This window comes from Neopsephotus bourkii, unplaced genomic scaffold (assembly GCF_033783945.1).
Source record: "Neopsephotus bourkii isolate Nb327-2 ecotype Australia unplaced genomic scaffold, CSIRO-AGI_Nbou_v1 NB_1634, whole genome shotgun sequence".
Classification (NCBI taxonomy): Eukaryota; Metazoa; Chordata; class Aves; order Psittaciformes; family Psittacidae; genus Neopsephotus; species Neopsephotus bourkii.
The window spans coordinates 6,835,967-6,908,055 of NW_026902109.1; the positions used below are offsets into that span (position 1 = coordinate 6,835,967).

At 38.8% G+C, this 72,089-nt stretch overlaps 1 protein-coding gene and 1 long non-coding RNA gene across 3 annotated transcripts; one reads left to right on the plus strand and one right to left on the minus strand.

The window, feature by feature from the left end:
• The first annotated feature begins 12,464 nt into the window (after positions 1-12,464).
• Positions 12,465-35,801, plus strand: TMEM26 (transmembrane protein 26). Of its 2 annotated transcripts, none has more exons than XM_061374044.1 (6): positions 12,465-13,044; positions 16,270-16,348; positions 22,052-22,165; positions 22,703-22,923; positions 23,974-24,050; positions 34,742-35,801. In XM_061374044.1, exons 1-6 carry the CDS (start codon positions 12,854-12,856, stop codon positions 34,966-34,968), a joined length of 909 nt encoding a protein of 302 aa, XP_061230028.1. In that variant the 5' UTR covers positions 12,465-12,853; the 3' UTR covers positions 34,969-35,801. The 2 variants fall into 2 exon arrangements, with proteins under 2 accessions (XP_061230028.1, XP_061230027.1); XM_061374043.1 differs by lacking the exon at positions 34,742-35,801 and adding an exon at positions 26,340-30,126 and having other exon boundaries at positions 12,472-13,044.
• On the minus strand, positions 20,751-24,050 carry LOC133223389 (uncharacterized). The gene is made up of 2 exons (XR_009728552.1): positions 23,849-24,050; positions 20,751-22,267 (listed from the first exon to the last, which is right to left on the minus strand). It is a non-coding gene; the product is annotated as an uncharacterized LOC133223389 (long non-coding RNA).
• Positions 35,802-72,089: the final 36,288 nt, after the last annotated feature.

A 72,089-nucleotide genomic window follows, 5' to 3' on the forward strand; every position in this document is an offset into this window, starting at 1 on the left:
ACAGCTGCACCCATGGGTGCTGTGTAGTTACTGTACTGACAGAAGTATTAAAACACCTTTAGATACCTCCATAGAGACATCTTTAACCTCTCTGGTGCAGCTGTATTTATAGCTGTAGCAGATGCCATTTTTTCAAGGCTAATTATTTTCACTTGTGGTGATATTTTCCATACTCCATGAAGTGCCCCTTAGTTAATATGCTTTACTGTAACATTTCTCCTCTTATCAGCTTTATTAGTGTACAATACATGGGAAAACTAACTAATTATCTTGTTCTTAAGACAAAGAAAATGCTCCTTTTGAAATGTGATATTCATGCAGATTAAGAAGTAAATGGCATCAAGAGTAAATGTGGGTATAGCCTCCTCCCCCCTCCCTCCCCCCCAACTTCTGGTAGTGACAGATTGAAGAGTTCAGGTGTGCTACTGAAAGAAGCATTTTTAAAGCTGGTACTAAAACACTGTTCATATTACTGAGAAGGAATATGGAAAGGATGAGTTTGAGGCCTGGTTGCAAAAAACAAACAAAAGCCCCAGAAAACACCCCACCCCAACTCCAGCTGAGTCTGTAAAACATCTCTGCTACCACTGAGTCAGTAATAATGACTTCTCTGTTCCCTTTGGGTAACTGCCTCAAAATACAAAAGGAAGAGCCATGGACTTCAGACTAGGAGAAAACAGCTCTGCATACTCTATTTCTTTTCTTTATTTTACTTGAGCCCTTGATTATAAGCATATTTAACGATAGCATAATGCAGCTCTGTTTTCAGTTCCCAAATGCCTCATTCTTTAAGTGTTCAGTTTTATAACCTTGGTATGTAGGATTTCAAAACTGTGGAGCTTGCCAAAGGTGAGTGGACAGTTCATCTACATCCTCCAGGGTCTGCAGCATGTCCCTTTAGGATATTGCAAAATGTATTGCATTTATTACTAGATATATTAACCCATGCTTCACTACTGACATCATACTAAACAATGGTGCCCTCTTTCACCCCCGCTATATTTGTAAATCTACCCTTCATCTCCAGTACAGTTTCAATTCTGCCTTATCTGAAATATCAGCCACTTCTTGCTTTTCCGGTTCCTTGTCAGGCTCATGAACAGATTGTTACGACCAGTTCAAGAATGCATATCCAACCACCACACTGGAAGATTCTTGAACTTGTAGCAACAGCCAGCATATGAGTCATTTCAGAGCCTATCTCTCATTGTCCAGGCTCACTTCTTCCTTTACAGATGCCTCTTTCTGTATATCTCAAGTTGGCCCTGGTTTTGGTGCTCCTCGTTTAGCATCACTTAATTTCTACACCTGGTACGACAACTTTCTCCTGTGACTTTTCAGAGTCTGTAACAACAGCCAGGAAATTTACTCAACTTTGCATCTTATTTTAAATCACAGTCCCACTTTAACCCTTTGAATAGGTGATTTGCAGTAAAACAGTCTGGGATAGTTGCATTAGACATACTGTTCAGAATAAAATGGTGTCACAGAAAGCTATTAATATACAATGACAAACCATAAAAGTCATAAATGAGAAGTAACAGTATAGTCCTCATACTGCCCTATCAATGTAGTAAAGTTCATAAACAACAAAAATGAGTAACCCACACCTTTTTAGATGAACATTCTCTCTTCTAGAAATGTATGTATGTGGAAACTATTCATTTCATTTTTGTGTGGCAATTCAGACTTGTTGCTAATTAATTGCCATCAAACATGCATAAGACAGTTAAGAGAACAAGAACTCCAGTCAAGCCATAAAGATGAGTTACTCAGTTAAATATGTATAGAAGGTTTATGCAGAAACTGGAGCAGTCCAAAACTACTGTACCATCCATCTATTTTGCAACATCAGTATCTCAGAATACAGACCTGTATTACGTTTCCTCACAGTACACCAAATTACACTTTATAAATCATATGCTCATGTGCCATTCACTCTGTCATACTAGCACTTCATGTTTTGCATACTGATTTAATTTTCCAGTTCTGTAGCACCAGTGGTTCACTTTGTTCAGTACTCCTGTATATATATACCACAGCTGAGTAAGCATTACCTATCGGACTTCTACAGCAGTCATGGTAATTCAGGACTACAAAGATCAGGAGATCTAGATCCTCCCCACACACTCTGTGAATTTAATGAACAAAGGTTTTTCTGAATATCAGGAGTTGCAAAGTTCTCTCATGCCAGATTTAGACATCAAGAAAAGCCCAAGATTTCACAATCAAGAAAAGTACTAAATATTTCCTGACTTACCACAGGAATGAAAGGATTAGCCAAGTGTCTTCAGCTCAGACTACTGTAAATCAGGATACTGAACTTCTGGGCATTGTGGGCTACATTTCAAATTAACATACCTTACCGTACGATTTATATGCCTCTGTGCAATGAAAATTATGGACAGCTTGATCAGGCCTCCATCATCCTTGCTTACCTTTCTCTGGTTCCAACCCCCACCAAGCAAACTAACATACCCCCAAAGAAACCCTCCCACATACTCATAACAAACACAAAACTCAAAACACAAACTAGCTGTAATCAGTAAGCAATTTTTTTCTGATGTGACACTCATTGTGGCCCATTATTTGTAGAACTGAATATGGCAGCTATCTCTTTAGGCTGAGACTCTGAGCTTTACATTTTGATGACCTTATGCTAAAAGATTTTGGTTTTACTCGGCAGTCAAAATAATAAAAGCTTCCTCCATGAACAAGTTACCTCTCTCAAATGCTTCAACAAGCATGTCAAAACTGTGTTGTCTATCTTTAAGATGCTGAAAGAGGCTTTCAAGTAGTGAACTGCCAGACTCTTATGTCTCCTGTTCTTAGAAAAGTCCCTGTTTTCTGAATCAATTACTGACAAAAAGAATTAATTAGTAGGATTTCTAAAAATATGGTAATTTTGATAAACTTTAATTTCTACAAAGTTAACATTAAAAAAATAAATTAATAGATCCCAATCAAACTCTCAGAAGAGGGACTCCACAGCTCCTAATCAATAGTGGTACTGGAGGGTATTAATCAACCAATGTTTTCAAGAGCAATAGGACTATCTTCCCCCATTGAAACTGTTAACAGAAGCTGGCGTAACTGAAATACTCCAGTGAAAACTCTTAGATGAAATAGGTTTTGCTATTAAAGATAAGAAAATAAAGCCTGATGAAACTTTCCTCTAACTGTCATTTATTACAGTAAATGCTCTGATATACTCCTAAACTGTTCTTTGAAGGGATTTGAGGGTAAAGCTGTCCTTAACACACACCAGAACTATTGCAGTAGATTCCTCCTTTTGTCTTCCCATTTGAATCCCTTAGTGCTATTGCCACTATATATTAAGCATGGAAAAGTCAGTAGATAATTGAAAAACTCAGTCTAAGACCTTTCCTTATTATTTCTTGTTGGATACTAAGATATTCCTGTCAAGTAAAATCTTGCTATTTCAAACATAGTTTTATCAGACTCAGCAAACTTACGAGAACTAGTAGCCATTCATGGGGATCATTAGTTGTGCTGTGGGTTTTTTGTTTGGTTTGGATTTTTTGTTTGCTTGGGCTATTTTTGTTTGTTTGTTTGTTTATCTTGATTTTGTTCTGTTTTATTTAAACTGGATTTTCTATGTGTGACTTTTCCCATTCAGCAGTACTCAGATTTGACATTTGACTTCAAGGCAGTTTAAAAACCGTTAGGAACACACTGTGACATCGCTGAGTCTAAACTCCGGAAGATATTTGTACATGCCTATTACACCATATAAGCTCTTTTCATTCAAGTCTCCCAGGTCATTATGTATAACAGGAGCAGCACGTACAGATATCCCAAATAAAGTAGAAGGGAAGTACAGTCAATGGGATAAAGCACTCAAGAGGAGGTAACAGATGCCATTACTTATAAACAAGCTGGCATTGTTAGCCACACAGTGGGGGTGATCAGAAACAATGCTCATTCTTTATGTTGTCAGACAACTCAACAATATTGTTTTACTTAATAAAAGAAAAATATTGAAGATCTCTGTGGATGTCTGACAGGTATTAATAACTTATGGATAAACATCATAGAAAAAAATTCTGGCACTCAGCCTGTCTTTTTGACAGAAAAGAAAATGATTGAGCAGATGGTTTGTTCAGAAACTGCAGCCTTTGGGAAGAAACTTGTATGTAAAATTGAATATATTTTGCAACCAACAAAGATGTGAAAATTTTTGTCCTCTGGAATCTTTCCCTGACAACAAGAGGATAGGAAAGTCAGTATCATATTCAAACAGGGTATTGCTACTCATTCTTCTTTTTTTTTTACTTCACGGGGAGTCAAATACAACAGAACACAATTAGGCATCTTGACAGCTGTATGGATGCCTTGCTCTCAGATAAAGACCCATGTCATTATATTTCTATGCCATGATGATGAATATGATTAGCAGATTGCAACTTAGGTTTTTTGGGGAAGGAGTTTTTTTCCTTTACACACTTCCCTTCCCCTTGTCTGCATTCATGTAATAATTTCCCAATCTCTTAACCTATGTTTTATGGTACAGTCCAGTCTTTCAGTCCTTGCCAACAGACTAAAAAGCCAGTTTAACAAATTGGCTTGAAGAAATATTAAAGAGTTTTGCACACAGCTTCAGAATTATTTTCTTAATTAAATCCTGAACACATGTCAGGGGATAAAATATATACGTACAAATACAGGTACACATATATGCAGATCACTGGACTCCGATGTTCCCAGGGAGGAAAGTGGCTTATTAGAACCATCGCCAAGTACCATTATTTAACCGTTAAGAGTGATGATGGCAAAAGCCTACAGACAACCTTCATACCAGGGAAAATAAATGTAAAATATAAAAAAATGGAAGACAGTATTTATCAAACACAGATGTGTAGAGAAGCCAGCCTCCTTCCATGACTTCCCTGAGAGTATCAGCTTTACTTTTTGAGACCTGGCTTCTCATTTAGCCAGTACTAGCATTACAGGGAGGTTTTTGATGTTTTGTTAGGGGTTTTTTAAAATGTATTCTACGTTTTGCCAACCAAGCAAACTCTCTTACTTACACTTTGAGTTCGTCAGAGGAATATGATTGTAATTAGCAAGACACCTTGCTCAAACAAGTCAAGCTATAGTGAGACACTGACTATATTAGCTTGGCCTCATATGCATTAACTTAACTTGGTGCCATAATAATTATTTCCATAGAAGTTCCAGTGAGTTCAGATCATGGAGGATGAGCTTAAGTGTAACATACTATGCAGAGGTACTCATAGTGTAAATGAAAGCAGCACCATTAGTTTTTAGCTTATAATCTTGTCTTGACAAATGCCTTATAAAGACTAAAATATTTTGCCTGTATGCCTAGTGTTCCATCTGTGGAAGAACCTGAACTTTTCACTAGCAATATCTACACCAAGAACTTTTGCCCAGCCGCCATTTCAGTGTGCCCCAGACCTGAATAACATTTTCCTGTGGGGTCATCACAGGATTATTACACTAGAAAATGGGAAAGAGAATAACTAGAAAGACAATCCAAAGGATCCTTAGCCAAAAATAGAAAGTTCTCCTTCTGGCTGAGGATGAATACTATAGTTTTTCAGTGTTTGTAACTTCAGCTTTTCCACTTATGACCATGGTTGAAATAGTGCCTGCAGAAAAAGGTTGCTTCTATTCTTTGAAATATGCAGTGCTGCAGAACTCCTGTGTATTATTAGAAATAAAGCCCAAACTGGAGGAGGAATTACATATCTTAAAATACATGAGACTTTATTATTCTCTTTAGTTCCTTAAGGAAAAACAGTCCTTCCAGAATGCCTTTTTTTTCTCCTGAACTATAAAACCAAGAAAAAAATGTATAACTGTTGAGAGCTATAAACTGTCCATATGCTTCTCCCAGCTTTAAACAGAGGTGAAAACATACCTCTCTGTGCCATATTTTGGGCTGCAGAAGTTCTGATGTCAGTGGAGCTCTGCCAACTCGCGCCATCTGATAGTGTGGTCGGGAGCCTACTGCTGGCTGCAGACCCATGCCCACTAATAACTGACAATGTCATGTAGTAAGTGTTTTCACCTTCCTTTCTAAAAGACTGTATTCACAATGCATTAAAATATGAACTGAAGTTTATGCTAAGCTCACTCTCCTGAATCAGATCTGTTTTGGAAGGCAGTGGCCCACACAATAGATGATAGTTATTCAAAACAGCCAACAATGTGGTGGGCCCTCTCCTCCAAGAAAGAGATATAGAGAAGGTGAGAAATTACAACAAGCACAAAAAGGAAGTGTGGAGGGAAAACTGTGTCCATATTATAGAGATCAAAGAGAAAGTGAGAACAGGCTGGCACTGGAAGCCTTTTGTATGGTGCAGTTTTGCAAATATAGATGATAAGCTTGTACAAGTATTTTCTTTTTGAGACTGGGTTCTGCAGGTGGTGATGTAGGTACAGGATGGGACTTAAACCAAGATTTGTGGCCTATGTCCTGGGTTCAGGAGTACCAGTCATTTTTCTCCTTAGTAGCTGGTGCAGTACTGTGGTTTTGACTTTCAGCCTGGAAACAGTGCTGATAACACCAATGGTTTTAGTTGTTGCTAAGTAATGTTTAGTCTGACCAAGGACTTTCTGAGCCTCATGCTCGGCCATGGAGGAGGGGAAGCCAGCAGGAAGCAGAGACAGGGCACCTGACCCAAACTAACCAAAGAGGTATTCCATACCACAGCATGTCATGCCCACTATATAAACTGGGGGCAGTTACCTTGAAGGGCTTGATCACTGCTCAGGTCAGGCTGGGTATCGGTCGGCGGGTGGTGAGCACTTGTATTCTCTTCCTTTGTTATTTCCCTTATCATTATTATCATTGGAGGTAGCAGCAGTGATTTGTGTTATACCTTAGTTCCTGGACTGCTCTTACCTCAACCTGTGGGAGTTACATTCTTTGGATTCTCCTCCCCATCCTTCCGGGAACACGGGGAGGAAAGGGGAGGAGCGAGCGAGCAGCTGCATAGTTCTGGGTTGCCGGCTGGGCTCAAACCACAACACCCTAATAAATATAGTGGCAAATAGAAAGATGCCCAAAAATACTGGGGCTCGATTTTGAGATAGGAGTGTTCTTTTACATGCCTCCTTTTCTCTTAACAGAGGCAAGATGGCTTGCTAAATTGTAGACTGAGAAAAAAAAATGATCATAAAGAAAGGAGAGAGGGGCAGAAGCAGACTCATAAGAAAGAAGAGATGGGAATTGTGATGTTCACGAAGCCGAAAGCTAGAAAATTATACTAAAGAATTCTCACGATTACTGAAACTGAGACTGCGAAGTTCTTTTTAAGTGAATTATGATTTACGGGATAACAGATAAAGAAAGATTTCACCACCACCACCTGTAAAATTGCATTGGTTTTTATCAAGTAGCTCCTGTTGAGCCCATCTAGTTGATGAACATTCTTATCAAGTAGCAAATATAAATGACTTACGGGGATAATATTTCAATATGTAATGACATTGCTATATCTCTGATTCTTTTAAGATCTGGGTTATTAAATATTAAATATCAAAGCTGTAAATTATTGTAGCAGCTTTATACAACTAAATTAAATTCAAACAAAACCTAATTTCCTTAATCATTGACTGTAATCCTCCAGGAACATATGCTATTAACTCAGCTACAAATGGCACAGAAATTGTATGACTTCAGTTAAGTTATTTTATATCAAATTCTAATCCAGGGCAGAGTCCTCAGTAAATCTCCTGCAGGGATTTTAATGCTTCTGCAATCATATTGGTGCTTTACTGGAGAGCTAATCTTTTTATATTCTGTTTTTTTCACTCCTTTATCCATTTCCTTCACACCCTTACTGAGCTATAGCTAGTACCTTCTGTCACAGATCGTGTTTTGAAAGATCTAGCTTTCCCCTCTTGCATGTGATTGGTGAGAGTCAGGCTTTCACTTATGACAGAGTCAGATAGTTTGGGGTTTTTTTTGTTTCACATATAAAACTGAATCATTCCCATTAATTTCAACATGTATGTTAATTGCCACTAGTTGTAAACTCTCTGTGAGGCTGTCCTAATTATGCACAGTTTGCAGGCAAGCATTCAGAAAACAGAACAATTTCCTCCTCTTTAAGAACCCTAATGGAAGTAAAATTAAGCAAATTTAATTTAAGCAAGAATCTTCCTCAGAGACTCAACACAATGATCAGATAATAAGGAAATAAACCTTGGAGCCCTAGGAGGTAAGACTTGGAGAAACCTCCAGAGATCTTCTAGTCAGCCCTCTGCCCCACAGCATGATCAAGTAACCTGCTGTCATTCCTGACAAATGTTTCCCTAATCTGTGTTTAAAAGCCTGCAACAATGGAGATTTGACATCTCTCTGTGTAATCTATTACAGTACTTCACCATCCTTCCTAGCAAGATATGTCTCCAGACATCTAATTGCAATCTTTCTTGCTTTCTAAGCCTTTTACTTCCTTCCCTATGCTTTAGGATTGGGAAACAGGCTATTCCTGGCCTCCCTGCAGCAGCTTTGTGAACACTTGGCCATTTCCATCTCTCCTCAGTTTCCTCTAGACTAACAGCACCCCTTTTTCCTTCCTCAGCAGTCTTGTTTTCTAGACACTCTATCCCATCAGTTCTGTCTTGGAAATGCACCACCTGAAATAAGGTAGTTTAGTCTCTCCCAGCATCAAGGATGGAGGAACTAATAGCTCAAATCTGGCATATTACAGGTCTGTTAATACACCCCAGTGTGCATCCTTCATAGCAGAACAATATTGCTGACTGGCATCGAATTTATGACCCATTCTCAGCTACTTGCTTAATACCCTATAATTATTTCTTTATGAATATTGTAAATCAAATCTTCAAAGACTCGTGGAGATGGCAAATAGCCACTACCCCAGATTTTGCTACCAAAACATTCCAGTTCGTAAGTAAGTGATAAAAATGAATTCTGAGACAGCCTCCTTTGTTCATAGCTCCCACCACCACCACGCAAAACAAAATGAGAAACCTATAACCAAAAAAACCAAGCAAACCACCCCACCACAAAAACCCCAGCAGTGCACATAACCAGCCTCCCAGAACTTCTGTACTGGAATTCCTCCTCACAGGATTTCCAACTCTTGTGATCCTGTCCAAACTGAAGTCTTCTAGGTGTTTGAGCAAGGCTCTTGATTCTATAAGCACTGAAACCTAGTAAGGATGTCACTTTCACTATTTAAAAATGAACCATTTGTTTATGCAATTTATTCATTTCCTACTATATAAGCACTCTTGCACTTCTCCACTGGATTCTCCATCATTGACCAAAAGTCACTTACACTTCAGGTAAAGCCTTCCCAAGTGGAAGAGAGCTGACACCTTGCAGGTTTCAGTTCTGTATTTATGTACTAATATGCATTTAGCAACAGCATGGTACCATTAACTAGCATTCAAATTCTCCAGCCATAGGTTCTTCTTGGGAATTGGTGCAATTTTTAACATTTATGGGGCCTGTGTAGCAAAATCAGCATAGTGGCTCATCTCAGAAGCAGAAATTAAGAGAAATACATGTGCAGACACTCTGTGGCACAGCTTTTTAGAGTGCCAGATTTTATATTCCCATAGAAGGTCACTGGCAGTGAGGGCACAGTAAGGTTTAACATTTCCCAAATGCATAAGACATGCTGCAATTAACTATTACATGGAAGAGACACGTAGTAGATCCTGACAAGTTGTCTTGGATGAAAATTCCACACCATCATGTTCAGGATTTGCCAGAATATGGAAACTCATCTGGAAGGATCTCTCAAATGTTCCCCCACACAGGCAATTCTCAGAGCTCACTAGACAAAGTTTCCAGACAGAAAAAAGGAGGAGAGGGTATATCATTAGCAGAACACTCCATGGAGACAAGAGTCTTGCTTTGAGCTTGGATCAAAGCTACACTACCAACCTACCAATTCATAAACTGTACTGCTCTCACTCCAAGTCAATTTCTTAAGAGACTAAAAAGTCTCTATTACTGTAGCCGTTTTGGGTCAAAGAAAAGGCCCATCTATTCCACTGTCTGCCTTCAACAGTATACCTAACTCCATGCTCAGCCAAAGAGTAAAAGAATAAGGTAAACACAAAGTTTTTCCACTAAGTACTCCCTAGCCCATGATCAATTAGCCTGACAATTGTAAGTTGCAAATTAGTGAAACTATGAAAAGAACAGAATTACTGGAACACTAGTACATGTAATGTCATGACCATCCACTGACCCAACAATTCCCTGGCAGACTTCCTTTTCACTACGTATTTGAACAGATTTCAGACATTCTAGCTATTACGGTGTTTGATAATTGTCCCCCACCATCCTTCAGCCAGCCTTATCTTGTTTGCATATTTAACTTTCCAGAGTTTATAATCCTTGGTTTTCTTCATCTGGACACCACTTCTGCTTTTTGAAGGATGCCTTCTTGCTCCTGCAATCTCACCCTGCCAATGCTGGCTTATTTTCACACTCAAGTTTTTCTTGATACAGTTTTCTCTCCACTTCCCATGTGATTTACAGAAGCAATAGCCATACACCCTGCAAAGATTAGGTCTTCCATCTGTGTTACTTTCAAAAAGCTTCCTGATCTGCGCTTGGTTTTCCATTTTGAAGCTAAGAGCAGCAGTGTTGGAGAACTCTGGCTCGTCTTAGTCCTGAAAGAATCTGAGTCTAAGCACATTAAGATCCTCATTTCAGTGGAGCTCTTCAGCTGTAAACCACTCAGAATTAAAGTCAAGCATTGCCCTCATGGGCTCCCAAACCTGCTGCTCCACAGACCAGCCACTGACACATCTAAAAATGTACTCATCAAGTCTGGATGCCATTTCTGCCTCTTCTAGACTGCATCACTGAAGTGATCCATACCTACTTCCTTCCTCTACTGAGCCCGTTGTGTCACCATAATGGTCCACTGGTCAGCTAAGCAGAAGCAATATTCTGTATTCTTCCTACTTAAGTTTGGGACTTTCACTGATGTGAAGTCTGGATTGTTCCTTAGAGAAATTACCTTGCTAAGCCGTTCAGCTCCAAAGTGTATTTAATACACAGAACTACTATCTATCTGCAAAGCTCACCACATCCTTCCTGAATATACAGTATCATGGGAATGTCCCATTGATCATCAACTTTCCAAGTTTATGACATCTGCGCTGTTAGGATCTCCATGAACAATTAGACATACCAGTTCCCCCATGTCATTTCTTAGACATCAAGCATTCCCACAGAAGAGTATCTTGTTTAAACAATCTATCAGTTCTGTCTGTTCCCTGTTTCCCCTTCAACTAGGTTTGACCTTAACACCAGCGGAAGGGCTGTGAACCAACAGCACTCAAGGCATGATATGGCAGGGTGGCTGTTGGCAGAGGATTATCAGTAGTAGGCCCTTGGCTTGAATTAATTTTCCTTTGAGTGTGAGGAGCTTGATTCTGTTGCTTCCAAAAGGCATGCTGCACAGTCCATTTATTTACTCAGGCATTTCCTGAGTGATCTATACTGCAGAATGGCCTTTTGTTTCTCTTTTTTTTCTGGACAGGGTTATTTTTAAGTAGCCACCACCTCCATCCCCACAACCCCTAAGGACATCAGCTGGCCAGCACCAGCTTCAGCACTTCATAGAGAAAGAGCCTTGGTTTTGCAGTAAAACCTGGATCTTAGCAATCGAGGAAAAATTTCTTAGAAAGGTCACAACTCTTAGAAGAATATCTGTTTGTGTTTAAAGTAGAACAGGATATTTAAAACCAAAACAGCTAGGAAATCAGGATCTTCGGAGTGCCACAGTACATTACACGGACTTGATTTTCCATCTGTATTTTACAATGGTATATCTCAATTTAAGTGCTTTGGCAGTAAATTAGCACAAAACCGGAACAACAGTGCCAATTCTGATCAAGAAGAATTTTCTCCTTGGTCACCCAAGTGTAATTCAAATAAAAAAGTATAATCACTATAAGAAATGACATAATTTTTAAAGCTATTCTGTCATTTATAACCTGTTTCTACAGAAGATAAAGGTCAGTCTAGATGCAGCTGACCTAACAGTCAAAGTTCTCTCAATTGTTTATATAAATTCCAACTGGCCTATTTGGTAACATTAGCATTAGATCTCAAACTGATTTCTGGAGTTCCTTACTTGGGCTGCTCCTCAGTCCTGAAGCAAAGTGTAGATTGTGCAGTATAGTAGTTTGTCTAGGTTTCAGTTCTAGTTAGCTTTTGTATCCTCTGTTGCATGCAGGGATTCCAGTATTGAACTAAGTACACAGTTTCTGTTTTCTCTAATGCCATTTGAAATGGATAATTTTCAAAGCTCCTGGATGTGAATTGTATTTTTAGGGGAAGGGAGACGTAAGAGAGTTTTGTAGTCTCAGCAATGCAGTGCAGCATCTGCTAAAAATGCTAGAAAGCAAGGAAGAGTCAAATTCCATTTTTGTCTCTTATCTAAAAATCTATGACACGAGAGCAGCAAGCGGGGTCAGCAGAGAAATGGTGCTGTGTGAAACAAACCTCCCTGCCCATTAGTGCTTGAGCAGATATAGAGAGGGGCAGAAAGGAACCCCTCACGCCGCTGGCTCAGCGTGCTCAGAGCTGTACTGAGGGCTGCACACCCCTGCAGCCTGCAAGCCTGAGCTGCCTTTTTTTTTTTTTTTATTATTCCCTCTAAAAAGTTTTCAGGAAGTCTGGGGGAGGGGCAATGCCGTTTCTTTTTTGTTATAATGGGCCCCTTTGTGGAGATGGAAGAGATCTGTGTGCCTGTGGTGCGCACGCTTCCCACTGATTCCCAGAGTAACTTCCCAGGGCTCCTAAAAAGCGCAGGGCCCCTGCGGTGCGGGGAGAAGGGGAGGGGGCTGCTCCAGGATGGAGCTGATGGTACTGCTCAATGCTCTGGTTACTCGCTTGCTCTTTATGTTACACTCTGTCATCGGGGTCTGGAGAGTGACTGCAGTGAAGAAAGAACCCAAGTACTGGCTGCTGGCACTGCTCAATCTTCTTCTGTGCCTGGAGACAGGGCTTACCCTCAAGTTTAAGCAAGGCAGAGGCTACAAATGGTGAGCATATCCCGCCGGCTCTGACGAGCCCCTCTTGCTTCTTTGCATGTACTGCGCTGCAGACGCGAGGCTGATTTTGAGCGGCTGCTGCCCAAGAGCGGTGCTGCCCTCGCTTTGCTTCTGCCAGGCTTTCAGGGGGCTGCCTTTTCTCCCCCTGCTGCACCTGGGGATGTGTGTGTGGTGGGGGGGAGGAAGCTGGTTAAGTCCTGGCTAGTTCATTGCCAAAGCCAGAGGGCTTTCAGGTGGGGAAATTTTGCAGCAAACTACTTGGGAGCCACTCTCTGTATAGCTCTGTGCGTGTAACTAACAACTGAGAAATGTGGGAAACGTACCTACAGGAGAGGTACAGCTCCTTCCCCGGGGCTGCATTCTGTATACCTGCTACTTCTGACACTGCTACCAGCACACGAATGCATGAATCAAAACTCAGAGACAAATAAAATATGAGCAGCAACCACTTTTGCAATACAGCAAGAGTGGCCTTGATTATCTGGATTTGAGAGGCTATTCCAGAGGGGAAGTTTCACGCATGAAAGGGTGCCTGAGAAATGAACAAAAAAAGTTACTCATAGCAGAGTTTGCCTAAGCACATGGGCTTTTACATGCGTTTAAAGAACTGCTGCAGTCATCTACAGCTCATAAGCACTCAGCCAAAACAAACACTCTGTAGAAAGGAAGTGGTCATGTAACTAATTGTCAAGATTTCACTAGGACCTATGTTTAAAAACTGAAACTGCAGACAGGCCCTGAGACAAACCCAGGACCAAAAAAAAAAAAAAACCACCCAAAATTATTAATAAAAAAGCCACAGTGTATTCCAATGATCTTAAATTTCTGCCCATTGCAACCTGTCAAACTCATTTTAACAAGCAGTGTCGTGTGACACTTTATACAAGTGTTCCATGCTCTAAATCTGAATGTAATAAAATCTGTGATAAAGTCTGGGGCACAGGAAAATTTAACAATAGCAGAGCTCCAAATGTACAGTTATGAGACAGAGGCAGATTGAGCAGATCCAATTCGCTAGAGAGGAGACAGCAGCAGAGTTTTCATGAAGGAGCTTTTGCTATGGCAGCTTTTGGAAGTTCCAAAGCAAAATAGCTATGGAAAGCAAGATCCATTTCAGATGATGAATACATGCGCTGTAAGGGCTAAATTTAGCTAGAAGGAAATTTTGAAAGTAGTTGTGTTCCAACACTTTAAGCCGCATGGTAAAATATGTTTATAGGTAAGAACTGTAGACAAACGGCCAACATCTATTTCCATTACGGTAACTGCTCCAGTGGAATACACTCACATACAGAACAGGCAGTAACACTTGCATTTTTAGAAAACACCCCCATAGACAGCCACTGATCCAAGCAATGGGCAGACTGTGCCACAGGACTCTCCTGTTTCCAGGAGCCTCATATTCTCTCCATTCATTATTGACAAATCACTCACTACACCAGCACAAGAATTTAAATGGCACATGTGGAGAAAACAGTAGTACTGTGGGTCTGGCCACTTAATACTTCCTCTAGATTATTCCTTCTGAAATAAAGGCAGGGTTAAAGCCCCTGTAGTCTCTTGGCCCGATGTGTTATCATTAGCTCAGCATTGCTAACCTGCCAGCTGGATAGATTTTTCATGTGCTCTATGAAAATATTAAAAAAATAAAAAAATTCTACAGGAAACACTACAAAGTGTATTATTTCTGCCATTTGAATGAGGTGTGTTCTCTCAAAAAAACCCCGAACCAAACAAACAACAAAACAACCCCTCCCCCCAAACCCAACAAAAACAAACCCACCAAAAAATGAAACAACAAAAAATCCCCACACCCCAAAACCCAAACAAAGCAAGAAACCCAACCCCCTCCTAGACTAAAACCCCACAAAATCACTTTTTTAAAACAGAAAGCAAAAAACCCCACTGCCAAAACCGACAGCACACCTCAAAAAGAATAAGGATCACCCACCAAAAATGCCCCAAACACACACACACACACACACAACCCCAATCCCCCCCAAAATCCAGTCCAGAACTATTTTAGAGGGAATTGTTAGAAATATTTCAGAGCCACTCAGCAACCCAGTAATTTTCCCAAGCAGCAGTTTTGTTTATTTTTCTTTTCCTTAATCTCCACTGGAAAAGTCGGGGTTACAGAAATTAAGGTACATTCAGGGTAGGAACAATAAATGCAACCACATTTGACCAAACCATTGCTGTGGTTACATACCTGTAAGCAATTTAAATTCACTGCAGGGTGTGCCAATGACAGGATAGAAACAAGCAAGCATGTATCCTGAGTTTGACTCCACTGCTCTGTCCTGGGCATTACATATATGTGATACAAAGGCTGCTGTGCATCTCAACAGCATCGCAGTTTATGCTCACTCCACACTATAGCAGAACTAGATGGAACATGAGTGGCATTAGACCTCATTCCCACTCTGAAAGGATGGGAATTTAAAAAAAAAGAGAAAAATCAACAGCCCAAACCCCCCTGTTCTGTGTTTAGGGAGGAAACATCAGTAACCCTCACAAAAGTCAGTGCTTGCAGGAGTATTGGAACCTCTCTACCACTTCCAAGTAAACTCACCTGAAGAAGCTGAATAAAGCTTCACCATCACAGATTGTATAGAAGACTGTGAGGAAGAAAAGAACTAGAGACAGAAATCCTAAAGAATTATGCAATTGTCAGCAAAAACGGGGAAACAAGGCCAAGACCCATTTTCATAAGCAATTTTAGCCTGCACTGAAAGACCTGCTGAAGAAATTACTGTTTTAGGCAAACTGATGCTATTTCTACCTTCACTGTGTCAATGCACAGGGTTCTGATCATCAATAGCCTTTATCCACACATCACTCAGTGAAGGGACTCAATGTATTAATTCACCTTTCATGAAACCAAAAAAAGCATGTTAGCTAGAGGGTTTTTTTAATTTTAAGTACAGAGAATGCTGTGATGGAAATACAAGCAGCAAAGTGTCTTTGGTTTTTCTTAACAAGAGACCTTAAACTTCCATATGTGATCTTAGATGGATGTACAATAAACCTATGACTCGTAATACTGATAGAATGAAGAATTTGGAAAGAATATCAACTCTTATTTGCAGTTACCCTATTTCTTAATAAACCATATGGTAGGAGGCACAAGATACTTCTCAATGCAGATAATGATAGGTATATGATATTTACAATGTGATATGATACCAAGCCATCTTCTGTTTTTTTCCACAGGTTTTCACCAGCAATATTTTTATATCTGATTTGTACAGTACCATCACTATGGCTACTAGAAATTCATCATGGGACTCAGGTATTTGTTATGAGACAAGATGGACTAATTTGAAATTGGGTTGGATTTGGGCATACAGACAGAAATCTGCCATGTCTCTATTTTATAATGGTGGGTCTCCCAACCCAGCTACAGCTAGACTATGACTACTGCGCATTCCTAGCTAAAATTGAGACCATTTATTTGCATTTGTCTGGGGAACAGAGGACTAGAAGTTTGAAAGACAGCCTTTAACACCCAATTTATCAGGCTGAATCTTCATGAGGATGGTGAAAGAATTTAATTGCTTTAGAGGCCTTTGTAAAATAAAGTATGAGTTTCACAGCCCTTACAGGCAGATATCACAAATCCAAGCAAGCCAAAATTGAGACAGGTATCACTGAAAGAGGTCTTAAACTCAAATTGCCTCATGTTTCCTTGAATCTAGGAGAATACTCACAGATTACTACCACAGATAGCTGTCATGGTAATTTGTCTGTCAGTGTTTACAGCCTTTCTTTGTGCTGCATAGTAGTCTAAGATTGGGTGTCTGGATTTGAATTCAGGACTAAAACACATGGTAAAATTATTAAGTCAATTGTTCTTTTGACTGATGGAGCCAGTTAGGGCCAGAACAGGGCCAGTTTAGCTCAGCAGCTTATATTGCGTGAGGCACCTCCTTATAGGCTGCTTTCAAGACCCTATAGCACTTCTGTGTAGTGAGAAGGGAATTCTGTCTCTCCCAGAATTTGCACATATGCAGTACCTTACATCCACAACAGAAAAGGGCCTGAGAGAAACAAGAGCAAAAATAACAGGAAAAAAAAAAATACATAAATTAGACTAAGAAGACCTAGTGCTTCATTTTCTCCTTTGAAACATTGTTACAACCCACAGAAGCATAATCAAATATTCAAAATTGTGTTTACACTGAAAATGCCTGAGGCTTTTTCTAAGTACAGCAGCAGGAATTTATTGTCTTCTTGTTTTGCCAGATCTCCTTAAACAGTCACAGACAGGTAATGTGGATATTGAGAACATTTGTCATAGTTAAATCTCATCCAAGAAACAGGCTAATTCTGTAGTCAAAGGCAGCAGTTTATTTCCCAAAATGATGTTAGAACATGGCATACTTTGTTCTTATTGATATACTGCTACTCTGAATTAAAGAGGGAGTATATCAAGTTAACAGCTTAGTTTATACCTGGAGAGACAGGATAGACAGTTCTGGAAACACACAATATAACAGATTCAAAAACAGTACTTCCAGAAGGACAGCAGCCCTCCTAATAATCTCAAACACAGCACCCAGACTAGTACTATTCCTGATACTAAGGTATTGCTGGGAATTTCCATATTAAAATACTAACAGAACAGGTGATTATGCAGTTGCTAAATTCACACATTTAATATATGTACTATGAAAACAGCCTGTGGTCTTTAAGGCAGTAGAACTTTGATCTCATGTTGGATCTTTAACAGAAAAGATCAGCTGCTTAGGTTGGTGCTGTTACTTGAGGTCTGTGCTAATATGCAGCCTCTCTTCCTGAAGACAGAGGCAATTCTGCCTCAGTACTGCAGAACTGGACATAAGTAATACTATTCATATATCAACAGTGAAATACTGTCTGCATAGGAACTACTGTTTTGCAGTAAAGTATTTGGGAATGAAATACATGTCTGGGAGAGACCATAAAGTAAACTGAGCTGTATTGAGTGAAAAAGTTGCCATCTGCAGAATAGCGGCAAGAAAATTAAAACCATTTGATCCATTAAAAAAAACCCAAACATTATTAAGAAAGTATGAGATCTCAGATAAACAAATCCCTGTTACTTTTTCAACTCTGTCACATCGCTGTGACAGAAAGTTATAACTGACCACCTCTTGCAGGGCTTCCCTGACTACCTGTGCTGTAATGAGCATAGGCTTCTCAGTCAATTAGAAGATAGATACTTGGCAAATATTATATTTTTAAGTACCTTAACTTGAATATTCATTAATTCCTTAAAATGTCAGTGCCCATTCCCTTAGCCTCATTCTGAGGTGACATTCTCTTATCAGCTAAAATTCTAGTATATCACTCTCCTAGAAGAGATCTTACATCTTCCACCTTTTCCCTCCCATACCTATTATCTTCCTCAAATTGGAAATCAGCTTAAGCAGTCTTTTCCTGCTGTTTTACTTTTCAGCTGTCCTATACCACCAAAATGAAGCAGGCACGGTTGCTTTGAATTTCTGACATCACACATGTTGCCATAGTGATGGCCACTCTCTTTCCAGCCAATCACAGAGAACGAAAGGGGTACCTGTTGCTTGGCAGAGGGCCTGCTTCAGGGAAGGGCTAGCTTCTCCCATGCCATACTAAGGCTGCCAGCCATATATTAACAGGATTGAGGGTACTCTGCCTTTGTATTCAAGTACCAGTGTCACTATTTCAATGCTGGAACCATTGTGAAAAGTTTTTGCTAACCTTGGTTATATTTGGGAATAAGGGATAGTGAATAACACACAAACAGAAATTTGCTGAATTAGCTCAGTTTCAGGTGTACCCCATGCACTGACAGCAAGCTCTTTGCAGGCCATATATTAGGACAACACTATGTCATGCAACAGAATTTCTGGTTTGATTAGGTATTTTATAAACCAGACAAACGTAAGCTACATGTCAGAGGAAAAAATGAAGCAAACCAAGCTACAGTTTTATGCAAAATGTGTACAATTTCTTCCTGTTTTATTTTTGCATGCTTAAAAGGCATTTTTGTTTAGCTATGCACACAGTCTTGATACCCAGGAGTAACCTAGGTAAACCACATTTATCAGCTGCCTGTGAAATTTAGCATTTTTCCTTGCCACATTCCCATTAAGTCACTGCACATACGTAATTGGCTAGGCAAATATGCCTGGCACCAGCAGTCCTATTTACATGGATATACACAATGAAAGTAAAGGCTCTTCTCCAAACTTCCAAGTGAATCACCACCACGATCACCACTTAATAAATATTCAGAGAGAAACAAACCAAACCAAGGTACAAACATACTTAAATTAAAAATCAGGAGCCTACTTAAATGACTGGCTTTGCAGATGCAGTTTTCCATTTCCTGTCTACATGCAGTTGAGAAGAGATACAGACCCGGTCCTGAGGAGTGCCATTCGGTCAGAGTTCATGGAGCCTTGCACTGAAATAGTAACCCTGTCCCCCTCCCTGCTCAGCCTGAGTAGTTGCAAAAGTTACGTGTAAGGAACCTGCAAAAGGCACTGATGAAGTGAATTAATTTTCGTAAAGAAATACTCTCCGCACCTTTGTGCCACTAGGATGGAAGGGGGGAGGGGGGAGAAAGAAAAGGGAAAAACTAAACAACTGGAAAAGCCCCCTGCCCCTTGCAAGCCTCCTGTACACTGTGGCATGCTGCTTTCCTCCCCCTCTGTCCAGTGCTGCAGGTTGGTGATTCCGTCAGCTCCTCTGCCCTTTGCAGAGGTTACGCAGACCAACTGTGAGAGCCATCTGCTCTCTGTTGTTGTCACAGGAGAGCCATGACATCTGCAAAGCAGCAAACATGCACCTTGGAACCCGCACAGTAAAAGTGCTACAGACTCTTATTTCACTCTTGTCTTTCAGACTCCCAATTTACTTATTGGGAATTCTCACAGTGTCTGAGAAGAGATGTTCACCATCATACACATACACATACAGCAAACAGCTTGCCCTACATGGGTCCTGCCTCAAATTTGGCAGATTCATCCCTGAGAAATGGGGCTTTAAAAAACGAACAAGAAATCTCCAAACTCTGATGCAACGTTTAATGCAGGTTCATGGCTCACTTCTCTTACCTCTGCCAGACCAGGCAGGGGAGCAGAGGAGTGAGCTCAAATGAAGACCAAAGGCTGCCAAAGTGAATTAGCCTTCCTCCTCCAGCACAAGTTAGTAACCCATTTGCTCTACCCAGACAATTTGTTTCAATGTAGATATTAACTGGGGTGGTTATGCCAGTTATGCAGTTTATGGTTTCCTCAGCCAACTGTGTCACACTGCCTGTGGGGGTTCCTCAGAAAGGCTGACTTTGATCTCAGGGGCTGGCCTCCATAGGCTTTAGAATTTTCTACAAGCAACAGAGAAAGATACTCCTCCAGAGCATCAGTTAAATTTTGTTTCTGAAACATCCTCTGTCTCTCTCCTTTGGTTAAGGGGCTAACCAAGTGAGATAAGCCCCACAAGGCTCTAGCCAGGCAGAGTAGCAGCCTCTCCATCTCACTCTTTCCATGTCCAGAACTTTAGACTTTCCTCTTCCACATGGAAATATCACCATGCTTACATCTGTATGAGGATCTTTCAAAGCTTTCACACCCACAATCCAAAGGTGGCAAGCATTCCACCTTTACCTCCAATTACAAAAGCAAAAAAGCCTGACTTTTTTTTTTTTCCACCAGATTTTTCAGACGATGGGAATTTGCTCCACTTATTTGTGACAAGAAGCAGCATTTACCCAGATACTGAGCAACGTTATCAGGGACCAAATAAAGCATCAAAGTAGAATCTGAAATTTGCTAGAATGTGGCATTTGCTGGAAAATGTTGCCTTTATATTGGCAGGCATTAGGCTGAACAGAGCTACTCAGTATGCACTAGAACACATTCTGATTGTTGCATAAAATCACTCTCCATGCAATAAAATGGTGGGGGGCCCAGTGGAGAAATGCAAATCATGTGTTCTCTGGCACAAATAGGACAGGATAAAAGTCTTTAATAACAGCATGGTTTGATTTTCTAATTATCCCTTATTACAATGCGAAGAGATGTTAAGGGATTGCTATGAAGATAGAATTTTAGAACCATACCCCAGTTGCTCCAGGGCCAGCCTATCATGTGAACTAAGAAGGGCAGTGCAGTGCTACAGACCTAGTGGTTTACTGCAGTTGATGTAACAGTATGTTTTAGTGAACATTCTATTTCCCGGAGCACTGGGTACTTGGAGAAAGCAAAAATACCTGTTTTTTCTCTACTCTACAGGGGTAGGCAACAACACAGATCTATTTTTCTTAATTATTCCTGTATCTCACCTCTCACATCATGAACCTCCTAGCAGCATAAGGCACAGCTTATTTTTTGAGGGGAGGGGGGTGTGGAGGAGGGGAGGTGGGTTTGGGGTGAAGTGGTGGTGCGTGGGTGTGTGTAGGAGGGCAGAGAATACAATCCAAATATCCCACCCCTACTCTATCTATTCATTGCAGCTTAGATATATATTAGATATATTCAAGATGTATACTAGTTATATACTAGATAGATTTAAGCCTGAATATAGAGACTGGCCAGGACCATAAACCAGCAGACTGACCATGATCAATTCTTACCCTATTTCAGTTTTTTATCTAGACAGAGACTATGTAGGAAACTCAGTAGCCTGATCAGGAGAGCTGCAGGCAGATCGCATTCAAAGAATGCCATCTTAACAGCACAGGAATGTCACCCGCTACATCAGTCCTTGAATTTACATCCTCTTCTGCAGTAAAATCCTATACTTTCTCAAGGACTTACCAAAACATCTCTCCTGTCCTCATGAGAGGAATCCCTCCCTTCTGAACAAGAGGGTAATTATATTCAGGGTGAGCATCTACCTTTGCAAACACTGGCCGAATTGCACAAATGAACCTTCTACAGTTCAGCAAAACAGGATTCTCTCAGCCACAGAGTGCATCTGCTCCCTGTATGGGATGTTTATGCATGTGTGATGTTTTTATTCACAACAGTACTGTGGTAATGAGCCTGGAGCAGTTCAGGTGAATATCAGCAACCAAGACTTCAATCAATCCAGAGACAGCAGTCATGGAAGTGAGGGAACAGATCACCACATCATTCAAACGGTGGGACACCTTTTCCTATTCCTAGTTAAGATCTTACAATAAGAAGAGCAATTAGAGATGACTTGTGTTTATTTGAGCAGTCTCCTCATGCAGTGAAGAACACTAAAAAACAAGAAAAAGAAAGAATAGTTTCAGAAAACCATACTGTGAAAATGATGTAAAGTGTGCTTCATGCTAACTACTGTCTGTAGAGCTAGTCTCTGTGTAAAGTGGTGACTCTCCTACCATTATGTTCCAAATCTCAGTAACTTTAAAATTTAGAAATTTAGAAAGTGTCTGGATCACAGTTCTGCAAAGGGTAATGCTCAGCTGGCTGAAAAATGGGAACAGAAAGAGCAGTATTCAAAGAAAGACTTGCTATTCATTACCCAAAGTTTGTATTAATGTCTTTTTCAAATTATGCCTGCCACATAAAAATGATTTGCTCTAATACAATGTGAAGGAGAACAAAAGCAGGCTTAAGGATGAATACAGTCTCTGAAGGTATCTGTAATGTCAGTCTCCTGAAGATACAGTATCTTATTGTCTTTTAAACAGGCTAAAGTCTTTGTGAATCAGCTCTCCACAATCTGTGAGACTGTATGGACACTGGCCCTACACCAGACTTTTCTACTGCTGCTAGTAGTTGGGAGATGGCTTCTCCCTATTGGAGTTGAAATCACCCGGGATCAATTGTCTCAGCTGCTTCTCATGTTTGTGGGAACAGCAGCAGATATACTTGAATTTGCTAGTGAAACTTTGGACATTGAAGATGTTCGGTAAGGATTGTTTGCTGACATTAATAATTTGTATATTGCAAGATATTTGTTTTGTATAAAGATCTGTTTGTGCACTCTTCGGTGTTCAGACTGGTTGAGCTGTTATTTCCTACAGATAACAGAAGGCTACATTCAAGGCTGTGTTTTCCTGCTCTCACCTCTCCCTCTGTAAAGGACCTAACAGTCCTAAGAGCTGTGTTAGGGATTATTCTTCTGTTGCCAGCAGAGAAACATATCATCCATCACAATAAAAGGGTACAAAGAGCCAAACAACTAGCATAACTCCCATGCAGCGTCAGTTCTTAACAGCTACAGGAGCTGAAACACTGGATACACAGTAAGCCTCCTTCAGGTTAATGAATTGTTCTAGGCTAGCAAGGAAGCAACTAGACTTTGCTTTAATGATTCATTATCCAAGTCGATTCTTTGATTATCTCATTTGTACTTTCTTCATGATGGAATGACAAAGTGTTCAAAGGTGAAGAAGAAAGGGAGTGGCATAGTCTGGTTTGAATTTTCAACACTGTGATCTCCCCCAGAGGAAGTAAGCTCATCTCCCTCTCGCAGCAGTCAGAGATGAGCTATGAACATTTATCATAAAGAAAAAGAATCACAGAAGAGTTTCATCCTCTTTTACATAGGTACTATTATATATATATATATATTTTTTTTTTATATCAAATAAAAGGTTTTAAAGCAGGAAAAGAGGTCCTTCCCACTTGGCAGAAAAGCTTCAGGCTTGCAAGGAATGTGTAATAACTACAAGGGAAGAGATACCTCCTCTTTGAGCCAGAGAATCTATTTCCATATGCTTATCATTATAATCTTAGCATCAGCTATTTAATGTAATCACACAACTGGAACATGTAGCCTGAACAGCAAAAAATTCCATGCCAAAAAGTACCTCTGTTTTCCTTAGTCTTACCAGTAATCAATCGCTGTTTTGCTCAACTACCTTTTGAATGATATTCCAAATACTACAGGAAACATTTTTGTTATCGCATAAGAAAACTTCATGTTCACTGTTATCACTTCTTTCCTCTCCCATAGGAAGAATTATGCTCTCATAAATGCAATTCTTGCTGTATGGACGTGGAGTATGTTACAGTTTCCACTTGATCTTGCAGGTTAGTTCTTGCACATAGACAAAAAAAAGATAACAAATGCTTTAGTTTTTTTCTGGCATGCCTTGTGGCTGTACACATGCTACAGGCTGTACCAAGGACTTCTGGTGGAGAGCAATTTATATGTCAGTGATGGTTTTTGAAGTATGCTCATTGTGGTTTCATTGCAGGAAACACTTGTTTCTGGCTAACCTCTGATCTCCCCGATAGAACTCTCTACTTCCAGAAAAATTGGACTGCAATATTCTATTAAGCATCTGCTCTAGTTTCCTGTTACTTGCCTTAAACTTCTTCATGCAAGCTCTTGAGTTAGATCTAGTCTATTAGAGCTCAAATCTGGGTAGGTTACTAGACCCTGTGGAGATACAGGCAATTGTTAACTACAGGGAACGGCACAGCCAAGAAAACAGATGTTATCACAGAAGAAACTACTTATTCACAGGGAACATAAAGGACTATATAATGTTGGGACTGTACACTCTTATCTTAAAAGGCCCAACATTCAGTCAGTTTGAGTTTGTATTTGTCCCTAGGCAGAAAAGGCTTCCCTATATCCAAGAAGAATCATGAAAGTTGCCTCAATCATCATCTCTTCCAACCACTTTAGCCTCCAAGCACTACAAATTTGCAACTCAACTATACCAGTCCAAAGATACATTATCCTCACTAGCATCATATATAAAATTGCACACTAGGCTGACACACTGACTAGAATAATAAATGAATAAAATAATAATGAAATAATTATTCCAGGAGTTTTTCATTAGCCTTTTCTTCATGGACAGCACTAGGCTTTGTTTTCAACACTGGAGTTACAAAAATATTTCAGCATTTCAGCTCAGCTGCTCACCTCCCAGAAAAAAAATAATGATGCAACCACATTTCAGATCTAAGATCTAAAATTCCTGTTATATATTCTGTTAAACACATGTAATACTTAGGTTTAGAAAACTTCATATACATCACCACTACACAGATAAATTCAAACAGTGTTAAAGCAATCTTAGCATTAATTTAACTGAAGTAACCTCTTGTACTGTGCATTTCTTTTTTCCTCTGGCTATTGCTTTTGTGCTTGATATACCAGTTAAAAATCAAATTACTGGACACATGTTGCCCTGATATTTACTACGGTTTCAGTTTATCTTGGGTAGCTTATGCAGTTGTACAGATAGTACTTTTTATTCAAGTGTCAGAACGATTAGTCACAACATGATGTAAAATAGAAGTTTTTAGGCACTGACTGATTAGGCAGTGCAGTTAGGACTATTAAACAGCAGTGGTGCAAAAACATATTAAAAAATTAGCTGCTGCTGAAGCTTTGCCTAATGGATTCAGAAAATTTCTACATTCTACAGCTAATTTTCCACTCAAGGCTCATCTTCTTCCCCCTTCCCTTCCCCCCAGTGTTCACTCAAACAATAGAATTATTTTGTTGAGCAGTTGCTCAAGCATATTTCGCAGTTGCTACTGCATCACAAGTAGCTATGATTTTTAAACTAATGAAAACCCACTGCCTGAGACACATTAGTTAAGATAGATGCATTTTCATAAGAGGCAGCCATACTCAGCACACACACACACTCTTCTGATGATCATTCTCTAGACACCATGTCACAAAGAGCATTCTAGCCCGCCACCACTTTTATAGTCAAGGGGAATACGTTCATGCAAGTTCCAACTGTTGTATGCAGTTTCACACCCAGAAGGCTAAGAATGAGTAACTGTGGCTCAATTCTTCTATGGCAAGCAGTGACTACACTTTCTTCGTATCCATAATGCTTGATATTACCCTGCACTGACATGACTTATTCTTACTCTGACACATGAAAAAGGCAATGGCTATCTAGTGACTTTGAAAACCAAGGTCTTAAACAACCTGGAACAAATTGAAGTTCTGTAGCTCAGGCTATTCCAATTCAGCATGGTACTTTGTTGTTTTTGTTTTTTTTTTCTTAAAGATATATATTAGCCTAATATGTTGATTTAACAGAAAAATGCCTGGGAAAGTTGTTACAGAATGATTAGGTGATCTACTTTTGTTTAATGTTTTAAAGTGTATAAATGCTGATAGCTTAGTGGGATGGAAAAGGGGAAGCGGGTTTGGTCCTGTTTGGCAGACCATGTAAGTATCTGCTTAAGATAAGCTTAGTGTGTTTTGCTGAAACAAATTCCAGAAATTGGATATGCTTTATGTTGAATTGTTCATAGTTGAATGCATTTACTTCCCTTTAGGCCAACCCTGGCTCGATTTTAAAAAGTTGTTTTAACATAGCTGTGTTTTATTTCCAGTACAGCATATTGGCTGCAAACCAACTGCATCAACTAGGCGGATCCCTAGCCTGCTGCTGTGCAGGTACAGTGCAGAACTGTGGAACATTGGGGTCAGCCTTTTCATACAAGATGGTCCTTTCTTCATTGTACGTTCAATCCTGATGGGCCACTTCAGAATATTCAATCAAATGCTGGTGTTTTTTACAGCTAAGAATATCTTAGTTGTGACTCTACAATTGTATCGTTTGGCAGTGATAACATTAGACTTCCGTGCTACCATTCTGCAGAAGAGCAGGAAAGGAGAAGTCAGCTGTTGCCCATGCGAGCCTTATAAAACTAGTACTCATGCTACTGCTGACCAAGATACCGAAATGAAAGAGTTTGTTGCTTTTCCTCCAAAAGAGGAAACCCAAGCTCCATGAGAAGATAAGTAGCAGAGTTATCGACTTGAAAGGGGTTGCATTTCCCACAGCTTCTTCAGAAGGGCTTAGACTATTTCTGTGAAAAAATATGCCTTCAGTGCATAGATCATCACTTCCACTAAGAAATCAATAATTTCTTCTAAATTGTAGGGGAAAGTTCTGAAGCAAACTCATAGAAATGGGCCTTTTTTTTCCTTTTTTTTTTTTAATCTATTTGCATGGTGGGTTTTGACTAGTTCCCTATTATATTATCCAGAGGTATTTTGTAGCCATAGTTTGTAGTAGCAAGAAGGGTCTGGTACACTAACAAAATCTGTTATTTTTGGTGGCACTGTGCTAACGTATGTACTTGCATGTATTTGTATAGAGGGACAAGTCTATCCATTATGGGAAGCACAGAATCACTTAGCTCTACTTGAGTGGTCTGGCTATAACTAGAGTGTGATGAACAATATGTTCACCATGTATGGGAGCAACTTCAGCAGCGACAACTGCGCAGACATGCAAGTGAAGGGAGATGACAGATTTCTACTGTTACTGTGACATCTAAACATTGCTCATTCAAGAAATTTAAGCAAATCTTCATCAAACGTTACCTCATCCTTGGCTGGATTCAATTAAGAACTATGCAGCACCATTACACTGCATACACAGGACTCTTAGGACCTACATGGTCTGAGTAACCCAAACCTTACCACTACAGAACACAAAAAAGCAGCCTTACAGATCATTAGAAGACTACAGCATTTGTCTCAGGCATTTTCTAAAGAGGTACTTGCTTTCTGTTCCAACCAGTTAGAACATCCCCCCCCCCCCAAAAAAAAGAAAAAAAAAATCAACACCCAAAATGTTTGTAAAGACTTTTGCACTTTTCCCCCACTTTACTGTGCCTGCAGTTGAAAAAAGTTTTTAAAATGTCTCAATTTCACATGATTGTTAAACATGGCCTGACTCAAGCATGCAGTTTAACTAGAAAGAAAATGGCAGTGCTTAAGTTTGAGAAGACAAGCTAGACAAAAGGATTCAGGCTTGTGCTTCACATTCCTTGAAGTACCACAAGGTCCCATGATAAAACTTGAGAAACTGTCTAGTATGTGGAATGTCAAGATCCATTTTTAAGAAATGCCTGATAATTACTGATTTACTACTTTCACATTTCCAGTGAACAGCATAGGGCCAAATTAATTTCTCTCAAAAACACACTTTAGAGCAGTGTAAGACTATTAACTTTGTTGAGCTTATCTCATAGAAGCTAAAAGTAAGATAAGTGATTTTTGAAAGTTTGCCTAAAAATACAGATTTCTGCATCCATTCTAAGAGCCATAAAAATGTGACAAACATGAAGTGACCTAATTGAGATAACTTCCCTTATTAAAAAATCACAATTAAACCTTAGTTTCTATAGCCTTGGCTATCTAAAAAGAGAATCTACTTTCAGGAATTAATAAAAGGGTTTCTGCCACCACTGCAGCAGTCATATGCTTATTTATCCGTAGCCTGATAAGCAATTATATGTTTATTCTTTAAAAGATTAACATATTTCAAAATTGTATCCCCCAAACACATGAACTGTGTTTATACTTGTGAGCTGTTACTGTTCTATGCAGGATCTGGCACTTCCATCACAGAAGAAAATGCAGAGAGTAAACGAAGGAAGTCTTATATACATCACAGCCCTTTCTACCATTTATAATTTAGTTATAATGTGCAACACCTCCTGCTTTCCTTTTTTTGGGCCTTTTTCCAGCAGAAATTTACTAGATGATCTTAAGGTCCTTTCCAACCCTCACCATTCTATGATTCTGTGATCATTTGCCATGGCATTGTGAGGTAAACATACAGAGAGTTGAATGCGGCTGTATTTGGGATTTTAATTGAAGTATAGAGGTAAAACAGCTAGAGTGTTGCTGCTCCTGAGCTGCGCTGTCTAAAAGCTTTCACACTAGGGTGAATTTAGAATCAGTTGATAGAACTGCAACATATTTTTCCTTGTTGATGCAAGGCAGGACTACTCGCATTCATTTTGAGTTTACCACTTGCTGATATAGTAATTATCCTGTTTAAAGGATCCTTTCTAATTAATTTGGAGTGTACTGAGCTTGCTAGAACATCATTTTAAATTCATCAGCGCAAAATTGCAGGATGTACTTTTTTAAACAACTGCCTACCGGCTTCAGCCTGCAGCAAATGCAGGATCCCCTGGGGTCAGCAATACAGATGCTACAGCAGGAATATTTTACAGAGAACTGTATTTCCTGGTCTTCAGGCTGTTCCATTTTAAACAGCAGTAAAGCTTCTAATCAGATTTAGTGTGAGAACTCAGTTCAGTGCTAGGTTGTTACTACTAGATCCCATTCCTATTCACTCACAGACAAAATAAGCAGTGATTTGGATTTGGACTAGATTTGGACTTTCCTTTTCCTCCCAACTAGCAGGGGTGACAAACAGATTGCTTAAAAACAAAAGAAAACCCAAACGGTCAAACAGAATGCTTAAATGGTGGGTAGTCTACCTCCCCACCTGTGTACAGAGGGAATCACACGTGCCAGGCAGCAGCAGGGATGACATATAGTTCCCTCTACTTAGTTGAGAAGCCTGCAAACAGCAGTTAAAGAAGTCTGGTAGCTTGTATGTTTGGTCACAGTGGCAAACCCCTGCTGCAAGCCCGCCTCACCTTCCTCTTGCAAATTTTTTGAGAGGGAGGACTACAGCACTGTTGTTTCCCAGCAGGCTGAGTCAGCTGAATAAGCAGCTGGGTGGGTGTGAGGAGCCCTTGGCTCTTCCTGCAGCCTTCCACAGCTTTGCACTAGGCAAGAGGTAAAGTAGATTTTCTTGGAGATTTGCCAGCACCTGTGGTGTACCTGAAGAACAACTGATGTCACACTTGCTATTCAGGAAAAGCTGCAGTAAACTTTCAGACAGAGAAAACTCAAGCCTTCAAAATAGAAGGATTTCAGAACATTATTTAACCATTATTTACTTGAGTCAGGAGAATTACATTGCTAAATCTGTTCTGCAAGTAGATATCTAGCCATTTACTGTTGTTTATTCTAGTTTTTCCTGCCTTGTCCTTTTAGATTATTCCATATTAAGTCTCATTAAATGTTTTACTACTTGTCTTTTCCTGTGCTAAAATGCATTCCTCCTTTTCTTTGGACGTCGGCTCAAATAAGATCATAGCCCTGAGCCTGAAAAAAACCCAAAACAATCCAAAACAAACCAGCAACCCGCATTATTTTATTGCATTCCTCTTGGTATTTGTACTGTATTATATTCTCTGGGACCATGTGGAAATGGAAGAAAACATGCAATTACTTTTAAAAAAATTCCAACTGTATTTCGCAAATAAAAGGCAGTTACCTCAGGCATAGCTGCCAATTTATTATGTGAGAACTGACTGTTATATGTTCCCATTAATTACATCTTCCACATGCTGCTTGTCCTTTCCATCCTTGTAAGTTAATTACTTAGGCCAGATTCTGATGGCAGCCATTGCTTTGAAAACCCACAGCAACTGCAGTGAATTCTGCTTCGTTCTGGATAGGTTCATCTTTACTCACAACCTTTGTCTCCAAGTATGCCAGTCACAGTGTTACTCCCAGAGAGGATGTGTTTAATATCTTCACGCAGGATGCATTTAGATACCTATATACCCCTGGCAGTGCCTAATACATACAGCTTTTATTTATGTTAACAGTGTGTTAGATTGCTGATGGAAACAGTCTGCAGATGTCTATAAAACACTTCTAGAAATACTTGAACATTACTAATACCTTAAAGATCAGATCTCTAAATACTAAGCATACAATATTCTGAACAATACACTGACTGAAAAAAATAACATTTATGAGTTCCATGGAATATATTCTTTCCATGCACATTTCCTCAGTTGCATGAGACCTATCTTCTCAAAACCAAAGTTTTTGAAAAGAGTATTAGAACAGAACACTAGCATCTAAAATTGCACAAGTCTGCTGCTCCAGTTCTGTGTCAATGGAGAATTAGGCAAGCCTTGAAAACAGCACATTGGGTAGTCCTTGGCCCTCTTTGTTTTGGGTCCAATTCTCCATCTTCTTCCATGCTGTTCCTTGTGAAAGGAAGGAAAACAGAGAGTATTTCTAATCTCTAATGGTGAGACAATGAAAGGGGTCACGATGGCAGAAGTAGTGGAGATGTTTGCCCAAGACTGGTCACTGCACCAGCAGGGAAATACAGTGATTCAGATCCCTAATGAAATAGATACTAATGACTGAAAAAAAATCACATGTGAGCTGTGTTCTGAAAACCTTTCCTGGCCCTTCAGAGGCAGCATGAGAAGAGTTACCATCAGCCACCATTCCACTTCAGCAAGCTGCTAATACAGGAATTACAGTGATTCCGAGTGTGTCTTTTGTAGAAAGCTCCATGCAAACTTAATTTCTGCTCACTTTCCTTTCAGACTGTGTGGGTGGGAAAGTGACATAATATTAAAAAAAAAATACCAATCAAAATCCAAAAAAAAAACAAAAAACAACCCCACAAAAAAACCAACAAACCAAACCAGAACTTAATGCATCAGCATAAGCTCTTACCTCACCTGCTACATGCTGCTGTTCTTTCCTTTTTTACATTTCCAGACGTTTTCTGGGCCCACCTCCCACATTTCAGTACACGGATAAGAGATGCCAAACACTGAACTTCCCACTGCTGCTGTGAGTCTTCACAAAAGCCCAAAACCATTCAGGCCAACCAAAGATTAAGAGCCAAACCTATTTCTTCCTGTTAAAGACAGAAGGTATCTACAGCTGCCAGAGTTTCCTCCATTTGTTTGTAGATTACTACAGAGAGAAGATTGTTTTCCTGAGTAGTCTTTCTGTGAAAGAGCAGCTTATTGAAAGAGCAGCATCATTTCCTGTAGCCCTATGGATTAGTATCTGCTTCAAACAATCTTAAGGTCATACAAAGTTTGAAATGAGGCTGTCAAGCTGCAGGAGAAACATATAGTTGTTGAAGGGTGGCATAATGTAAAAGTGATGCCTTAACCCAGCATTTTTAATTCTGGGAGGTGGGAAAAGCCTCCAAGCTGAGTAAAGAAGGCCTGCATGGATGTCATTTGTAATAGTAGCTTGGAAGATGTGAACTGAAAAAACCCAACACTTTAAAATCTTCAGCCTCCTATACATCTAACTAACAGTATTCTGAAACAATCATACAGGATAGATGTAATCACAGCTAACACGCAGGCCTCACCAAAGACTCGAGAATAGGTTTAGAGTGCAAGAAAAATAGTTGAGAGCTATTACTGAGAATGACCTAAAATGAAAGAAACCAATGCTTCACATTTGAAGAATGTGTTAGGCAGGATGCCAGGTAAAATTAAGTCCAAGTGCTTCACAATTTTAGACTCCTGATAGAAGTCACAAAAGCTTGTCTTTTACAACAAACTTGGTAGAATCTTTGTTGGGGCATCTTTTAGCATTGCAGGAGGCACTAATATGCTCAGCAACTGCAGTACATGAACCAAGACAGCTGTCAGAAACTATAACCCACTGCAGGCCTAATCCTGCTTTCAGTAAGCATTCACAGTGCCACTGCTGATGATCACTGCTATGTCTTTAATATTACTACAGAAACATAAAACCAGGATTCATTTTCTCAGGCAACCAATTCAAACATTTTAAGAAGCACTTTGCGAAGAGATTTATCACAACTCCCAAACTAGAATTCTCTCTCTTACTCATTAGAGGTCAGCTCTTAAGTGGTAAGCCTTCCCCCCGAGGAAGAGTTCTTTCCCTCGTACTTTCTTCTTTCCTTCACCTTTTTCCTTCCAGATTTCACACCCAGGTGAGATGTAGCTGTTCTGATCCAGTAACAAACCAACACAAGTTAATACGTGGCCTTATGAGCTGCATGTCAAGTTTAACTTAACATTTAAGCTCCACTGGGGTAGGGGAGAGGGAAGAAAAAAAAAGAAAGGCTACTTTGTGGTCTAATCCAGGGAATACTAATTCATTAAAACCAAAAAAACCTCCTACACGCAGAAAAGGGAGAGAATGCATAAGTAACAGTTGCTACAGGGGTAGCCTGAAGCCATATGCCAGCAAGTTACTCTGCTTGTATATTATGAGAATTTTTATCCATCTAATCAATAAGGAATGAGTAGTTACTATGGCAATTTCTACACTACAAGGTACTTGTGCTGCAGTAGAGTATGTTCTAGAAGGACAAATACGCTTACCACTCTGTTACGTAAATTTTTGCACCTTTTACAGTATTGCAGTGCCATGTGTAGGCTTGAGAAAAATGAGAACAATAAGGTGAGAAGAATAAACTGAGTCATAAGATAGTGGTAGTTATAAAGGATGGCTTGGGAATTAATCAGTAACTAATAGGTGGCAGATTGAAGCAATCCACAAACATTCAAGCAAATCAAGCAGTGCTTTTGCAGATCTTTAGCTTGGTATCACATATAACAAAACTAAAATTTCTCTGCTGTATTTCCCTTTGATTATCTTCCTTAGAGTTTGAACTGATGGGGCTAGAGTTTATTCTTTCTTATTGCACCATCAATTCATACTAATATTGATTTCACAGGGTAGCAATACATTCTTCAGTACCTAGGGCTGATTACAGTGGATATATTCTCTTACGGCACAATACTCCATAGCACTATAGGGACTGCTGACTTACACAGAAAACAAGGAGAAAACTTCACTCTCAAGATACGTAATACTACAATAGAAGTGCAAGGTTCTTTAAAAAGTTTTGAAAACAATTGATCATAATAATCTCCATTAAATGCATAGAGAAAGTACATATGCCTCCTACAAAATGTTTATTCCAATTCCATCATATATTTTGCAGTATTTATCCTCCCCTCCTCTAGCCCCCTCTCCCTCATCTCTTTTCAAAATACCATTTTTCAGGTATTAGAACAAATGGGAAGGGACCAATGCCAAAGAGAAACCTAAACACTACCGAGGCAGGAGGTTCTCTTGGAGAGGTCTGACAAGACAGCCATCATGCCTGCATACAGAGACAAGACTCATCACAACTGCTGAAGATGGATCAACACTTGTAGGGCAAACCTGTTAAAAAGATAGTGAGGAGAGAAGCCTAGGTAAATTAGGACTTGGACAGCTTTAGATGAGAGAAACAGGCACGCACAAATGCAGGGGTCTAAGGTTACTTTAAAACCTCTGTTAACATCCCCTAGAATCCATATATGAGTAACACATGGCAAATTTACATGTGTGTTCACTTCTGACAAACATACACACCTGACTGAGCTTCAAATTTTGATGCCTTTTTTCAAATGATCAGTGCTGAGAACTGGAAGCTCAATGTACTGGTCTCTTTTCCAAAGTATTCAGATGCAATCATATTTTTACTCATAAAATACTGACTCTAAGGTTATATTATACAAAACCCCACCAATTCCCACATAGGAAGGCTCTGTGATTCATTGTAGCAGCAAAGAAATGTCCCCAGAAGCCTCACAGGTGGAAAATAATTAATAGGATAAGTACAACCCTTAATAATTATGCAGATCAAAAAGAAATATTTGAAGTGGGACAATCCCTTTGAAACCTAAGAATAAAAGGAAGACCTTTTATCAAAAGACAATAAATTTAGGCAAATCTTTTAAAGGCTGGAAAGATAAGGAACAGTTGTATAAGCTAATGATGTGATAATGTCTAAACATGCAAACACAAATCCAAAGCTCTAACAATGCACAAAAAACACTTCTTAAAATAGAAGGGGTCTCTAACAAGTTTACCCTACACACACCACTGTGAAGGAGCATGCTAAGAGGCTGAGCTGCTCCTATAGAAGAGACTGAACCTTCACACTCTGCCTGCAGCCTATGTACCACAGTAGTCAACCGCTAGCTGCATGAAATTAAGACTGAGTCTGTCTGGATACACTTATCTTAGGACCCTTGAAAGGACTCACATTTGGACAAGAAAGGAGTTTAAACAGACAGTTTATTTTCTTCAAACTGTGTTACCTCAGCAGTACTCCCATTAGATGATTTCAAGCCCATTTCCTTATTAAGACCAGCTACATCAGGATTTCCACTGCAGAAAAAGGGAACAAAACACAAGCAGACTGGCGCAGAGACAGTCAACATCATAAAACTAGACTTGGAAAAGGCTTTACTCTCGCCTCTTAGAGGTTTATGGGGGTCCTTAAAAGCCACAGAGCAATTCCTCAGAAAATACCATGTAATGCAGTTACAATAACATTGTTCAGAAGTTTGTCCCTTCACTTCATCAGCTGGGTATAAGAAATAATATCCTTTTAAAACAAGCAAGGACAGAGAAGAAAAGATTTTTATAGCATTGTTTTAACAGAACTGTTTCTTCCAGAAAGGCTTTAATGCAGTAACTTGTGTTTTAAAGGTCTATTTCTGTAGATGGGATACTTTACATCAAGACTCTTTGTTTGAATCAAGCGAACTGTGCAAGTCTAATACCTCCCTGAAGAAATCTTCAGCTGATCACATTTTAATTTGCACCAAATGTTTCCATATCTACCTCCATGAACTCATCCTGGACAGAACTTTCTTACATCAAGTTGTCCTTTTAGCTAGCTCTGCAGACAAAGTTCTCTTTGAAGCACTGAAAATGGAAGAAAATGTGGCCTGTAAGGAAACACAACAGGAACTGACTACGCATCTAAGCTAGTTCTCAAAGTGGCTTTTCTGTGGAAGTGTTTCCAATGAACTTCAGCCAATTTCCATTTTACTATTTAAAGAGCCTTTCACTGTGGTCTCAACGGATGTGCAATAACACCAACTATTCACATCACAAAACCCAAACCATTTTAGACAACATATTTGATTGTGCTGCACTGAGAGAGCTGGTGTCTACTAGGAACTAGAAATTACACCCCAAAATAGAGAAAACACTACTTCTCCTATAGAACAGTTAGGCCTTAAAAGAAAAGGTCTGAAGCATATCAGCCACTCTTGGATAGTGTATCCAAGATAGAGCACAAAACATGTCCTGCGAGTTATGAGCTCTCCACTTTTAAGTATTTTACACTCCCAAGGCTCCTATTATCCAGTATCTATTGTGTAATGTCCTATTTGTAGACTTCAGGCTGTTTGCTGGTTATTTTTTATCATCAGTAGCAATTATTTGTTGCTTGCACTACCTTCCTTACCTCAGATCTATGCTGCCCTTGCATTCTCAACACAAAAAAAAAGACAATACAAAACCCAAACAAAACACCCCAGCCCCACAACACATAACCCATACTTTCAGTGTGGTGGAGGATTTAAGAAAACAACTATCACAAGCACCTGGAACGATCTCAGGCCTAAGCTGCAGCAAAGACAACACTAAATGTTACATACAAACTAGAGTGTGAAAGGATGTATTCTAGAATGAGTCACTGTTAGCAGTTTAATGGAAAGTAGGTTCTTACCAACTACAAGTGTTTAAAAAAGAAAACAGGAAAAAAAGAAAAAGCCTTTTATTGAGTCATAGTGGCAGCAAAAGTTAATCCTCTTCATTCTACTGTCCTTCTGGGTCCTGAAAGGTTACTCTCATCCTCAACTCCTACACAGCTTTGTTCCAAGGAGCCTCATAGACAAGGATCCCCAATTATTTACAGTCATTTCTGAAAGATGGACTCCAAGCTACACAAAAATTGAAAATAAAAGCAAATAAAGGCTAAGCATCACTGCTTTCCCATCATAACATGCAACAGCTGGGAACACTGGTGAAGGAGAACAACATAAAATGCTGCACAGGCACCTTTGGCCCTGTAGACAGGGAGACAGAGAGACAGTGTGTTGTTGCATTAGCTCAGCTGTGTTGCTTAACTGCCTGATGAATGACAAGTCACATAATCTGACTGGCAAAAGCCAGATCAGAAAAAGCGAGATTGGGAACCATTCAAGCCTTACTGTTGAACAATTAGGCTTGCATTTAGTGGGTCATTACTGACTTCAAGCTCTCTTTTCTCTGTTGCTGATTCCCACAGTATGACAGGATTACCCAAGGGTATCTGTGTCCAATGCAGAACATATAGGACAAAACAGCAGAAAGCTCTTCAGATTTGCCTGAGCTTGGAAAGTTTTTCAGGAAGGACAATTTGCAGTGGTAGGATCCCTTTCTGTTTTAAGTGGGATTAGTCTATCCGAAATAGTTGTTTGCAACTGGATGAAGAGACTACAAGACACTGATGAGAAACCAGAGTGGAGGACTGACCAAAGGGAGATGGACCCTTTCCCAAAGTAAAAAACAGAAGAGGGCAGTTCTGCCAGTTTTCCATGGCTTTCTGCTTTCTCTATTCCCTCAACAAAGAGGGTTGGGATCCCAGATGGTAATGAAGGTCTAGACCTGTTTGGCCTCATCCACTTTGGTCTTTGACTGCATTCAGCCAGAGCTGGAAAAGGAATGATTAAGTAGCACTGTCAGACTGGCTTGTGGGAAGAAGAAAAAAAATAAAAATGCATTAAATCACCATTGTAGAGATGGATCTGAGATGTGGGAGATTTTTTTTTTTTTAGTTACTTAAAAAGTGACTTAAGGCTCCCATTTTCCTCTGGCAATATTTACAAGATATAAAATTCTTTAATGCTCAATAGCTTGCTTGAATACCAAGTGATTCAGCAAGTTTGCCATTCATCTATATTCATATTTTCAGCCACAGTGAAAGGAAGACAATAGAGGCCAGATATGAAGAATACTAACAAAGCTGTGTAGTCAGGCTTTTCCAGAATCATCCCAGTCTGTCAGGCCATCATTCCAGAGTAGTCAATAGTGGCCGGTTTCCTATTCATGTTGCCCTACATTTACAACAGTATGTCAAGCAGCCCCTTATATTCAGGTAAACCTGAATCTTCCAGAAAACTGATGGTCCTTTCTGACAGTAATTAATTATATAAAGGACAGGGTGTTATATCTTCAGGCCTTCAAATTCCCTTTTGGACAGAGTTTGATCTTATATTTCTATTTATCATGATTCTGCTGTGCTTTACACTGAATATTCCAGACTCTTTTTGACAATGAACCAGGGGGTCCATGAGACCCATGTGTGCAGCTTCCAGGCTTGTCCCTCAGGATCCTTCCCTTTTGTCACATGAGTCTGCAGAGGAAGTTCTATTCTCCAGTAGGGAGAAGATGCTGTTATCATTGTGTACAGCACTTTGGCAAGCATTTATGCTGACATGCTCGTAACAGACTAGTAGGTTGCTGACATAATGCTCAGGAGAAGGAACAACAGCTCCTTCTTTTCTTTTCTTTTCTTTTCTTTTCTTTTCTTTTCTTTTCTTTTCTTTTCTTTTCTTTTCTTTTCTTTTCTTTTCTTTTCTTTTCTTTTCTTTTCTTTTCTTTTCTTTTCTTTTCTTTTCTTTTCTTTTCTTTTCTTTTCTTTTCTTTTCTTTTCTCTTTTCTTTTCTTTTCTTTTCTTTTCCTTTCCTTGTTCTTTTCTCCTCTTCTCTTTTCTCCTCTTCTCTTCTCTTTTCTCCTCTTCTCTTCTCTTCTCTTCTCTTTTCTCCTCTTCTCTTCTCTTCTCTTCTCTCCTCTCCTCTTCGTCTTCTCTCCTCTTCGTCTTCTCTCCTCTTCGTCTTCTCTCTCCTCTCCTCTCCTCTCCTCTCCTCTCCTCTCCTCTCCTCTCCTCTCCTCTCCTCTCCTCTCCTCTCCTCTCCTCTCCTCTCCTCTCCTCTCCTCTCCTCTCCTCTCCTCTTCTCCTCTCGTCTCCTCTCCTCTCCTCTCCTCTCCTCTCCTCTCCTCTCCTCTCCTCTCCTCTCCTCTCCTCTCCTCTCCTCTCCTCTCTCTTCGTCTCTTCTCTTCCTCTCCTCTCCTCTCCTCTCCTCTCCTCTCCTCTCCTCTCCTCTCCTCTCCTCTCCTCTCCTCTCCTCTCCTCTCCTCTCTTTTCTTTTCTTTTCTTTTCTTTTCTTTTCTTTTCTTTTCTTTTCTTTTCTTTTCTTTTCTTTTCTTTTCTTTTCTTTTCTTTTCTTTTCTTTTCTTTTCTTTTCTTTTCTTTTCTTTTCTTTTCTTTTCTTTTCTTTTCTTTTCTTTTCCTCTTGTAGATCATTTAACACTGGGGGCCTAGCCCCAGACTTGGGCTTCTGTGATAAAAGCGCCAGAAGACTTGGGATGTTAGACCCCCAGTATATTGGTACAGTTCAGTATACTGCAAGATAAAGATACTTTGTTAGGTTAAGTTCAATAAGTGACAGATATATTTCTTGAAAGTCACATGCACGAAGAAATTGAGCAAAGAATCTGAAGCCTCCACATGAGGACTGGCCTGTTTGCAGGGATGAAACAACTTCAGAGGCTTCTGGAATTCTGGTACTGGAGGATGACAAACCTGTTGTACACACAGTCATACTGATCACATCTTGTGTGTTGAGGGTGACCCATCAGTGTAGCTGATAGCCATAAGGATCTTCACCTATTATTCTATGTATCATTCCTTGTTTGTTAAAGCTGATTATCTATGATCATGCAATATCTAAGATGACTCATTAATTGTTTTTCAAAGGTTCCCAGCATTATTTGTCTGAGAAAAAGAACCTGTGAACAGTCTCTACCTAAGTGAACTGAATAATATAGCTATTAGTAAAAGAAGCAAAGCATCATGATAAGACACTTCATTTAGAACATGAGGTTGTATTAACAACCATACCATTTGCACCTAAAAACCATTCAAAGTAATGCAGCTCAATTCAGCCACCCATAAATCTCAATGTGGCTAATCACACTAGTTTGTCCACACAAAATGAAATGAACTGTGAGTAATATTAACACAGATCAAACCAAGGAAAATTATTTGCAGTGCAATATAAGCATCTGTTTGGGCTTCACTCAGTTCTAGCTGGTTAGGAAGTGAGGACAACAAGGAAAATAGGACACTTTCTTCTGCTCATCAAGGCTGAAAGCTCAGCAAGCTTTGCACACACGGTAAGACAGATCATTCTCTATTTTGCAAATAGTGTTTTGCCCCTGAAGAACAGTTATTTGGTTTGATGCATTCCCATGGTTTTCAGGCACCCACATAGAAACAAAGGTGCATATGAAGACAGATAGAGCAATAATGAAGTCAGATGTCCTGGCATACTGATAATGTGCTTTCAGGTCACGAAGTAACTACATCTAATGGCACTTTACTTAGTAGAGATATAGAATCATAGAATAGTTAGGGTTGGAAAGGACCTTGAGATCATCTAGTTCCATCCCCCCTGCCATGGGCACAAACACCACATATATACAGTTCAGAAGCAGGAATTTGAAGAAATCTGTGCAAAGACCAAAAAAGCTATAATAGTTCATACCATCTGAGCGTGTGGTCCAATATGCAATCATGTCCTCATCAAGGACTTGAGGTAAAGGCTATCAGATGCATTTCCTAGAGGTAGACAGTTCAGCTAGAGGAACAGACATCAATGATTACAAAGGCCTAGTGCTTCGTGAACACACATCAGTATTAATGTGGGCCATTGCCGTATATGGAATCAATATCCCTAGCTAGTCATACACTTTCATACTGGGGATATTAGTGACTATCTTAGGCTCTCTGATTAAACAATTATGCTTTCTCTACTTGTATGGATTAAGCAAGAAAGAAGGTTCCCAGTCTCCTCATGATAACACACAGAAAGTATCATTTGATGCCACATATATTAACCAAATGAATTAGCCTTAGGAAACAACCACAGATCCCATGACAAATCCTTGTTATGCAAGAGACAAGGCCTAGTTCAGCAGGCTTTTCCTAGTCTGAGCAATACTGAATAAACGGACCTTGCCAGAGTATATGGAAAATAGTGACCTCTGTAAGTGCAGATGCAAAGAAAGGTAACAAAAATGGGTTGAGTTTTGCACCAACATTAAAATTTGTTCAAACAGGAACTAGCAATCAGGACAGATGGCTGCAGCTATGCAAGACCTCTTCTTTCTAAGGCCAGGAACAGAAAGAAATATCCAAGAGCATCTGAGCTTGATAAGCCATTTTCAAGTGCTCTTCTGCTAAAACACAGTGAAATGGACTGCCTCTCTAGAGAAACTGAGCATGTAGATTGAGTACCAGCCAATAGTATATGTTTATAAGCAACAGCCTGATTCAGCCAACTAATTCTTTTTTGGATATTTTTGTTGTTTAATTGAGGAAGAGAGAAGCTACTGGCAGCCTGCCATTGTAATGTGATATCTTGGCAGGAAAACACTTTGTTATATCACAACCATATGGTGGTGGAAAAGATTTTTTTTCTGTAAAGTTCCTATAATAGTCCATTCCCATTTTTAATGAAGCCTTTCTGCATTAGAAGAATATGTTTGCTTCTCAGTTTTATCACAAGAATTGTTAGTATACACTTTTATACCTAATAATAGCAAACATTAAAAATATTACAGTTTCAGAGGTACAGTTACCTTTTCTGTTGTGAAAAGGTAAATGAGCACACTGATGTAACACAGCTGCTTTGCAGAGTTAACCCTGGTTACCCAAAGCAAGGCATTCCTTCCCACCACCCCCATTCCAATGGATGAGAACATTGTCCAAATCAGCTATGAGCAAATGAGATCTGGCATTCTTTGGGAACAATGAGAACAGGAAGATATGTGGGAAGTTGTTGCTTACATTTCTGTCTTCACCAACCCATCTCAGTTCTAGGAATGACAACACTAAATAGGTTCCCACAATATCTTCCTACTCCTAGTAGAATATCAAAGCAAGTCAATGCTATAAGAAACTGAGTTTTTAACACATTCTTAGGACAGGCTCCTACTCTAGTCCAGCCAACTTTCACATACATATCTAGGAATCAGCAGATACCAACATCAGTAAATTCAAATATTTCAGATACAGAAGTCTGCAGGCTTTGACTTTCCTGTTGGGATAAGTCTGTTATTAGTATGAGGCTAGAAATGAGATTTTGGCACATGCATACTCATCAGAAGCCAGTACCACGTGTACGTTACTATACTGCTCATGTTTCTAAGTTTCGCAGTCTTCTGTCTTTGCAACACAAAAATGAATGAAAGTATACAAGAATTTCTTTTCCATTAACAGCAATCCAAACACCACCACAATCATCTCTGCAGTCACCTTTTTTTTTTTTGCCAAAGAAACTGAAATACAAGATAACACACAGAGGCATTTATCTAACAAAGATTTCTCTAGCGCAGCAAATACATTTCCATTAAGGGTTCCTGAGGCTGATCTGTGCAGGATCCTAGTTCAGAACACATGATACTCCCACAGCTTATGATTGCTTAGCCAACTCTGTTTCTACTCTCAGGAGTGCATAAAGCAGTGGATGGGTAGATAGATTCTACGTCACTGAAGTTCTTTGACCGCTATGTCTACACTGAAGTGCAATTACAGATCAAATAATACCCCTGACTACTTCCAGACACTTAAATGTGAACATCTATGCAGTCAGGCAGATAGGATAGCTCCTGGCATGTTTCTGACCCGTGCAAAACAGTATTCACCCCTGGAACTCCAAGGTGTGAGTCATGATGTCCTAGGAGCTGTCCCCAGCCAGCAGTACTTATACATGTGGAGGTGTGGATAGCTTCTAAGCATAAGCACATGTCTTTCTATGCCAGACAACCTTAAGGCCTTGATACTTGTGTAATTTCCAACGGGTTTAATTTAGTAGGACTATATAAGCTAAGCAATTCCCATTGATTTCAGCCATGGACTGATGTCAAGAGCTAGTTGCACTCCATGAGTGAAAGTAACAGTCTGGCCTTCATTTGAATTTGCCGCGAGCCCTTCATGATATTGTTATGATCTGTATCGTATATGTGTGCCTACAGGAACCAGATAACAACAGGAGTACTGAACTCTGGAATGAAAACTCATAGGGAGGAGTTTGTGAAAAATTGCTAGAAAATTCAACTGCTGTGACTTGTGTGGTGCCAGCACTGAAGTTTCTGCAGTCACTCCCTGAGCAGAAACATTACCACAACAGGTACAAATACGAGAGTATTTCAACAAATGGTCCATAACTTGCCTACGTTAGAATTCAATTTTCTCTGCTTTCATATACCTTTATTGCAGTTCTTGGAACATAACAACTAAGATGCTGTTTATGGCATGGAACATAAGAATGTTATAAAAGAATATTTACAGCAAAACATCCTCCAGAGTAATTTACATTACTGTTAGCTCTTTTGAGACACTTAGACTAACCCTGCCTTTCAGGAGTTTCCTTTTTAAAATGCCTGTGTCCCTTGATAAAGGCCTTCACACTTCAGCCACAGAAAGCACATCTTGCTCACATGATATATTTCTGACTGACAGCATAGTTTGCAGCCTTTAAAAATATCCGTATGCAGTAGTCAAAACATAGCATGCTTGCAGTCCCTTGGAATCTTAATTCCAAGTCTGTCTTCCTGTCAAAACTTACAGAATAAGCAGCAACCAGAAAGATCTACCGTGAGAAAGAGTGAGTTTTTCAGGATACAATAAGACAAAAGAAAACGGTTTCATCTTCTAATTTTCCATAGCAGAATTTTAAAACAAACAATGCAGCCTCAAAGCAACAAATCTGAATTGTATAGCTCAGTGGAGAATAAATACACTCTGAAAAGAAAACGAGAGATGAAAGAAAGACTTGACTGTAATTTGCATTTGTTAATATGAAATAATGAAAATAAGTAAATGCCTATGAGAAAACATTAATAGAATTCACCCAGATTTACAGTTTGAATTTGATTTTGTCATTCCTTCTTATATATAAGCCATCAGAGCTCAGGCTGCCTAAAAAGCACCATTATTACAGTAATACAGAAGTCTCCTATGCCTAGTCATGAATCTTAACTCTGCCCATGAATGGTATACCAACAGTAAATTGGCCAAGAACACAGAATTTCTCTACCTTAACTATCAACCATACTCTCAAGCAAATATCCCTTGAGTAAAGCTTTGTATTCTGCAGGCATTATTACCATCTCTTTCCAAACCTTGCTTACAAGTCAGCTATAAATAACACTGAGAGTTTGCAACTGTTCCCCTCCAGATCAGTGGTGAAATTTACTTAAACTTTGCTGCATCTAGGAGTGTAATGGTATGTGGGAGCACTCCAAAATGGCTATAACAGTATAGCTCATGACTCCTACTGTATACCTCTGGAGAAGTAAACAGAGTCTCTGGTCAGGCCCCAGATATGAAGTGAAATCCAAACCCACCTTATTACAGAGATCACTGAATCAAGACATGGACATTTAAAATGGCACAAAGAAGTGAGCAGCCCTGGAGACAGCAAAGTCACAAGTCAGCATGCCTGACAGATTTGTTCAAAACCAACTTGCATTATGCCTAAGAGCAACCAATTCTTCCCTTGTGTTCACTACATTCTCTCTCTTCGTTATGTGAAAATGATCATTCCAACCTGCAGAAAAGTGTTTCATTATTACTCAGTTTCATGGTCACAGCATTAAGTTTTTTTCGAAGATGCCTTACAAACTGAGGAAAAAAAAGAAAAAAAAGAAAAACCCTGTTGTCCTAAGAGCCTATTGAAATTCTTTAAGTCTCTGGGAATGCATTATGTATTCACCAAGTCTGCTGCTAGTGATGTTAAGTTAGAAATTCTCCTGCTAGTTTTGATTACAGCTGCAGAGTCCCAGATTTGAACACCAGTAGACAATCATTCTTGTGAGCCTGAACATAAATATAAAACATTTCCTTTTTCCTTATCGCATAAACCTTCCCCTATGATTACTTCAAAATGAATTCCTGTCTTCTTCAGGTTTTCTGCACTTACCGTTTTACAATTAACAGAACGTATTTCATCCAACAAAGCTCTGTTATTTGCATATTCAAAGGTCACCATACAGGTTACAGTTATTTAACTATGAAAGAGATGATAATTTCACAATCTTTTTACATGCAGATAAAACACAAAATTACCTCTGGGTTTTTAATTTGCACATTTACAGACACATGATAAAGAGTTTTACGATAATGGCATAAGCAGCATAACGAACTTTCAATTAGGCCATGACAGCTTTTCCCTCTAGTCTTTGCATTGTCATTTTATTATTTAGAACACTGTCATATCTTTAAGGGAGCAACAAAGAATTTTACTTATTACGCCCATACTTGGAATCAAAATGGCAGCTTCTCCCAAGAGTACTGCTGCACATCTGCATGCAAGTGCTCCTTGCCAAGCAGGGTGGGAAAGAGATGGAATCAGATAGAATTAGATAAACAGACCATCAGGTTTTATGGTGGCTATCACTGAACAGTCCAGATCATCAGATTAAAGCAGTGATGAATGGCAAAGAAAAGTTCCATGCATTGCTATAGCACCCTTGTGTTTTCGCTTTGTTTCATATTGCTGTTGTGCAGTAGAAATCCTGCTGGGCGTGAAACCTATATTACTGCTGAAAAAAAGCAATGCTCACTGAATTTCCTATGAAACTCTAACAAAGTGAAAATCTGCCCCCATCTAAGTAGTTTTTCGCATCCTATACAGAAGACTAGATTTTTTGGCATAACACTTCATCCACTTCAAGTAAACCAGTGCAGCTGAGCTAATTTTGAGTCTAATCCATTCCAAAGTTACCCTTTTCTTAGTTAACACCATGGCCACCAACCCAACCTCTTAGAATAAACAAGCAGAAGACAAACCTTTCTTAATATTATGAACTACTCTGATGTCAGTTGCTGTGACTACTTTTTATTTGTATTGAAAGCCAACCATGTCAAAGTCATATTTAATTTTTTTTTGTACCCAACTGTCTGCTCTTTTAAGCCAGAGAGATTGCAACAAAGCAATTTCTGTATTTTTAGGTGTCTAATCAAGACCTGCTACTGCAACTTGAAGAGCCCTAGAGATACAGGGACTAAAAAATGTAAAAAATTATGTGAATTTAATGAACAATAAGATCCCACAAACCTCCAGAAATTTACATTACTTATGAAAATCACAGGTAATTTTACATCTCAGCTAACTGCAATAGAATACAGCCATTTCTGGTCATATCTGATGTAACAATATTGCATACCAATGGTAAATCTTTTACAAATGGAACAATTTTGAAGGGTGTAATCAGTAGTTTGCACAAAAAACCAGCCAATTTACTGCTGTCTCAAGCACTCTGAACAGAAAAGAGAGATCAGAGACACATGTAGGCAAAGGAACCCTTTTATGAAAGTCATAATGACATATGACTACAGTAGGCCTATAATAGCTGTTGAGCTATTCTACTGCCAGAGGTTTTACCTCCCTTGACATGTGTCTTCCCCATCTTCATTTGCCATGAATCCCATCTCTGCCTGGAACTTGGGCAGTTCAGCAGGTTATGTAGTGAAAGCAACCTGCCTCTACCCCATCCTGAGACACCATAAAAGATCTCTGCATCTTCTCAGATTAATGTCATTTCATTTTTGTCTCAGCTGTAGGTTGGTTTATAGGGGGAGGGGAGGAGGAGGCAAATGCAAGTCACAATGAATAGTATTCTAACTGTACAGATTACAGTTACCCACACAGTAACTGCCCCCTCCAAAAAAGAAGATTCAAAATAATAACACAAAATAAACAATCTTAGAGCTAGAATGCAATTTTTCAAGACTTCTACTGCAGGAAATACAACCACGTTCCTTCATGGCTGGACATAAGAATGCCAATTACAAATATTACAAGAGCAAACCAAATGACATGCATTTAAAAGACTATTTAGAAACACATGAAGAATTTGGAAGTCTGGCACACCTAAGACTGCATAAGAAGAAGTGACTGAAGACTCACTGAAGTGAAAGTCTGAAGATGAACAGAAAGTTTTTAGGAGTTAATAAAAATGAGAAACCTGGTAATGAGTGTTTCTCTTCCTGATTTAATCTGAAAGTGGTTGTGTGAGAAGCACTACAAAAGACTTCCATTTTTATTTCATGTCATGTTTTTGAGAACTGGAAGTCTTGGTGCATGATGAAATCAGCACTGTAGTCCAAAAGAGGACTGTATATGTTTTACAGGTAAGAAGATTACTTGGACTGACCCATTGCAGAGCTTGACACAACACCGAAGCTGAAGATAGCAATGTTAAATGTCTGAATTTAAAAGAAAACCAGAAAACAAAAAGCAACACAAAACCCCAACATGCAAGACAGAATTCACAGTCTAACTAAATTCTTGTGCATGCAATATACAGGGACTATGCAACTACCAAGTTGCTTTCAGCAATTCATCCAGAAATGCTGTCTTTAGTGCTTTACTGCAGAAAGGTCCTTGGAGCCAAACTCTTGCCATTGATGTAGTGGAAAAAAAGAGTAGTGAGGTTTGCTATAAATGTACATTTTGAAGCATGACCTTTCACCTGGTTTAGGAGTTAGAAGTATAAAAGTTGTAAAATTATTCATCCCTTTTAAACTATCCAGCTACAGTATTAATCTTGGTTACCTTCCTTGACAATGAATTAAACAGACTTACAAGATACTGAATAAAAGTAGCATTTCCTTTTACTGGATCCACATTTATTCTATTTAATATCATCAAGACTACCTATTATAAGAAAGAACAAAGGAGGATCTTGTTTTCACTATACGTTTGTAATCTTGACGTAGATTTTTTTTTAATTCAACAAACCTGTGATCCTATTTTCTTGCCATCCTGCCCAACCATATTTCTCTTCAGATTAAATATAATAATAATAATAATAATAAATAAAATTGCAGGGGACAAAGAAGTTGACATTTAATCTTCTCCTAGAAAACCTACTGTCTTGAATACTGTCTGGAATATCTACTGCCTCTATTCTGAGATATGAAAAGCTCTGAATTACACTATAACATGAGCTGTATGCTTGAGTGGTGGAATAAAAAAGAGCTGCTCTTCACCAAACTGTTTACCAGCCTATGCTGAGGAGTAACCAAGGCTACTGGATGGAACTAGAGGAAAATTTTGTAATAGTTGATTTGACAAAAAAATGACATTTCAGGCCAGCTTTCCAGATATTCATGCCAAGTTCAGAAATATTTTGGCTTTAGAAAAAGGAAATAGAACACACAAGAAAACAAGACTTGTATGATCATAATATGCAAATGTTTGTGTGCCTGTCCATTGTTGACACCAATTTCTACCCCTAATAACTTGGACACCCAATAGACAATGTTAAGTAAACCTGGCACAGCAACAGCAATCAGACAGAAAAATCACTATGTTTTCCAAGAAAACAAACAGGAAGCTAAAGGAGGGAGATACCATTAGTGCACTCACTGAAGGGAAACCTCTGACATGAGCTCCTCTAGTAAGTAACACATAATCAAGAACAGTCACATATGCTGCTATTGCAATTCACAGCATGTTTGACACACAAGCACCAAAACCCAGGGCAGGGAGTCCTGTCAGTTCTGCCACTTTCAGGATGGAAATCAACATACAGAAAGAAGCCAGTTCTTCCAACAGTTCTGCCACCCAAAGACTAAGTTCTGTGTGGAGGAGGATGAACGGAGTCCTAGCTCTGCACTGTCTGAAGTAGCTAGGTAGCCTGCACATCTAGTAGCTGATGAAGTATAGGCATTTTAGTCATTGCTCTAAATTAAGTCAGAAGGAAAATTCTTATCCCACCCTGATTCGGGATCGGCCAAAGCGAAGTGACTCAGAGGTGTCTTCTTGTCACAGAATCTCCATGGAACCCCAACTCATGTGTTACACTTTGCTCAGGTCTCTGTTTCAAGCACTGCATCACTCAACAGCTGGTCCATATGAGGTACTATCTCACCACCAAACCACAGCACATTTTCCAGCAAAGAAAATGGACATTTTATTCTTTTAATATATAAAAGTACTTTTCTTTCTGTATCTTATAAGTAGCTCTGAATTGCAGCTATTTTCCCATTTATTTTAATACTCTGCCTTCAGACCATTTGATGAGTCTTAGGGAGATTTTGGAACAACTTTACAAACTTACTTTTTCTCTTTTAATAAAGCCACTCTTCTTTTTTATCATACCTTCACTCGAACATTTTTATGAACACAATAAAAGGACAAAAAGAAACTCACATTTAAATGCTCTGCCTTTCTTAACATGACTGCCACAGAACTGGATGCAGGAAAGCACAAGGTGTTAGCTTAGCACAGACTCAGTTAGACCCTGAGGTCTGAGGGCCTGGCTGTACACAGAGACTCACCCCTTGGAAAGGAACATAAAGGCAAAAAAATGCTGCCAGTTGCACTCAAAGGCAAGTTTCCCAGGAAAAAAAAAAAAAAAGAAAGAAGAAAAAGAAAGAAAAATAAATCCAGATTTGGAAAGAAAGTAAAAATACATTGGCCAGAGGTAGAGTTCCTTCACTCTAACATGGATATTGTGGTTGCAATCCTCCCATCTCTGCCCCCTTAGAAAAATGAAAGATTTTCCAGTGGAAAGGACTGAAGTGATGGAAATATGGAGCCACTAAAAGCTCCAGAGATTAGCTGTGGAAGAAGAAGGAAAAGAGCATTTTGTTTACAACCTTTATCTGCATTATGCCAGCATTATTCCCTAGAAGTAGGGAAAAGTCTTTCTTTTTTGGAGCGTGGTATAAGAGTAAGTAGAAGGCATTGTGAGTCAGATCAGACCAAGATACTGCCAGGATTTCCAGTAAGCTTTCTGAAGCCATGACATTACAAGTGACATTCCTCTTAGACCTCAGTTTCCTAGCTGTAAGAAGGCAACTTGTTTCAACTTAAGGATGGGTGTCAAGAGGATGGGGACAGACTCTTTTCAGTGCTGCCCAGAAACTGGGTAAGGGGCAATGGGCACAAACTGGAACATGGGAAATTCCATCCTAATATGAGGAAGAACTTCTTTACTTTGAGGGTGACAGAGCATTGGAACAGGCTACCCAGAGAGGTTGTGGCATCTCCTTCTCTGGAGATATTCAAAACCCATCTGGATGTGATCCTGTGCAATCCGCTGTAGGTGAACCTGCTTTGGGGAGGGGGGATTGGACTAGATGATCTTCAGAGGTCCCTTCTACCCTCTACTATTCTGTGATTCTGTGATTCATGGAAGCTGAAAGATGGCTGTTATTTAGTGTGGGCTCCTATGAATAAGCACCAAGGAGTGGGAGGTTCCAGACAAGACAACAGCCTGTGAAAAGCAAAGATTATTTCTCGGTGCTGAGAACGTGTTATTTCTCAAGAACCATACCCTTTAGAGCTTAAAACTCTCCCAGGTCTCAATCCCAGATGAGTATGAAAGTTTGAAATTTCAAAGATTCCTGTGGACACAAAACATTCTTATAACTAAATTTTTAATGTGGAAAAACATTCGTTCTGAATTTATTTTTTTAAGGGGGGGGGAAAGAGCTTTTGTTTGTCCATCTTCAGGGGTTCCCTATGCTACACTATACTAGGAGCAACTCAGAATAATTGGACATAAGGAACTCTTTAGCTCCTTTCCCATGCTGTGGTAAGAATAGCCTAGAAGTACTCAAGAGTCATCACTGAGCTGAGGCTTTCAGAGTATTCAGTACAAAGATAAGATCATGATCCCTGGTTGTGAGGTCCTTGGAGCAAGGATACCAGACCACCAGAAGCTTTCCAGTAGTACAAGCAAGCCAGCTGGTGTACAGCATTTTGTTCAGAAAGCTGGCATTTTGATCCAAATTTCTTGAAACCCAAATAGTTTCCATGAAACATTCACCTGTGAGTAAATTTATACTATCTGATGAAATCCATTTAACTGAAAAGGGTTTGCTATTGATCCCCATTCATCCCTCTGGGGAGCAGAGAATGAACCATAAATATGTTTGTGATAACATTACAGCAGGAAGCTCAGGCAAAAAAGGGTAGGGATGCAGGGAGGCACTGGAACAACGTCTTTATCTTGGGGGGGGGGTTGGGGGTAAGGGGATGAGTTAGAAGAAGCTCCATACTCTCCAAGTAAAAATATTTCTAGGTGTACTTTACATAAATCCATTTGATTTGTCTCTCCTGCATCTCCTGTTGCATATGCAAAAGAAGACGCCCTGGCCAAAGGAGCCAAATGCCATTTCAGACAATCAACAGTGTTACCACAGTCTTTGAAGGGAAATTGTTTCATAAAAGTTGCCATAAACTTAACTCCCTACCTAGCTAAAATGCTGTTCACAAGCAAAAAACCTAAAATGAATGGAACAAATAAGCAGAATGTAGAACTGAAAGAAGTTAGTTTATTAGTTATGCACAAAACATTGACATTCCAAAAACCAAGCACATAAAATTACATAACAGACCTCCTGAATAATGCTGAAAGTTTTGTTGCCTATGCACGGTTAAAGGCTCTAAGATGTGTATGGAGGAGTTTCAGATTCTGGCAGCATTTTCCAAGGCTGTTAGAAAATACACTTACCATGTTCTAATCCACACCCTTTGATAATTACTGTTGGTTTATACAGTACAGATTAAACAAACTGACAACAGAATAACCTTAACAGGAAAGGCTGATTTTGAAACTGCAGCAAGTCATCTTCTAAACGTAAAATCATGATGTCTAACATTAATCCATTAGTATCCTTAGCACATTAAACAAGAACTGTAGAAACTGTTTCAATTTTTATTATCTTTTCTTTCTTTTTTTCAAACTAACAGAGCAAATTTCAGAAGATATGAGCTCTTAGAAAGTGTAAATCGAGAGTAATTTAAACAAAAATGTGGCAGTATTATGTCACTTGTCATTTGCATTGACATCACCAGTTGACAGAATCTTCCTCTCAGATTCTAGATACGTTGTTATGAAAATATTTGTAATTCTTATTGCATATAAGCCAACCTTCAGATATATTCCCTGAAAAAGCCTAAGTCATCCATAGAGCTTTCAGAGATAACATAAATCAGAAAGTTCTACCTGGTTTTTGAATTCTTGTTTATTTTCCACCATGCCATACACTTGCATGTAGATATTTGAATTCTTTCAGCAAAGGCATCTCTTTAAGGCATGGTGCATGATCAAGCTGTCAGAAAGGCATACTGATGACTAGCAATCATTGTGTGCTATCATTTTTCCCACAAAAATAATGAGCAAAAGTTGTTTCTCATATTTGAAGATGATAACATCTAATGAGCATCCTCAGCAACAGGCAGTGACAACCACAACCTTTGCTACAGAATAAAATTCTACATCAAGAGAGTCCAGGGAAAGCACATAATTTCTTTCTTCATGAACCGGTATGTGCTAGATAAAAATTATTATAAAAGGCATTTTAAAATTTTGCTTCAGATGCTGCATTTTGCCTTGACAATTATGCCTTCTGAAGGGAATTTTCTGGAAGGAATATGGCTTAAATTAGACCACTGAAATTACTGAATTAGACCACTGGTTACTTGAAACCTACTTGTCACTTAGGGATCCAGATCCCCTCAGTACCTGCTGTAGTCAGTCTGGGATGACCTCATCATCAAAGACTACACTCACTATGACAGCAGGTCATTTCCTAGATTCAGCTTGATTATTCCTTTGCAGCTGAAATGCTCTTTTTTTAGGCTGTATTAATACTCCTATGTGGAGCAATGTTGTTTGGTAATGGTATTCAAGAACAATCTTTATGTACTAGGTTTTAGTCCTAGGCTAACTCTGTTCCAGCTGGAGCTTTGGAACGCAGCAGGACGGCAGCAGCAATCTTTCCAGAAACTGCCTCTGTGGTTCCCCTGAATGATCCTTTAGTTTTCAGATCTACTTCATCTTTCACCATTCATTATGACATCTAAATTGGTTTTCTTAGGGGCGATATATAGCATTCATGGATATCCATTCCTTGAGTTCTCTTGATGGCAATCACTGTTTGGCAATGTTATACTGGAATAGCATGAATTTTCCTCATAGAAGCCAAGACAGCACTATGTTTTGGATCTGTGACCAAAACAGTGGTGATAATATACTGAAGCTGCCCCATATGATCAAAGGGGTATATGATGTTGTGTTCAGCAAAAAAAAAAAAAAGCTGGGAAAAGAAGTGAGGTCATTCATTTGTCTTTCCAAGTAACCATTTCACGTGGTGATGCCTTGCTTTCCTGGAAATGGCTAAACATCTGTCTGTAGACAGGGAATTGTGAATGAATTCCTTATTTTGCTTTGCTTGTACAAGTAACATTCACTTATTGACTTTATCTCAATCTGCAAGTCTTACCACTTCTAGCCTTCTGATTCTCTCCATCCCTCTGGGGCAGAGTGAGCATTTTGCCTTCCTTTCAGCATGTAAGAAACGAACCTTGTTTGGTAATTTTGGTGAGTTTTGTTCATGGTTTTGGTGAGTTTTTTGGTGGTTGTTGGTTTGATTTTTTTTTATATCATTGGTATAAGGACCATAAATAAAGGCTTCCACGGTAAAGAAAGCATTTTGCTTAAGTACTATCTGTACTTTCTCACCACCTAAACAGTAAGTAAATAGGGGAAAAGATTTCTTGAACTTTTATTCTACCACACCAGTTGCCTGAGCTTGGCATTGCTGCACATTCTGCACTCAGTACTTTATCATGAAAGAACAAGCACAAAGGAAAGAGGAAGGAAAGGAGTGGGGGTTCTTTTCCCTATTAAAACAGATCTTTCTAAAGGAGATATAAATATCTGCAGTTGATTCATTTTGCAGAATAAAGATGAGATGAGACTCATCTGTCTAGTACTGTTAAATCAGCAACAGGTTTAGATGGCTGCTATACTAAAAGAAAACAGAAATGCATCCAAAGTCAGGGTTGAGTGCACTTCCACAAAAAAGAAGGCAATATATTCCTCCCCAGGAAAGACTGCAGTTCACAGACTAAGACTACGACTGCCCCATTCTAAGCTGAAATGGCTTTGCTGCCCACCAAGAAATTGCTCCTCTTCCCTTTGTGTAAATGAAAGCTTTAAAGAAAACCATAAAATTAAAACCTAGACTAAACTCTATTGGCTCTAGGTCATGAACAGTGGCAATATCATTATAAAAAGAACTGTCTCCAGTAGTACAAAATACAAAGAAACTTTAATCCAATGGATACTAATGTAATAAGAATTTCTCTTACAACATATTCCCAGGGATGTTTCAACAAGCTACTACAACAATCACCTCCCACAGGTTAAAAAGCTTTAGAACAGCCAAAAGGGGGGGGGAAATAAAAAATCTCCAAGCTGACTTTCAGAGTAACGAGTGTCTTTATTACCAGAAGGGCTGGTTGCCCTTCTAGATTCCCAAATGGCTCATGTATCTTTTTACACACTTTAGTCTGTTCTAGAATAATGTTTTAATATGTACTCATTGGTGGAAAATCACATGTAATACATCTGTAAGCATTAATGCACCAGCCACTTTGCTCCTGCCTTTCTCTCAGCATTGTCAGGGATGAGTGCCGTAAGAGTCTCCTGTACAGCTTCTCATGAGAACAATCTGGCCATATAAGAAGAAAATAACCAAAATGGGGGTATGGACTAGGGATGTTTTCCTGAACAGTGAGGGAATTCATAATCCAACAGAAGTCGAGCATTTCTGGAGAAAATGAATTCTTTTATTCTCATTACACCTACAGGAATTTATCACTGCATATTTTTTCCTACTGGAGAAGTAGTTTTGTACCATCTTGGCCATGAAACAGTGAGGGGAGACTTAGAAGAGGCTGAAATCTCATTGCCTGTAAGATCTGTAAGTCACTGTATTATAGCACAAAGATTTTATGTAGGCAAAATTCTAAATTTTCCTACAGGATAGGACTTCTAATTTGGTCATATGAATTAGATGATTCCAGTATCATCTGGAGACAGATTTCGTGGTCTTCTATGGCTTGGAAAACTATAGCAGTCTACATCAGAGTAACATGCTCCCATTTTGCTTATAGCAAACATGGCTATGTTGACACACAGTTTCAGTGTTTGTTTTCTTAACATTCTGATTATATTTTGCCAATATTTTATCTTGAAAGTAAAAATATCACTTTTATGGATCCCACAGTTTTCACTACTTATTGCTCTAAAAAGAGACTCATCAGATGGTTTGTGTTAAAGGATTTTCATAGCCCTTTCTTGGCCTAAAATGAAAATTCACTCCAGGAAATCAGAGTAGGGAGATATTCCTGCCAGAGAAAGAACTGATGAGGTTTCTAGCTCTAACAGATTTGAGGAAAGCCCAGGTGCAGTGAACAGTATGATTAAGACTGGACAGGTGTTACCACAAGAATAAAGGCTACAGCACATCAAGCAATGATTGAGAGCAGTTTATGTTTTGATTCAATAAGTTATTAATATGACTCATCCGTATGTTACCAAATATCACACCCAGCAAGTGAAAATTGAAACATATGCCTCTGAGATATAAAAGGGAGCTTTTAAGAGAGGCCTTGGCAGAATGGGTGGGAGGGAGATAAAAGCAGGAGGAAAACAATAGGGCTTTTCTTGCTTTTGGCTTCATCAGGTAAAATGAATGCAATAACGTTTCCTGGTGAAGGAAAATGGCAAACCCCAGCCTTTTTTTCAATTTTATTTTATTCTTTTTATTCTTTTATTTTACTTTATTTTATTTTATTTTATTTTATTTTATTTTATTTTACTTTACTTTACTTTATTTTATTTTATTTTATTTTATTTTATTTTATTTTATTTTATTTTATTTTATTTTATTTTATTTTATTTTATTTTATTTTATTTTATTTTATTTTATTCGGCTAGCCTTGTAGCCCCTAACAAAGAACAGGAAGAAGATGGAAAGACAATGTATGGTGACACCATAGCACTGTGCAGAAAATAAGCATCTTCTGAGGCACTCTGAGATGTTTCTAATCCCTCTAATTTCCCATTCCTCCAGCCTTTCCCTAATCCCGGCGCTACCTCAGGGCCCATGCAAAGGCAGAGGAGTGTGCATGGGCATAAAAGGGGAAGCTTTTTGAGTCTGCCCCTGAGCTTAGTCCAGTACTTATTACAGTTTCTTAACCATTTCACATAGGAAGAATTCACCAAGCTAGAGGGAAATTATACGAGGAAATTAAATTCCTTTGAATGTCGTTCTTTAGTTATTTTCAGGAAGAGCACCACTAGATGGCACTGGGAACTGTAACCACCCTGTATGTAGCCGTTTTCCTGCAGCCGCTTACCTGTAAGGGCAAGGCATCGGGAATGCAGCAAGGATTGTTGATTTATTTGCTACCCTAGTTTGATCACAGCAGCAGAGAAGGCGGCGCAGGGTAAAGAGCACAACATGTCTGTCAGTACTACCAATATGAAGTAATAGTTCTTTATGTCGGACTAAAAGTGAATGATCAGTGTTTTACTGCTCTTGAAACCACACTCAAAATTGTATCATCTCTCTGGCATAATAGCTCCACACACTATTAAACTAATGATAAAATAATCAGAGATTAATATTACCATTTATGTTATTAACAACATTGTTTTCAGTTCTTTCAGATTCTGGGAGTGGGGAAGAACAGTTAAGTTAGTAGTTTATTCTTTACCCTAGCCTCACTCACAGTGCTGTCAAAAAACACAGAGCAATTGCTTTTTGCATAAGGTTATAGTTCATAGAGAACAAACAAGCCTTCGGTGAAATTACATGCAAATATATTTGATCGAGGGGCTCCTATGATTATATATACACTTCATATATATGTAACTAATATAATTGAGATATTACCAGCATATGTGATCCTAATTGTCAGTATAGAGTATTTTTACATCTAATCATGTAATACTTGAGATACCACATACCACATGTCTAAAATAAAATCCTGCCAACACCCACTAAAGAATGCATTCATCATCCTAAATCCAATATAAAAACCATATGCTACTCGTAAAGCATTCACATATGTTAAGTATCTTCCCCTCCCCTTCTCTTTATATGAAAAACTGGCCAATTGCTGTCTCTAAGCAGATCTTCATGTGAACGTACACTCCTGTAGCCAGTTCTACATTGGTGAAGACCCACTGGTTTTAGCTGGATTCATTCACACTCTGAATCAGGGTATCACTCTGGGAGGGTTGCTTTAATGCTGCTCAGTACCTTGAGTTAGTCAGGCTGGGATTCAGAAGGACCTTTCTCAGTCTACCCTTTCAGTTCCTGGAATATACTTGGATCTCTGAGCAGAAATTAGAAGTGAAGAAATCAAGCAGTGGGCTTGTCAGAGATCAGCAGAAACATCCAAGCTCAATGAGAGAATAAATACTTGACACTTATGGCTCTACTTACTCATTAAAGAGCCACTCTCTGCATGAAAGGAATACTGATTTACACATTAAAATGTTCTTAGATACTTCTGCCACCTCAGTGTTTGCTGCCTGTTCAACATTCAGATGACTTCCTAGGTGTCATGGGCCAATGACCTCCAGCACTTAACACATATTTCTATTCCTTATTTTCATATGAACCTTCTAGAGATATATTTTTTCTAAGAACATATGATATATCGGTCATCTTCTTTCACTGGCTCAGAGCCAAAAGGACAATTGCTCCTCTCTATAATCATGAAGATTACTTTAAGGAGAACTGGGAGTCATGAAAAAAAAGATGCTCGCAAGCTCCTCCAGCCCAGTTTCAATTCCATTAATACAAACTGAACTCATTTTCCTTCCTCCAGCTGTTTCATGATAAAAGATGAAGGACTGGCAACTCATTGTCACCTCCCCATCTCAAATCAGCTCAGCAGGATGGTCACTGAAAAACTTAACATGTAGGTCACATGAAGGAGATTGCAGGTTTCTGGGGGTTAGAGGAAATCTGAAGAGGAAGCTGCACCCTCTATAAACACAATTTTCTAAGCAGAAATACTTCTTGGGTGTGAGGCCCAATTATTCAGTTCAGTCTCATCACACACACTGGCAATCCCAGGAGGTAATTTTTTAATCATTCTATGATATTTAGAAGCAAAATCAGACACCCAAAAGTTAAGCAACCAGATGTACTTTAAGAGACTGTGTAAAGTCCGTTGGAATTTAATCACAGACTCAGGGTAATGAAAAGAAGTCATTTTCCATATGCTGCCATTCAGAATTCTCTTCAGCATCAGCCAAGATGTTACACCCGTGTCACAGGTCTAACCATTTGCAATAGCAAGCAATTCCTGAGCTAGCAATAGTGTAGTTGGGAAACACAGACAATGTCTCTGAGAAGAGACTGATGCAAGCCTAGGTTCATTGTTCTGAAGGTTACCAGAGAGCTACAAAGAAATACATGAGAAGCCATTCCACAGAGGGATAAAGTTAAGGTCCAGCCTGATAGGCTGGCAGACACAGATCATTGAGAAGACACACAGAGGAATTAAGAACTTTTGGAAACAAAATTTATTTTTCCTGACTGCCAAGATATTTTGTTTCAACACCTGACTTTTTCCTCCTGCTTTGACAGGAAAAAACAGAACCATCTCCCGAGCATTACCAGTATTCCCAAGATTTAATGATTCCAGAATTTAACGTTTTGGCAAGACAACTTTTTTACAGAGAAGACAAAGAATAATCCAGCTCCACATCTCTGCTGAAGCAACCTAACAGCAGTATTCAGAATAATTTACCAACTCTGATCAGAGTAAAAATTCTATAGCGCTCTTGAAACATAACTCCCTCTACTGACTTGAATCAATTTTTGTTCATCTTCTATTTTTAATTATTAGGAATAATAAACTTCAAATGTTAAAATATGCATTAGCAGCTTTCTGAATGCAATTGATACAGACATAAATCTACTACTGGTATACAGCGTACCCGTTCTTTGCTACTCCAAAGATCCATCAGAAACCAAAACAAAATCAACAATACACTACAGCTGGTGTCTGTAAATCTGCAGAAGTGCTTGGACAGCTCTTCCATAGGTCCTGGATGACTTCCTGCAAATGTCCCAAGTAAGCCAGTCCTCATTCAGAATTTGCCAACCCCAGGAAGCAGGAAACCAGAAACTAGGTAATGTCTATCCCCAGAGGTGTTTGGCTACCTTTCTAGAACCTCAGTAGGCAATAAGATGTAAGTTCTCCAACTGTGAATTGCAGCAAAGACAAAGCTAGTTTAACAGAATGGCTGAATTCACAGTTAGTGCTTTGCAGGACTGTATAAATTAGGAACCCTTTCAGCCTGATTGACAGTTCCTTCAGATTATGAGCATTTTTATATAGGTCCCTTTTAAAAAAAAAGTAGATTTTCCTCTGTCTTATTATTAACTTCAATCTCATGCATATTTATAGCATTATGGTGGAAAGCTGTACACAACCTTTATATAGATATTTATTTATTTATTTGATGCAGACAGCTGATCCACAAGGAATAGCAGATAAATGGCTGTCTCCTTTCTCAGTTGTTCTGAGGTTGATTCTCATAATTCACAAGAACTACAACCTGAAAAAATAACTTTCTTCTATCTTTAGAGACTGCTCCTAGCCCAAAGACACAAAAAAACGATGCTGCAAAGGCAAGAGTTTGTTGACTTTTTGCTTTGTCCAATGGTAGCATCTGTTCCCATTCTCATTTACTAGAGCACAGTACATTCACAAAATCTTATTCCAACTGAAGTCCAAAGCTCCCCAGTACTAAAGAAAACACAAAGTCCATCCATATCCAGCTTGCTACACACTGAATTCTTACAAGCAGCAAGAGATAACTCTTGTACAACAGCTACATTATTAGAAGACTAAAAGTCTGAAGAAATAAACACCTTGTCTATGCAGACCAGTCTCAAGGTGAACATTACTGAGTTGCTGAAAATAAATACAACTGATTTCAGCCTCAAAGGTTTCCCCATATGTTAGCGGTTTTCTACCCTCTTGCTTCTGTATCTTTAAAAATGGATTTCCCTGAAAGACATATACATGCTAGAAATGGATTCCTCCCTTTTAATCCTGAAAAACTTGAGAGTTTATAAAGACCGGGAAATTTCACAAAAGTCTTTCCCTTTTCCAAGATGGATACTTGACATTTTAAACATGTTTCTGCTATAGAAGTCAGGCAGCCTCTGGCTTCCTGCTACCAGAAGGGACAGCTGGAATGAAAAAACTATGAGACTGAGAGTTAAGTTTCAGTATCCAGCCAATCCACTTGCTTCAATTAACATTAGTACCATTCATGGATACATAGAAGAGAGCAAAAAATTTTATAGCTCTCTTAACAGATGGAAAACACTGCACAAATATTGATTTCTCTCTTCCTCCCTATGCCTTAGATCATTAAATATTAACACTGCCAATACATTAATGGTCTACACGTTCATATCAAGCACCAACTTAAATAATTAATTTGAGAGAATAGAAGATAACTCTTCAGAAGGGATAGTCAAAGAAGGAGAGGTGGTGAGGTAGTCCTGTATGTTAGGGAGTGTTTGGATTGTCTAGCTCTTAACGATGGTGACGGTGGAATTGAGCAGCTTTGGGTAAGTATGAGGGGGAAGGCCAACAGAATCACAGAATCATTAGGGTTGGAAGGGACCTCTGGAGATCATCTAGTCCAACCCCCCCTGCCAAGGCAGGGCCACCTACAGCAGGTTATCATGGTGGGAATCTGTTACAGACCACCGAACCAGGGTGAAGAGGCAGAAAAAATAGCCTATAAGAAGATGGGAGAAGTCTCACAATTGTTAGCCCTTGCTCTCATAGGGACTTCAACTTACCAGATGTCTGCTGGAAATAAAATACAGCAGACAAGAAACAGTCTAGAAGGTTCCTGGAATATGTGAAGATAACTTCCTGACCATATACTCTCTACAGCTACCTGAAAGGAGGTTGTAGTAGGGTGGTTGTTGGTCTCTTTGCCCAAGTAATGAGACAAGAGAAAATGGCCTCAGGTTGCACCAGGGGAGGTTTAGATGGGATATTAGGAAAAATTTCTTTACTGAAAGGGTTGTCAAGCATTGGAACAGGCTACCAAGGGAAGTGGAGGGAGTGATTTAAAAGACATGTAGATGTGGCACTTAGTGACATGTCCAGTGGTGGACTTGCCAGTGCCAGCTTAAGGGTCAGACTCAATGATCTTAGAGGTATTTTTGTCTTTTCCAGCCTATACAATTCTATGGTTCTACAAATATCTGTGTTAGTTGGTTGAATGAGTAGAGCAGATGGTAGGAACCAGCACAATTGTATGGAAGCCATAGGGTAGAATTGTTGGATCCAGAATCATTCCCACAGTCAAGAATGAGCTCTGTTTGCTCTTTGCTCCCCTTTCCAGTTGGATTCCCCAGGCCAGATTTCTGTTCATTATAAACAGGCAGCAGGAGAAAGAGGATGAGAGGAAGAAAGAACTAGATTCCCAAGAAACCCTCTGGCTTAAGCAAAGGCCAAGCAACTAAGTATCAGAAAATATAACTACATGAAGAACTTTCAGCGGAGATTTAGGAAAACTACATTGACTTCCTGTGATGGGTTACAAACTACTGTGAAACCACATCTTGACAAATCTTTGATTGAATAAGCAGGTTTATATTTTTTTATTAGGGAGAGAGTGCACAAAGCTTTAAACATCTTGGTAGACTGCAGCCAAGATGTTACCCTAATGTTTTTTTCGCACACTTTAGGTACAGATGTTTTTAATGTGTGAACATTAACACTCTGTCTTTCTAATTATGCAGGCCTAGACTCTTACATCATGTTTAAGAGGTCATAAATTTAATGTAATAAATCTCAGCTAAAACATTTAATGCAAAGTCTGTTCAGCACTACTTAGAAATTACCTTTAAATTCCATATTTGCAGGGCTAATACATTTCCACAAGATTTTGAGAACATAAAATTCTTTCTTCTATGAAAAGGCCATGTTACGGGTTTTTCATGCCCAGAGATTACTCTCAAGGAGGTTTGAACATTCAAGGGGGAATGCTCAAAACAGTATTGGAAAATTATGTGAGATTAACATCTCTCTTCCACCACAAAATTAATTCTGCCTGTGTCCAAGCTGTTGGAGAAGCCTCAGTTGCAAGCCTTAAACTGAACATGACCAGTGATCTCTGCAAAGTAAGGCAGATAAATATTTACATTTCCGTATGGCTTTGGCTTTCTTGGCCTGTATGTGCAAGCTGACTAAAACAGAGAAGAACATCAGCTGCTGCAATGTTTCCAAAAAAGGAGATGAGCCTAGAGTTTGAATCCAAAAGATATGCACCTAATTTATGAAAGCAAATTATTTAGCAGAAAACCGAAAAGGCATTGGCTTGAAGTACTCTGGAGAAAGTCTGGAGGGTGAAAAGACTTGTTGATCATATCTCAGCTGCCAAAGCACCTCCAAGCTGATAAAGAGGGAGGGGAAACAACTTTAGAAGATGCTTCATTACTGTAGATCACCTTTCTTTTATGAGGTTTAAGAGACCCGTGAACAATATTTAAGTCTGTCTGAGTCTCCATATCTTTGCTTGGTTTGTTTTGAATGAGACACAGAATGAATTAGGGCCTTCAAGTGATTAATTACTCAAGTCCATATGACTTTTTTTTATTGCCTCATAAGAATACTCCATATTGCATTTGTGCAGACATGTTGTATCCTCATATTTGATGTGTGACGTGAATTATTTTCTCATTAAAATAACATGTCAATGATCCCTAAGATACCAGTAGTACATCTTCTGACCCTTCAGCTAGATTGGTGGATGAAAGAATACTATTTGGTGATTAATACTTTTGCATTTACAGGATTGTTTATAGATGCTTCTACAGCAGTATTGGAAATTTATCCTGACACTGACTGAGTAGCAAATACAAAGACATCAAACAAGCCAGTCTCTGAGTGAATTAAATCCATGAGCTTGTAGAAACAAGCACAGATTTTGCAGCATAAGATGAAATAAAATTGTGGATTGGTTAGTGTTCTGGATATTTACTGAATCTTGCTCATTAGCTGTCTCTATAGTATGTCTGCAACCTGCTCCAGAAAGACCTAGGATGCACATTCTCTTCCAAGTACTGCAGGAACATTCCCTGCATTAGCAAGATAAATAGGTAGAAGGAATTATTTTTCCAGTCTTTCTCAATTCTAGTTGATCACATATACACAGAAGAAGCCAAAGGAGACAAGTGACTCACTGGAGCTTGCAGGAGCACTCCAGCTTGGTGTTAAAATGTTCAGCTAAGGAGAACACCTCTCTCAGTCACCTGCCTCTTGGCCATCCAGATAAGAGTATCTCAAGCCAGAACTGAAGGGAATTGAAAACCAGTGCTGAGAACTTGATGACCACATACTATGTATTATGGCAAAGTTATTTTAGACAAGCTCTAGTCTGATTCTGTGGCATAAAAGAGCTGTTAGCACTCCTGTCAACATTATCTTATCCCTAATTCCTTTCTGCAGAATGAAGCTTTCAGCTTCCTTCCACACCCTCTTTATTTTCAGTGTCCTGAGTTTGACTTCATAATTACTTCATGAGACTGAACTTATTCCACAGCAACATGATACAGTTTTCTTTAGAGTTTCCCAAAGGAAAACTTGAGGGTGTGCTTGCCTAAGGTTATATAAATAGCCTGACCTATTTCAAATACCATTTTTCAGTTCTTCCAGGCATAAGTGCTCACACCTTCACTTGGGGAGTTTCATCTCTGTGCTCTCAGGATTTGTTTTTAAAAGGCCAGCAACAGCTTGCATAATAAGGCCTTTATCTTCCATGCTGGCAATGGCAAAACCCAACAAAATGTCACTGGGTTGGTATACAACGGGGTGTTCTGGAGAAGTTATCCTATCCTTCTTATTCTATCTTCTGAAAAAGACTTATCCATAGACAATCTTCTGAAATTAAGTCAAAATGGACTTTGGAAACAATTTTTAATGCTGAAGCCTGCTCAGGCACACAGGAACTCAGATATGTAAAGTTTTACACACCTTTCAGCAAAATCAGAGCTGTAAATGTAGATTCTAGCTTTTAAGAATATTACTTGTGTTTGTGGCATTCCTCAAAAGTTCTCTTGACTTTTAAATAAATTAAAAAGTGAAATAAGAATGTCCTTTCCTGATACACATTTTCTTTGCTGTTAAAAAAAGTTACACTTAAGATCTGCCCAAAATAAGATTCAATTATAACAGCACTGGCTGTAAGTCTTTATTACTTTTCCCAGTGCCAGTAACACTCTCCCCTCACAATAATAATAAACAGCTTGGGAAATGAATATTCTTCAAGAGTATTTGAATGATGGCTGCATCTATTTCAAAGCACACATGCATGGTTTCGGACACTTCAGAAACCTCTCGCCCAATAAAGTTTACTTCAGGAGCTTGAACAGTATAAACCAGAAGGCTTGACTAGAGTTAGATCTCAGTCTTGTGTCTTCTTTTAGATGCCTGATTAAAATAATTATTCTAAGGCTTTAAATTATCACATCAGCTTTTCAAGTGTAATATTTTTTTTAAGTAGAGAAATGTTGACATTGTTTAAAGGAAGACATAACAGATAAATGAATAATGTGCTTTTAAACAAAACTGTTTCCATGTAAAAACTATTCCAAAATAAGCACAGAATACCCTCACAAAGAAAATGTTCTAACTATATGAAGGATCTGGCATCACATTTTGGACTAAATCTGCAAGGGATGGTAAATCACAAGCAGTAAAGTCACAGCCACTAAACAAGTTACCACGTGTCAGCAGAACTGCTGTAACTGGCCCGATACATCCTAGTCTGGAATAATTGTCCAGGTAAACACTTAGGTTTAGCTTAAACTGTCCTTAAGGCAGCACAGTGTTCCAACTAATCTAATTTACTCTGTAGAAAAGGATGAATAAATCTAAACAGAGTTTTGTGCTATTTTTCACTAGATTCTTTCTGACATCTAAATGAGACTGAGAATGCTCTATTTAAGTTGACAATACAGTGAACTGAAATATGACCAGCTCCTAACTGCCCTGATAGATCATCTAGATAGCCGACGTGTTTCAAATGAGCCAGTGATTTATTCCTGTAAGTAAACAAGTCACATTAAAGCAGGACACTCTAACAATGAGCACCTGAAAACACAAGACCTTTCGATCTAGCCCAAGGGCCAGGAGTCATTTTCATTTAGCAGTGCTCACACGTAGGAAAGTTAAGAACACACACCTGAACTAATTACAAAAGCCTTGTCTACGGGAGGAAAATACCCATTTTCGGACGGGTACCGCCTTCCGTACTGAAGTGTTTCTAAAATACTGTGAACAACGAGAGCAAGAGCGCCCTCCAATTGTGAAAGAGCACAAAGCTGCTGGTGAGAGGGAAGAATGCCGTGACTGGTTTCTGACTAGAGCTGTGCCGTGCAAAACACATCTTTGCAGGAATAATTTCTCATGCCGTCTTTTTCAGCCTGTTAAATCTCTTTCCCCTGCTAACACAGTTCTAACCTCTCTGTAGAGATATTCCTTCCCCTGGGACAGAATATTTTTTCCTGGAAGGGTAAAGGGAATTGAAAACATTTATTTGAACAGAAGCACTAATTTCTTAGAGTCAGAAAGAAGAACAAATATTTTGGTGGGTTTGTTTTGGGTTTGTTTTCTTTTTGGGGGGGGGGAGGAAATAGGCTAAAAATTTACAGTATTTTTCTGAAATCAGAAACAGGAAGAAGGGAGTGGATTTCAAGATGAAAATTTTGTGCTACCCTCTTTACTGATTAGTGTGTGTATATCTGCCATTTCTCTGTATTTGTTTCAAAAGGCACAGATCTTCATCAGGGCCCCTACGCATGCGCTGAAAACAATATTACATGACAGGTAGAAGAATGGAATCCTAGCTCTGCTGCATGTACAACACTGCATGCAATACTAATGTATGCAGACAGCTTGCATTACCCCATCCATGTAGATTTAGTACAGATTTGCAGAATTTTGCTTTTTGTATTCAAAGCACTGTTCTTTCCACAAACATTTTTCTTCCACAGACAATAAGGAAGCTTTTTTCTAGGAACAAGAGGATTTTTTAGGAAGAATGCTTGTTACCTTGGAAAATAATTTCCAATTACTTTAGATAATTAAATACAGATACCAGCCAACAACATTCTTCAAAACATCAGTGTTTTCATTAGCTTAGACATGCAGTTACCCCTGTATTACAATCTAGTCTTCATTAGCATTGGAGTAGAAAGGATTCTTAGATTTTGATGTTTAAAGTGGAATCTCACACTACGATTAAATTATTATTCCTTCTTCAATAAGGACAGCAAAAATAACCAAACAAAGCTTCTTTTAACTTGGGCGGCAGGAGGGAAATTAAAGTGTTACTGACCAAAGTCTGAAGAGCTCTCCAGCCAACCATCCTATTTAGAGATGTTTGCTCATTACCTCAGACACACATGCTGGGTTCCCTGGTGTCATGTGCCTGATTCCAAAACCCATTAGAAAGTCACGAGGTAAAAGGCTCGTGAGTGTGACTGCATAAACCGCCCACAAGCTACCAGGACACATTCATGTCTCTGCAACCCTGTCTTTGTAACATCATCAGTGGAGTCTCTTCTGCTCTTGTTTGTAAACTTGGGAATAAGCATCTTGACCAGCTACAAGTTTTACCAGACAAAGCATTCAAGAGCAGGACTCAGGGAACTATCCGGCTACTAGCACTGAGCCAGTCTTCCTCGCAGCCATCTGGGACACAACAGCTTTGTTAAGCTCAGCCAGACTTTTCAAATAGTGTGTGAATACAAGATGCATTTCTAGTGTGTCCCTAAAGGGGCCACTAAGGCAAATTAACAGATAGCTCTGTTAGACAGGAATGGGAGTTGAGGTGCAAGCATCTTTTCAGGGCAGGTAATTTCAAACATTTTGGCTGACAAAGGCTTAGTTTTTCAATCCTTCCTGCTGCAGCAGAAACAAGGTAAACAGCGCTGCATAGCTTCCCTCATACTCTGCAGCGTATTTCACCCAGCAACATTTTGGTACCCATTTTTAAGTGCAAAGAGCAGAGTCATATGGCCTATAGAAAACAAGAATAGTGTCATCTATGGTGAAACTGAGGGTTTCGAATGGTATTACAATGTTTCCTTTCTTCTTATGACTAAATGTTCTCAAAAAAGCAGTGCCTTATCTTTTCTCAAAGTCATCATGAATATATACTCTGCCCGAGTGTATCTCTTACCAGTTAAGCTCGCATTTCACGATCAGGAAGTTCTCTATCAGGTGAAATTTTATAACTAAAAAGTACATGAGAAATTGTGTAAAACAATCTTGGTGTTCAAGCAGTGAGTGTTCCTGCTTTTCAGACAAATTATACTTTAAAACCTTGTAGATTTGTTCTCTTGCCATTTTTGTCATGTTTAACTACTTAAACCCAAGGCCAGTGCTCTCAGCAGCATAATTAAAAAAAAAAGAGAAAAATGACAAAGGTTAATCCATTAAGGTTTTAGCATTGCTTGATGTGATTTGTATTGTAAATGCTTCTGAAATTTTTCCAATGCTAGAGGAAAACAAACTAATATGTAAAGTGAGACTTTATAGGTAATTTCTCAGTTTATTATAATGTGATGGCACCCACTAAATCAATATTTTGCTTGCCTGCAAAATCCACATTTCTGATGTACATGCCTCAAGGAATCTTCAGAAATGTGTGTAATTTTCTTCCATATTTCTAACAAGCAGTGGACAGAAATGGAAGGGAGAAGTCTGATGTTTACAGACCCATCTGCATTAGAAGCTGAAAGCTTGGTGATTAATAAACAGATCTAATAAAGTCCTCATAATTCAAGATCTATCTACATTAAAAAAGACTACTTGTTTGACTCTCTCTGAATTACTGCTCTTAGAACAAGGCCACCTGGGGATAATGAACAGCTGATTTAATTTTTAATCAGCATTTAAAAGCCTTTTAAGTGGAGCTCATTTTCATTAGTTTAAATAAAGAACACCTCAAAAAGTGAAAGGTCATTAAACCTCTGGAAGTAAATTCATGCCAAGACTTCAGCTAAACATAGGTCCTTTTAACAGGGTGTAGAGGGATTTATTAAATGTAATGTGAACAATTGCTCATTTCTGTGGTCAAACAGAGCCTCATAAAGGGATCTATTGTCTCATCAATGCCTTACACAGGAAATTGCTATGGGAAGTGTATTTTGAACCTGCCTGTGCAGTCTGAAAGCATTTTTGTAAAGACCCCGCTGCACAAGGTATTCAGAGCTTAGTTTCAGCGAGATCTAGGATGATTATGCACATCACAGAATTAGGTCTGATGAGTAGCATGGCTGTTATAAGGACCCAGCTGCTTTGTAAGGAGGAATATTTTGCCTCTCAGTACTCTGATATGAGATTTGACCATTTTCTAATCTGCAGTCAGGTTCAGCACTTGTTAAAGAGTCATACACATTTGGTTATTACCCTGCCTGCTTAACTAAGGCTTCAGGGCTGGCTTTCCAAAGTACACCTATTTTCCTTCCCTACAGAACAGATGTATGTCATAAGACTAACTTGCATACCCTTCAAGTTTTTAATAAAATATTTTCAAGCATAAATAAATAAATATGGATATAATCAAGAACTGGAAAGTCTATTCAGTAAATAGAGGACTATGCTGAAAATAAGCCTCAATTCCATCATTTCCTTCTCAGTTTTGTTCTGTTCTTGGAGCAGTCTGGGGTCTATTGTATTTTTTATGAGCCTGTAAACATATAATAGAACATTACTTATAATTTGAGCTGTGAGCTTCAGCTCCTATGATGCTCATTTTTCACAAGAAATCATCAAAATAAATGAGATTCAAGACACATTTAGAATTGTTCAGGATGTTTAACATCACAACCAGAAAAAAGCTACCAGATTCATGCTAGCTGCATAATGCTGCTTCTTTTCAGGGAATTCATACTGAGCATAAGAGGATACACGCTACTCCATCTCTTACCAGCCATAAGGTCTAGGTTAGAAATACCAAGAATAGCCACAGCACCTGGAAAAATAAAACAACAAACAAAACCAAAAAGGGGGAGTGGGGAGTGAGGGGATGTTACAGAGTCTTTCCATGTCCTCAAAACTATGTAGCAAGTAAAAATCAATATAAAAGTTCTTAGTTCCCTCACTGATGGGAAGAAAAATTGGTTTCAAACTTAAAAGCTTTCACTTCAGGAAGGCTTTAAAATGGTTTTTCCACCAACCTGAAGAGGTCAGGTTGGGATGCATCTGAAAGTGCTGGGTTTTTGCGTCCCTGGCAACTATTCAGCTAAAGTGTCGGGTCTTACCATGACAATTCTTTAGGCTGATATGTAATATGGACTATGAATCCAACAAGGAGATAGTGAGAATCTTAGAGTAAGCTCACTTCAGAATAAGCTCAGGGCACTGAGTATCCCTCAGTGTTACGCTGCACTTCTCCATTATACACACAACTCCTACTGAGTTCAACAGTCTTATGGTTTGTATCAAAAAGCTGAATTTGACCCCTCCATTAAAAAATTATACACAAATCAGTTAGAATTTCAGGCTTGAGACAGTGCTCTGTACACTGCCATGTATGTGTGAAATAGTCTTAAGACTGACTAAATTATTGCATGACATGAATGGAACAATCTGTGTGTCAAAGTTTTCTTGTGAGAAACTTTAACTTCTATTTCTCACACCAAGCCTGTTAGATGCCTTAACTGCCTTTTTATACAGAAGATAGGTCTGCTGAAAGTAATTCTCTCTAACCACTAAGGGATTAAGATTTCAAATTGCAGATCTGCAATATGAAATAACACATAATTATTATTTTTTTCCCCTGTAATGCAGCTTTATAGTGTTTTATCCTTAAGAACAGATAAGCCTAGTGAGGCCAGCATATGTTTTTAAGCATAGGGAAAAGTCAGAGCTGTACATTCCTATATGTGTTCTTCAAGCACACTGGTAAACTGATGCTTTAATAGATGTTAGAAAAGCTACTATGTGTCCTAAAAGGATCAAGCTGCCTTTAATTATTATTATCAATACGAAAGTACCTTTTTTTATAATGCAGAAATAGTAAAAAATCCGTATTTACATTTTCTTAGGTAGCAGTGTCTTTCCAATCTATCAGCATCCAGGGTGAAACATGAAGAACAGAGAAGTGGCAGATTCATGGTTTAATACTAGCAGTGCTATTTTGAAGGTTAAGAGATGGTAATGCTCTGGTTCCTTATGTGATAGCTTTTACCTGGTTTTGGAAGAATGTATCATATATTTCCATCCAGAAATCACAATAGAACAATTAAGTATATCAGACCTAGCAATTAACACAGGACTTTGATCTATTCCAGGATCTACTCAGGAACTGGCATGGCAGAAAGATAATACATAGTCAACTGTTTTCCAAGTGCAGGGGGGAGGAACCCTCCCAGAATTAAAGCATTTCTGTTTTAAATTAAAACAAGGACTAAGTTCCCAAGGGCATGTGATCATTAATTTATAAAGGCCAGGGCTTGCTTATCAGGTGACATTAATGGAAGCACTGACCTGTATCAAAAGTTGTGGAAAGAACAAATAGAAACAAATAGATCAGTGCCATTTCTTGGCCACAGAGACTGCTCTAGCTTGTCCTCACCTGTGAAGTGTCCATACACAGCACGGTGACACAAAATCTCTGGTGATATTCCCAGGAATCTCTGACTTCAAATGATGTTTCAATTGCTGCAATTCTGGATGGGGAAAAAACAATACTAATAAAATGAATAACCATTCCTGAATAGTAACATTACACATAAACGATGTCTACCTTTGAAAAGAAAATCACTTGGAACTCAGGAATGACCCACACTTCTAATACCAGCCACTGCTTTTGTATAGAAGCTGAGACCATATTTCTCCAGAGAAAGCTGGGCAAATACGTCTAGTTATGCCTGATGGGTCCTCTTGCATTACTGTTAAGGAAGACTAAGTTATCTACAGAGAGGCAGAAATGCAAGGTCTACTCAGGAAAAGCAGAAAGTATTTTCTAGATCAAATAAGGGGGATACTCTGTGGATGGAAGGTTAAGAATTACAAGTCCTATTTTTAAGGTGTGGTGTCCTTCCAACCAGTACCGAGTGCTGTGGTCACTACAAATTACTGCAAATCCAGCCTTGTGCTTTGGCCTCAGATTATCAGGAAGCATACAAAAAACTCCATTCATGCCTAGGAAAAAATACAGTTCATAAAATCTGAGATGAGTTCAGTGCTGCAAGCACTTCCATTCAAAAATTGCTCATGTGCTAATAACTAGACTCTAATTACATGAATAACAGCTATCATGCCAGCAGGGAACTAATGCAATGACTTTTACAGGAGAAATTGTTTGTTCTACTAGTTAGATTAATTTTAAATGCATTGTAACTAGCATAACAGAGAAATCTGTTAGAAAATGCCAAGTTCAAGTTTATGGAGTAAAGAAAAAAAAACAAAACCATCCAACATTGTTGGCTCTGTGTCTAAATTATTCTTTTTTAAATAATACCTTTGTTTTGTCCAGACTAGTCAATTGCGAAGCCAAGTAAATGCTATGTGAAGGTTTGTAGGCCTCATGTTAAAACTGACTGAAGTGACTTTTGACATGCTTACTATTTGTGTTTCTACACATTGACAACAGTTTCAGAAACTGGAACCAGGAGGTTAACTCTATTTTATAAATTTTACATAATTCCAAATGTATTCATTCGAGGATATGCAAGATTTCAAAAGCCATTTATGAACTTTTGGATAAAGAGTCCAGTCAAATGCCTGTTTTTTCATTTGTTCATCCCTGTAAAGGGTCAAATGGAAAGTATTATTGGAAATATCAGTTATGTTCACAGTAAAATCAGAGGTATACTTGTTTTATGCCTTTAAGGTACATTTATGTCATAGGACTTCAAGCAAAACCAAACCCTTATCAGCTCTTGTACTTTCAATTATTCTTTTTTCTCTTCCTCTTTGGATACAAGATGGAGGTGATACAGAGAATTGTCATAAAAAATAATTCCCAACTAGGTAATTTCTAACATTCATTTATAAATATTAGTGAGATACTTCACAATATCCTCAGTGCTTTTATTCTATTGGTTGACATTATGTTGACATTAGTATATTATTCTAGTTACAGAGTTGTTAAAGATTAACGTTGAAAATGTCTTGGAAAACAAGTCTGACTTCATAAATGTCATGTAAGGATAGCTAATCCTAAAACATCTCCATTAGTTAGCCTGCAAACCTTTTGAACTAAAACCTAAATGCGAGCAAGTTAATTGCTTGTATTTACTCCATGAGCAAGAAGCAGACACCCTTTCGTAAATGAAATATTCATATATTTATTTTAGTTTCTGTTCAATGTCTAATACTCTCTTGTCAGTTGTAAGAGCTACCAAAATCTGCCTCTCAAGTATAAATGACATACATGTTTATACACAGCTTTACAAAATGCCTTAGCATAAACAAAAAATAACATAATCATTATACTAAACAGGCATGGTCTTCTTATGGTATATGAGTTTAAAGGGCAAAATAATTTATTTCTGGGATCACAAGAAAAAAATTATAACGTCATTAGTTTTATTAAAATGTAATGAATAGAGAAATTTCCTTTGAGTTTAGCAGTGTGACCTTTTCATACAGCGAACTTCCAACATGTCTGAACCTGAAACAAGAGCATGTGTTAATCAGTGGAAAGGAGGAAAGAGGCAG

What these genes read in the sequence shown, in the direction of transcription:
- TMEM26 (XM_061374043.1), top strand. Translation starts at nt 12,854, where the DNA reads ATGGAGCTGATGGTACTGCTCAATGCTCTGGTTACTCGCTTGCTCTTT. An exon ending in CAAGGCAGAGGCTACAAATG is followed by an intron (nt 13,045 to 16,269) that starts GTGAGCATATCC and finishes TTTTTTCCACAG; the next exon opens with GTTTTCACCAGCAATATTTT. An exon ending in TTGGACATTGAAGATGTTCG is followed by an intron (nt 22,924 to 23,973) that starts GTAAGGATTGTT and finishes CCTCTCCCATAG; the next exon opens with GAAGAATTATGCTCTCATAA.